Below are 72,089 nucleotides of genomic sequence, written 5' to 3' on the forward strand. Positions count from 1 at the left end.
TGACTTTTTCAATGCATATCTATTATGGAATACTTTTGAATTCTAGGATTAATTTTGCTTTTTTTAATATAATCTAAATGCTCATATCAGTTCCCTACACACAGAATGTAAGTAGAAGTGTTAGATGCAGGCACAGAAATGGGTTTTACTTGGAAATGAAGGAAGCACAATTCACCTATCACCAAACAGATTTGGTTATGATAACTCAACTCCCTGTAGCACTCTTACCTTTGATGACTATCCCTAATGGGACTAAAAAGCTGACAATATAAACCAGCAAAATTTAATTTGTCTTTACTAAATCACTTTGATGTTAGTTTTTCTAGAGGAAAAAAGTCATTTGCTCAATGTTGAACAACTAAAATGCTTTAGTAGTAACTGAGAAAGATTATTCACAACTGGTTTCTGTGGAAACAGAATTGAACTACGGAGAATTAGATATCCGATTTGGAAAGGTCAGCACCAAGCCAATACCATGTGCTTTTTAATGGGCCAGAGAGGGAAGCAGGAAAACATCTCTACTTCCTACAACAAGCTCTTCCAATTTCTATAAAAAAAAAAAATCTAATTGGACACATGTATAATCAGATTTGCTACAGTTTGTAAAGGGACTCCCATTTTTTCCTCCCCAGCAAATACCCACCACAAAAAAAAAAAAAAAAAAAAAAAAAAAAAAAAAACACACCCACCACAACCACACACAAACACACACCTCCCAGGTTTTTGGTCTTCCTTTCCTGATAGTATGGACTGAAAGTATGGACTCCACCACAGTTCCTGTAAGTTTTGCACACCAGACTTCATCTCTAGAAACTTATAGATTCCTTGTCTTTTTAAGAAGGCTTAAGCTTCCATAGTCTTTAGTTGGCTGTGCAAGTGGCTGTCTTGCAATTTATTATGTACAAGCAGCAAACCACGTTACCAATATTAACTCAGCTTTATGTTAATATAGTACAGATTTAGCCAAGCTTAGATGTTTATTAAAACTTCATCAGAAACATACATCATGATTAGCTACCCAAAAATGAAAGAACTCTGGTTTAGTAGTTCATTATTTCACCTTTGCTCGAGTCTAATATACTACCATATCTGTCCTTAATTCAGGGAAAGTCAAATTCATATCCATTTCAAACGAGAGAGATGTATTTGAGATTTTCTTTGCCTCACAGCAGTCATTCAGTAAAACCCAATTCTCTTTGATATGACAAATTGCTTACCTGGCTCATCTGTTGCCAACTTTGCTATGAGATAGTATTAAGTCGGCAATTTATAATATAAACATTATGCTGCATTTACCTTGGTCATTCTTCTCATTAAGCCTTTTTTTGCTTTGGCAAGTGTTACAAGACTGTGGTACTGAGTCAGAAAAACTTTAAACACATGCAAAGTGCAAAATAGACAGCGAATAACGTGTTCAGAGCCCTCTGGCAGGACACAAGATGGTATTATGAGGGCTGCTGCCTTGTAGCTAAGGTTTCCTGCAGTCATTTGCAGCAGCAACCTGGCTTTCATAAGGAATTTCAAGATCTCTTGAAAACAATGTCTAGTACAATATACTGTTTTTAAGTCAAAGCTTTAAAAAAAAAAAAAAAAAAGTCAAAGCGCTCTGCAAACTAGTAGATTTTCATGTCAGAATCCCCTGTAAAACTTTCTGGTAACAAGAGAGACTAAAAGACTGAAAACTAAGAAATGTTGATATCAAATTCTACATGTCTAATTTTAATCCCCAGAAGCCTTATATAGAGGCCAAGCACCTTACTTCATATTTTTCTCTGGGATTATGATAAACTCCTGTCGTTTCTTTGAATGTTAGCCTGATATTCCTAAAAGTCAGTCCCAGGAACAAAATGTTCCAGTGTCTTTACAATTTCTTGCCACCCTAATACATCCTGCCAGAAATGTCACCCAAACCCCAACTTCACTTTCCAATCTGCCGGTAGGTTTCGGTCACAGTTCCTAGCTTTACATCAGTTTAGTCCAAGCAGAACCTACCAAGGCATAGTTTGAATTGCAAAAAACCACTCTTCTGTGGACAAACTGACAAGATCTCTAATGACAACAGCAGTTGGCTGGCATGCTGATTTACCTGGCTGTGGAGCTGTTCTTGCAGGAAAATGGCCGCCCGCTGAACCCGCCATAGCGGACCTTGGAGTCAGCACGTGGCGCTGAACAAAAGGGCACTTGGAGCCTGCGACCTAAGGGAAGGTCGACGGAGCCCGACAACAACCAATCGGGAGAAAGGCTCTAGCCAATCAGATGAGACGGGAGCGGGGAAAGGAACTGCTGTACAAGGGACGGCTTGGTTTCAATAAACTGTTTTTTTCAGGTTGATTCACATGGGATTGTTCTGAGCCCACGGTTTTTCTGTCCTCACCTGGCTAATCAAGTAAATCAGGAAAGAGCAGGAACGCTGCTGGGAGCAGTGTACTCCGACTCCAAGCAGTGCCCGCCGTGTCCGAGAAGACAGCATGAAGTAGGTAGCCCAATAAGGAATAGGAGGGTTGTACACATTTTGTATACTACCAGGACAATTCTTCAAAACTAATTGTTTAGTAGCTTAGAAATTTGTAGCAGCCTTGAAGGCTAAGTTTTCCGCAGGAGATAAAGTGGATTTAATTAACAGGCTATACTAAGTATAGAATTGTTATTAGCACTAGAGAAATGATCTGTCATTTGGACAGACTTAGCTCACAATAACATGTAATATGCAAAATGAAGTCCATTTTAGAGTCCCATGGTATAGCATAAACATAGCCAGTGCTCTAAAATGATACAGCATATTGCTAATAATGAAAGTAACTGTTTCTAATGAAAATATTTGGTAATGTTCTTTATTTGGAGAAAACGAATACGACTCTCTCCACAGAGATAAATATTAGGCACTGATTCATTCAAACAGAAGATTTTTAGAATGTCTTATTATGCAAGTCTTCTGACCAATTTAAATTTGTATCAGATTTTTGACTAACTTAAATTTTCACCACTCAAAACGCATACCAATATGTTGTTCTGCTTAGTCTTAAAACTCAGATTTGGTTTAGTCCTCTGAGAGGCACAGCACCAAAACAAACCTTATGGATTTACTTCAGAAGCAGGGGATGTCATATAGAAAAGATAGGTAACAGCAGAGACCTGAGCTGCTTAGCTCCTATATCACAAAAAACAGACAGAGAAGAATCAAGGACTGATCAAAAGTGTTTCCACTCCCCATCGTCCCCCAACAGTATTACAGGGAAAAAGTGTTATTGCCTTAGCCTACATAATAGCAGCTTTCATTTTATATTATCCAGGATGTCTACATGTTAATGCATCCATAGATTTCAATAATGAAATGATAGCTATGATCTTTTTACCTTTTACCATTAAAAATATGGGGAGGTAATATAGAAAGTGATAACTGGTAACTGAAAAAAAGCTTAATAACTTGCATAAGCAAGTAAAACAAAGTCTCTCCTAGAAAGGAGAGGTGCCTAAAAGAAAGAGTAAGAATATCTAAAGTAATTGGACACTACTACCACTCCTATGCCGACAGCAACCCTTACCAACGGGTCATTACCACAGCCCATCCCGTTTCACGTTAGTCCATTCCTCATTCTGAATAATCACATTAACCTGAAATAACTGAGTTACTCTAATACTTTCCTTGGATAGTCCACCAGAAGTAACTGAAAATGATTCATCCTGGAGTCTGCTAACAAGATGCAAACTCTTGCTCCAGAGCAGACTATACTAGCAATTGCATTGGATTTATATCACACCAAATGCTTGAATGTTGTGGAAAAAAAGATGTTTCTAAGCAAAATCCTCAGATGGCTACATCTGTCTGGTTTCTGCCTACCACGTTGTTTAGTAGAAGCCACCTATCATGCAGCATCTACCCTTTAACAAAAATATGGCTCCTCTTTAACAGCTACTAAAATGATCCTGACCTACAGTTATCAGACACTTTCCACCTTCCCATGTTCATTCTCCTTGCAGGACATCATTAGTATCTCCAAGAGAATAACAACTGTCTCCGCGAGATGCATTATAAATGAGCTCTCTGCCATTAGCTGCCCAAAAGGAACATATTCTACAAGGTTCTTATTTAAAAATACTTTCATAGAAATAATCTTGCACTGAACAGAAAGCTGGACAAAACAGAGAAACTCCTTGAACTGCTGGAGACATGAGGCTCAGAGAACACCGTGCTACGTTTGGATTTCTAATTAGAACGCAAGAAGCTTGAGGCAACAGCCTGAGCCGCTCAATTAAGAAAGTCATTACTGTTCTTCCATTGCATGACCCGTTTTCTTTAGCAGAACACAGAGAGGGGAAGAAAGAAAAAAAAAAAAAAAACACAATCCAAAACAGTTAATTCCTTCATGTCTAGGTAGCCATTCTTCAAGAAAAATACAACTGTTTATATCAAAATAGAGCAACAGATACAACTACAGTAATTTTTATCTTCTGGTTTCCAAGGAGATGTCAGTGACCTGCATATGCTTCTCCTAAGAACTGTAGGAAAGTAAAGCCGTACAAAGTAAAGCCACAAAAATATTAAAAAGCAGCTCATCGCTACAGGGGGGTCTACCATAAGTTAGAATAATCTATTAAAATGAAACTGTTGATAGTTTCCTCAAAACAGCATTTAGTCTGAAACATAAGAACTCAGATGGTTCATCTACCCACCCAGCTCCACTCCTGATGTTAGTTCACAAGCTTCCTTTTCAGGGGACACTGGCTGTAATTGGGTAAGACCAATCTTTATTTTCAAGAAGGAAAATAAAAATAAAGAAAAAGCCTGCTCTAACATCAGAGCAGAGCTAATGTACCGCAACTAACAAGTGATCAGAATGGTAATCTAACTTCAGCACAGATGGGGCAAAAACTTGTTCTGATCTAAACCCCATCCTTTTATACTCTATCAGCAATTCTTTGAAGCAATTGTTTATGTTGAATAAGCAATTCTCTATTTTAGTCTTCCAGACTCTCAGGAGGATTTTGCTTTCTTCTTTAGCCAAGCTCAAGAAACTTAGTGGAGCCCATATATGGAGTACATATAATCATATTTTCAACACCATCCTAATCTACAAAAAGCAGATTTTGTTTTGGCAAAGCATACAGCGGCAAGGATTCTGTCTTTACCTCCCACCACGCATCGTTCACACACGTACAGCATGCTAGGTAGAAGCTAAACTGTTATTTTCTTGAAGAAATCACTTGAGGTTTCTCCAGTTACAGTTTACCATCCATTCCTATGCATCTGCAAGGCCAAGAAAGATGCAAGTCCATGGTTTGTCCAATAAGGCAAATATAAAGTACAAGAACACCCAAAAGAAGTCAATACCTATTTGCTTACCTATTCAAAGACAGCTAACAGTGACCAGATATTAAGCACAATTGAAAGAAAACAAAGGATGAATAGAACTGCTTTTATTAAGAAATAGTACTATTAAATATATATACACAAGTTTAGTCATAACATTATTCCTTGACAGAGATGTCTAGCTATTTTAGTCCCCTGGATCACACAGCTGGAGCTATACTAGAGACAAATGAATACACACAACAACAAAGCGGTCAAGCAGCTGCTTGCAGTTCCTGTCCCATCAGGCGGGAGCTTTGATCTCAATGTGAACTCAACATCAGAACTGCCAGTGAAGTTCTTTTCCTCCACTACCTATTTAGGTCACACACTTCCCACTATTTGGGATGTATTTCATGGACAGACAGCTGTAATTAAGTTTGCGTTATACAGCAAGATATATAAAAATGCAGATTTCTGTGTTATTTTACCTGGTAGGATGCGTTTGTTCCCCAGATTGCTCAAGCATGAATTAAGCTCTTATTTGCTTAACAGGCATTTCCTTTCCAGCTGTTTGCATAAAGAATGTTCTTCAATTTATGCAAGACAGAGTTACTATTCATAGAGGCTTGTTTTCAGATAGAAGTGCCCAAGTGCTTGGAAGTGCAGCCCCACCTGATCATAAGACCAAGACCACAGTTTGCAGTGCTCTTGCAGAACTGCCATAGTGACAAGTGTTTTGATACAGACAAGCACATAAATAGGCAGATATATCTAGCTTGGTAAGAGATGTGACACATTCTAGAGTCTAAGCCTCAGAGCACAGTCAGCAGAAAGCTCAAGGCAACACAATATTTTATTAAGGTAAATCACATAGCACAGATCAAGGCTAAGCAAGCTTTCTGAATGTTTCTGAATCTATAAAGATAACAAATATTACTGAACACAGAGTTTAAAGAAAGGTCAACCTAGGGCGAATCATAGCTGTAGAACTTCTGCTAAAAAAGCTGCTTTTCCAAAAGGTCTTTCCTTTTCCTGTGAGCCAGCAACAAAACCTCCACGTTCAAAGCTTCTCAAGTAGAAGTAGAGTACCAGATCCAAAGACACAAGTAAAACAAAGCTATAAAGAACTGCAGAATACCTTGGCTAAGAAAGCTTTATTCTTGAATATAATCAAAGCTTTTTAGCCAAGGAACACCCCTTCTCGGGAAGTACTTCTGCATGTAGCAGTGCAAGCATGCTGAGTATCTGAGTATGACTATCACCTATGCGAACAAAACATCACGTGCATCTAGCTTTCTCCTAAGCTCACAATATGCCCCATGAGGAAGGCTGCCCCATATACACATGCTGGTTCACTAGCATTATGAAAGCTGCATTTTCCACTAGCACAGCTGCCACTTAGAAATCATAATAGGTTGACATTCTTCAAGGAAGCACAGCACACCAAGTACTCCCTGTGCTCCTCATTCTAAAGAGAGGAGTTTCTTAGAAAAATCTAGATTCCTTGGTGGTAGAGGGTAAGCTAAACCATTTGTTTTGTGTTCTGGGAAGGCAGTGGAACAGGGATAAGCTATACAAATAGCCTGGTCTCTTTTCATTAGTCTTCTATTAGTATTATTTCTTCTAAAGCCAACTATCACACATCTCTATGAATACAAATGTGTACTGTTAAACTGGAGTTGTTTGTGTGACTACATTTCTGTATGATTTTGAATTAAGAGTTTAGTTGCAATTCGTACTCCTTAATTTCTATTTTGTGTCTCAAATCCAATGTCTCAGAATAAATTTCTCTGAATCTAAGAATAATTTGTATAAACAAATGCAAATATATAAAAAAAGTGTTTTTTTACTCCCCATAGCATTTACTCCGAGTACAGACAGCACAGAATGCAAGAGCTAGGTGATGCTATGCTAGATAGCTGAGGAATGGATTTCAGTTCCAAAAAACAAATTGCTGAGCTGTGAGAGGCAGAAAACAGTAACCTGGATTGAGCGAAGGACTAAATCTATAGATACAAAAGGGTTTCTAGTCTTCCTGCAGGCACCTGGCAGATGTTAGAACAGGCTGAAATTCATCTCAACTTACTCTGGCCATGCTGCTTGCATGCAGATCACTCGCAGCAGCACACTAGGATCCTGAAGCTAAGCACCTTAGTGAAAGCAAGTCTTAATAAATTATATCAGCAGAGTCACACAGCCAAGGTAAAGGACTGGAGGAAAGAAGGAAACCTCAGCATACCTTTTAAAAAAAGCAGCATGGGAGGACAAAAAGACAAATAAGAGTGTACAGCCACAGCTAGCTAGCAATCTCTCAAGAAAGGAGGGTCTGTTAAGCTGAAGGGAGTCTAAGGTCATAGCAGACAAATAAGACTCCAAATAAATGGAATAGAGAGTGAATTAATGAGGCTGGAGCTACATTGAATCTGTCTTGTACTTCCCTCATTTTAGTCTCATAGGTCTTCAAAAAAATCCAGCACTTTTTTGATTTCAGAAGTTTTCACCTCTGCTGTTTCTCCTCTTAGAAATCCTAACCCAAATTCCACATAGCCGCCTCTCACTTTTCATAGCACGTAGCACTCACTTTTCACTTTGGCTCTACTAACACTTAAAGATTCAGCACTAATTCCGATCTGCAATGTTCCCGAAATGAGAGCTGGAGGAAGCAGGGCTAAATGAGCTGTCATTCCATTTAAGGCAAGTACTAACTAGCCCTAGGCCAATGTTTAGCACTAGTTTTCAGGAAAGCAGAGTTGAATAAATGCTGGAGGTTGAAAGCCTTCAGGATTTCAATAATGACTATGGGACAGAAGTGTTCACTGCCACCAGCTGAAGAGTTCCACAGTGTTGCTTTAATCGGGAGTTTAGGTGAGGAATAGAGTTTGAGAAAGGAAAATATATGCAGCTGAGTGACAGACCTTAAAATAAGGGCCTGAAGAAACAGGAGAAAGCAAGATATAATTGCTTCTAAGGGAAGTATGAATCTCATGACAATAGCTTAGCTGTGACTGGGATCAGCGCTCAGGAAAGGATAAGCTCCAAAAAGTGAAACTAGTGATAGATCTTGAAAGATTCACTTTGGCAGAACAGTGAAGTAGTTAATACGCCTGCTAAAGCAGGCACAAAGCCCACAGCAACAGTGCAGAGAGTTTAGGTAGGTCTGAAGATCTGAATGAAGAGTTGAAATGCTGGTGGCTCTTGAAAAGCTCACAGGGCTAAAACAAGGGAAATTGAACTTTCATTCTAACACAGACACCAGTTTATGCTAGGGATAATCCTATTCTCTAAATCTAACTTTAAATCTTGGAAAATGAGAGCCTACAGAGCTGAAGTCTGTGTTTTAACAGATTTTGTGAGGTTGAAATAGTTAGAGGAGCTTTAGAAGGGAAGAAGAAGAGTATATCCTAGCTTAGACGGAATATTGTCATCCACTCCCAGAACAGCTTTGAGCCCTTCAGGCAAAGGACAGTGCCAAAGATGGTTGGCATTAAGATGTGCAAAAGCTTATATAATACATGAGAATTGCCTGAAATCTCAGAATGCTGCAAACTCATGAAGATGACTGATGAATGCATTTGTACAGGTAGAAAGACCCAAGAGTAATTTAACTTCAATTTGGTTAAACTTGTTTAATGATTTCAGTTATATCCCTTGTGATTGGGAAAAGCTGATAGTAAGAAAATAAACTATAAATACTCAGCTGCTCTTTGAAAATGTAGACTAGATCTTTTGAATATGCTTTCCAACAAGAAGGAAAACTTAAAGCACATGCATTTCTAGCACCTTCCATTTCAACAAGCAAATTCCTAATATTATTAAGAGTTAAAGAATTCCTTTAGAAAGCATGCATTAAGAAGTCTTTCAAAGGCCATTATTTTCCACCTACAGAATCAAAACACAAGTTACAGTGTCTATGCTAAAGTTCCACTGCTGCATCTGACCCCATAAGAGGATATTAGGGACACCATCCACCTTCCCCAAGCCTCTGAGCACATGCCCGGTGCTCACCTTAGCTTATAACCCAGTTCTGCTGGGGTTCAGTTACACAGACTTCACTGCTCTTCCAGTTGCACAGCAGTAGCCTTCTTTAATACTTCCAAGACTCTTGGACTTTTAATCCTTGCTCTTCATTGTTTTGTGCCACCTCGCATACACTATTCTACTGATTTCATTCAGAATTTACTCTCAGGACCTCTCAGGCTGTAAGCTTCATTTTTATAGACACCGACTCTAACACTTCTCTTGAGTTTATTGAGTTATGGCTATATCCCCAGGCATTCCCAGGCCAAGATGAATGGATTTTAAACAGCAGCTATTGGGATCACATCTGACTGGTGCAAATTTTATGTCACAAACGTTGTGATCCTGAGTTAGGCTATTGGAGCAGCAGCATTTCTCTAATCCTAACCAAGCCCTGATTTGAAGGCTACCTAATCAGCGCTCTAACACATTTGCAGACACATTTTCCCCCATAGCAAATGATTCTCACCAAAAAAAGCCCTTCCTGGTGAATTTGCTAATGATCAGTTTCCAGAAGCACAGTCTCATAATTACAAATCAGGCAAAGCCAAAAAAGCAGTAAGAAGACTATCAGAAGTATATTTTCCCTTCTTGCAAGTGACAGACAGTGCTCAAATCATTTCTTACTCTGGTAAATCAAATGACTTTTTAGCCTTTTCCTATTTCTACCGACTTCAAACTCATAGGCCTTTCTTGAATCATTTCCGATTTCTTATAATCCTTTTTGAAGTGCCAGCCTCAGTTTGACTAGTGACACCAAGAGCAGCACTATACTTGCTCTTAGAGAGGGATCACATCCTCACTGCATGCTGTGTGACAGGGAAGCATTTCACTGGGAGCCTGTCCATTGCTCAACATTGTCTCCCAGGCCTGGGGAGACTGCTTTCCAAGACACATAAAATATGCATGGAAAACCTGCACATCCTATGTTCACTGCTTCTCTTTAATACAAAGCCTTGCTTGCAAACTTAACACTGTTTAATGTTGGTGCCTGCTCTTGATCTGACAGCATCAGCACTTCCCAGGAAATTATAATGTTATACACACAGATTAACCTTAAGAGGGAAGCATGCATGCTAGGTACCTGACAACTCCATCAGTAATGATTCCCCCGGTTTGTATCATCTGCAACAGCTATCACTTGAGTATTTTTTGATATCTGGCTAAGTTACCTGGCTAAATTGTTAAGGAAACAACCAACACCTCTTTCCCTCAAGAATCAGGTACAACACTTAAGTCATCTTGGTTATTGCCCAAAGTAGAACTATTTTACTCAGATAGTCCAGTTAGGTTTACTCAGTTAGGTTTTATGCCAATCCCTATTCAAGCATAAATGGACAAATAACACCTAGATGGTCCTGTAAGATGCAATTAGTGAAACAAAATACAAAATATTATAAACAGATTCAGTGCTGTGAAAGTCTGCCTTTTTTGAGTCTATGGACAGATATGATAATGAATGACAATGAATGCTAGAAACTGAGAAAAAAAAGAGGGAAGATGTTGGAAACTGCAGGATTCAAATAAAACTTGGTAACTTCGTACAAGTCTTACACTATTTTTCTCCAGCCTGTTTTTTCAATCATGCACACAGCTACAGTCCTTATTAGGGATTTTACACACATAGGACTGAAAAAAGTTCTTCGATTTAAAGCAGAAAAAAATAACATGCCAAGTGCACAGTATTTATGCTGCCTTATACCTACCAGGTATTGTAAAAGGCATAAAATGCCACAGGAAATTATAATCTAGGTTAACACAAATCACAGAGGAAGAGGTAAGTATGATGGAACTGAACAAGGTACTCGGTAATATTTTCCAAAGTAAAATAAAGTGTATTGGTAGAGGCCAACTTGTTAAGTTTTACCTCTTCCTCCAGCAAAAATAATGGAGACATTATTCTATCCATTTATAGAATTATAAAGAACTGGTCTAGCTAGTGTTTATAATGTTTAATCCCTTTGCTGAAGTAAATGGATTCATAGGCAAAGAAAGCAAGCAAGCAGAGCAAGTACTGTAATCTTTTTCTTTAAAAATGCAGTTGGCACAGAAACTGTCCACTTTACCCAGGCGGATGCAACTACATTTACCTGAAAGCTTAAAGTTGGCTTCATAAAATTTAAGGGCCTGGGTACGAACAGCAACATAACAGCAGGAAATAAACAAAGACTACAGCTGGCTGTGGATCATTTCTCCCTCCCAGCATGGTTTCAAAGAAAAATAGGTGGATGCACTGATGGAAACCAGTCTGTAACAAGATGGCTTGCATCAGCCCTGCTGACCAAATAGCAACAGGGAACCTAGGGTTGGAGAGTTCTCAGGAAAGCAGATGATTGACCCCTCAGCATGTTTAAAGAAAGACTTTCGGTCTTAAAAGAAGAATCTTGCTAGTCAAACCAAAATCTAGTAGTTGGGACTAGATTAAAGAAGCCTTGGTCCTTAGTTTGCCAAGGCCTTTGGAAAGCTGCACCTAAAATAGTCAGAAATGTTTTAAAGAAACAAGTTTCTGTAGGCAAATGCCAAAAGTCAATCAGTCTTATTATCATTTGTCTGCTTGTAAGAATGTTAACAAGAACAACAATCTCGCTGAGGCAGGCAGAGAAAAAGCCCTTCTTCCTTCCTCTTACCTTCACATAGAGAAGTTGGCTAGAGGGAAACCAATTGCCTGTCTTATCTAGATTTCAATGTAACTGGGAAGTGGGACTCCAGAAAGCTTTCATACAAGCACGTTTTATGTAAGGTAGGTGGTCAGGACCTACCAGACTTCATTAGCTTCATAGGAACATCTTCAGAGACACATGCTTAGAGAAGGTAAAAGCTCTGTTCAGGCAAAGATGACAAGGCAGAAGAAAATCTGTTCTAAAGGTACAGCTTGTAGTTACTATAACCAGTAAAGCAAATTTGCAGTCTACTGTCCTCAGCATTAGAAAGTGTGTTAAAAGCAGCCTACTCTTCCCCTCAGAGTGTTTATCATTGGGTTGGCAGTAAGTCTCCGAGAGACTCATTTAAACGTGGGGCCGTAGTCACTTCAGCTTAGGTTATGCCTGCTTCAAAGAAACAGCTTACCTTTCTTCCCCTCAAAAGTACCTGATGCAGCAGGACAGTTCGTTCATTCACCTGTTGTTTCAGGTGCAATAGAAAAAGAAATTCTTTGTTAGTCTGCTGAGAAGGGAGATGTCCAAGACACCTACAAAACTCCTTTGCCTTTTGCCAGCTCCTGTCATTCTGTACAGGAATGGAAGGCCAACAGTCACCACATTATGATTTTTTTTATTGAAAAGAAAGCAACATTAATAACCTCAGCTGAGCAAGCAAATGCTGCCCTTTGACAGAGCTTAAGAATGGTTCAGTACTCACACTCATAAGCTGATCACATGTGATCTAGCAGCACGTTGTCAAAAGCATTTTTAATTTAAACTACCTTCCAGAGAAGGCCAGCACTATAGAGGCACTTGTGACAGCTACAATTTCCACAGCATTAATTTACTAAGATATCAAAAAAGTATTCCCCCCCCACACACACTTTTGTAAGTGGGAGGTTCTACGGCCTTTAAAGATTCAAAGAAAAGGGACTACTTTCTCATCATTGAAAGATCTCTCTTTAGCATTCTCTTAACAGTTACTCAAGGTATAAACCATAAATCCACTTTTTTTTTTCCTCTTGATTAAAAAGTGGTAGTAAGTACCTGTGAGCAGCTGAGTGGAAAACATTACTACAACTTTCCTGCAGTCTACGTAATGACTGAGCTCTTACATATTTGCTTATATAAACTGCACCACCGAGTGACACTATCAGTAGCAGTCAGTTATATAAAGGTCCCTATATGCTAGACAATATGATACCAATTTTAAATCCCATTTTTGTCCCAGATGATTCTGCTTTAAAGAAACAACACAACAAATAAACACTTGCTTTAAAGGGGAGTACCTTCTAAGTACCTACTCAGTTGATTTTACACATATGAACGTGGTTCAGCCCTGAATATTATCTATACTATTATATTTGTTTTTCCCCCCAGGCAAGGCATTTTCACTAGCATTTATGATGTTATCACTCCACCTTTCAAAAGGTGAACTCTACTTTTTAATGCATTTATAAGCTTTCAAACAAAAATAAATTGCTTTTTGACTGGAGGTACATACAGCATCAGACCAACTCCTATGTTGTTATCTTCTAATTCCCACAAGCATGTACATACTTCAGGTATAGCAAACTTCAGGTATAGCTCTTGAATGATTAAGATCCCATTTCCAGTAGATCTGGTTTCTGATAGCAGGTACTCTCTTTCCTTAAGTGCTTGGATGCTTCAGCACACTAGGGCAGGATGCTAGAAACAGTGCCTCAGCAAAGGACAGTGTAGCAGCAGACCATGTTGAACAGTCTTTTCAGCATATTCCTTTTTACTAAATAACAGTCCATCAAAGAATTTAAAGGTCAAAAGACACCATCACTTCCACCTTTTTGCTCTTTAGCTAATAACTAACTAGTATTGAAGAAGACAGGATTATGTCTCTAAGACAGCTACAGTTATAGTGCAGTTTAAAACACACAATAGCACTAAACAACACAGATGATGATGATTTTGCTCTTAGACCATCCTTAACCTACAAGGTAAAGCTAAAGATTTACTCTGGTTGCTTTTGTCTGGGATACCAACTTATTTCTTCCATACCATGCTTCCATGTATATTCAAGGGATTAAAAGTTTCACTAACCAAAGCAGTATCAACTAACAGGCAAACAGTGAGGAAGTGTCTCATAAATAACATGCTACAGGAAAAGGCAGGGGGCAAAAACAGAAGTCAGAAAAGTTTACTTGTTACTCATGCATGCTCACTGAATCAGCTTTCACTGGACTCTTCAATATGCCAGATTAGGGTCTAATTCTGTTTTGGATTTGCATGGATATGTGTAAAGCTACAGCTCAAAAGGAACGCAGGACAGCATGGGGCCTGTGGCTCCCTTTGTAGCAGATGGAGCCTTCTTCATTTATTTACTTGTAAGAGCAGAGAGGTGGCAAGGTGGCATTAAAAGATGGAAAGCTATACAAAAGCAAAGGATCCAAAAGGGGAGAAAGATCCCTGACTAAGGAAAAATTCTGAATTCCTGTGAGCAGTCAATAATAAAACCTCAGACCACAAACTTGGTAACACAACAGTTGATCAACTCAGCTCATTCCTTAGACTTGAATTATTCAGTAACCTTTCCCCCTCCCCCTAATATTTACAAAAGCTGTCAAGAGGGAATTATCAAAATTAGAATTAGAGTCAAATCATAATCAAAGATAGTGCATTTTTCCCTGTTCTGGTTTTGAGGGAAGCTTTCCTGAAACAGTTGAGAAGAGCCACAGCACACAGAGCCCTTTCTAATAAGGAGAGGATCTGTATGAAGATCAGAAAGAGAAGAACTATCTGCTAAAAAGAGATGATGACAGTGATCCAGCATCTGAAATAGCTTGCATTCATGTTGTATCATTTACAGTCTTCCATGCAATATCTTCTACTTGGAACTTACATCTCTTATTCTCCTGCCTGAGGCAGTGAAGCTTTATCCAATCACAAAATAGAAAAGAGAGACGCCCTGACTGATGAGCTGTTAGACCTGAAGCAGCTGAAAGCCTCATACCTTCATTCAGGCCACTCATGCACTCATTATCAGCCTCCTTTCAGCTCGCTTTTTACCAAGTGGCTGAGCCCCAACTGTATCCGGACACTGGCTATCATATGAATGTGACTAATCCTATGCTACAACATGGATCTTAATGACACTCAATAGTATTTAATAGACTTCAGCACAGCTTGTTTTCTGCTCAGCACAGCACAGGCATTCTGCTCTTCCTTCAGGACCTGCTGTAAGGAAGCAGCCTACCTACCACTCACTCGGAAAATTCGCTAATGTCATTTTACTAATCCCAGCACACCAGCAGCTTACAGGCCTCCTGAAGAGTGAAGAACAAAGCTTTGTCCTCTGCATTGCTAAACACCAATTTGGTGTGTTGCATTTTAAAACTCTACAGAAAAGCCAAAAAAGTGGCACGCAAATCCACATAGCAGATGCCTAAAGCTTTTATAAATATCATAATGGAAGTGTACCACTGTCCCTTTTCATCTTTCTTCGTTGCGCTATTTAATACTGATCACAGGATTTCAAACAAATCTCAAAATCACTAAATCTCTCTTCATCTTGTTAACAGCATCTAAGAACAGCTTCACAAACTTTGTAAGGCTATCTCAAAAGCTTGGTATCACCTTTCCCTTATTAACACTAACAAGCTTCCAGATAACCTCTTGCAGCTGGTATTAAGTAAAAAAGGCCAGGTGAAAACAATTCTGTTTTCTAGGTACCTTCACCCTAAAAACACTAAGATCTCCTGCAAATAACAAGAACTAACAAACCTCAAAAGTGAGGCTGCCTAGAAAAACCACCAGCTCACAAAAACTGAGTACCAGTGCCCAGATTTCCATTTCTTACATATTCTTCTAAGCATTTTGCACTCTTAACTAGCATAAAAAAACAAACAAAAAAACACTATTCAAACTGGAATTTGAAGAGTAAAAGCACAGAATTTAAGAGCTATACACACATGAGGAAAAGTGAGGCAGGAAGTCTGTCACAGCCAATAACAAGAAGATTTGGGAGCCACCTAAGCCCTTCATCCTACAGTATTTCCCTTATCCAGCCCAGAATCGAGGTGGCTGCAGACTGTGAACCTTTCAGTGCAATGGCACCGTTTAACCACAACAGTCCACACCTGCCTTACTGCTTCTTCTTCCTCCTCTTTACTCCCACTAGGCAAGTCAAGCACTGCCTTCCTAGTGGTTGCGGGATTATCACTCCCCATACGCACTCCCCTAACACACTCCCCATAGCTGCAGCCTAATATTCTTACAGATACAGCACAGAAAAGTGATACCAGGCAAAAGTCTCTTTACTTAAGCCCAGCAGACACATAGACTTTTAAGAACAGTACCATCCATTCCTCAAGCATTCAAGTCTACTCTTATTTAAGACATACTCGAGTACTCTCACCCCACACTTATTCTGGGCTCCTCTGCCTTATTCTCTTTTTTTAGGCATAAGATTTAATCCTACATTGTGAAGTCAAAGCACCTAACAGAGCAGCCAGCTCTTAGGTCACACCCCTCATAGCGCGCGCACACACACACATGCATGCACACACACACACACACACATGCATGCATGCGCACACGCGCGCGCGCACACACACACACAAGCCTCAGCTACCTATAAACCCAAAGCAAATCCCCACCAACCTCCCCTTCTCAAATCAAACAGAGCTGAGAGAGGAAAAACTCCACAGCCACCTACCTCCTGCTACTCTCATTTTTCCTAGCTGCCTTTGAGCTCTACTTCTTTCCCCCCACCTTGCCTCTTTACCCCCAGCCTAGCCTCAGGTGCAGCTCATTTCTCACGGGGGCTTCAACCCTTTCCTGCCCTAGGAGGCCAACCACAGCACACAGGCCAACCACAGCTGAGCTGAAGAGCACTGTTCTCTGCAGGAGGATAAAATTCCAACACGTCCTCCTCCCCTGGGCTCTATGCATCAAGTGTGTCTATTATTTATAGAGAAATAATTTCATGACAATTAGGTGAGTGAGTGTAGTCATTTCTGAACAGCAGTAGGCAGCAAGACACAAAAAACATATGGTATTTAACAAACTGTTTATAAATACTAGATGCAGCCTCTAAAAGTGGAGGCTTGGCTCGAGTCATGGAGGAGACGGAGGAATTTCCTGGAGGTTGCCGCTTCCCAAGGCACGCGGCTGAGCGTGACCTCTGCTTGGGGGCTCGCTCCTCCCGCCCCGATTCCCCGCCGCTCGCGACGCAGCCGAGCTACCCTGGGGACGGGAGCGCGCTCCGGGCTCCCGCTGCCCGCCCTTGCTTAAGCCCCTTCGCGGCGCTCCCGCGTTCAACTGGTGGGCGCCGCTCCGCCCCCGAGCAGCAGCGCGGAGGCGCCGCGGCCGCGCGGGAGGCGCCGGGTCGGGCGGCGGCGGATGCGGGCGGCGCGGCGGGGCGGGCGGCGCGGGCGCGCAGAGCCGCGCTCCGCTCCCGACGATGCTGCGGGGCGATGCCCGGCGCCGGCGAGGACGAGATCTGCCAGAAAGCGCTGCAGCTGCTGGCCGAGCTCTGCTCCGCCGGGGCCGTGGAGAACGAGAACTGCCGCGATTTCATCTACTACCTGCGGGACAGAGCGCGGCCCCGCCTCAGCGACTCAGGTAGGGCCGCCGGGGCTCCCCGGCAGCGGCCGCGGCGGCGGGCTCGGCGGGACGGAGGCCACCCCGCTCGGCGCGCAGCTCCCAGCCCGGCTCCCGAGGCTGCGCCGGCGTCCGGGAGGCGCGGCTGGGGGTCCATAGGATGCCACGGAGCACAACTTTCCGGGCTTGCGCCTCTGCAAAAGGGGCTACTGAGCTTGCACACGTATGAGGAGGAATTTGAAGAGCTCAACAAAAACCTCATGGATGCTCGTAATACTCTTAAACCTGCTCCAGCCCTGTATTTCTTTATTTAAGGTTCTCTGCAGTAAATTAGTTTGTTTAGCACAGAGCAGCCTAATTGCAATAGGAAAGGTCTTCTTGTAGTTGGTGTATCAAAAAGAGCGTTCAGAGAGTAACCTACTGCCAAGCACTCGGACATGCTGAAAGGCCTTGAGCAATCCAGTAAATAAAACTGGGGGGAAAAGTCTTCCCTTGCAATAAACAAAAGCAGGAGTTTTCCCACATTCAGGATGCTTGCATCCAGAGCTGCTTGTAGTCATTCTGCCTTCCTCTGTCTCTTAAAAATATTTGCTTTAAAGTGATTCATGAAATATTTCATAAGAATTTTCAAAAGGAAAGATTAGGCATGTTTCATTGTTTTCATTGATAGAAGTAGTAATTTTGTGTCAGGCACCTGTGATATTCCGTAATTTTCACTTGCCAAGGGTTCAACCACAGACTTGGTACCAGGTGATAATTCCCCAAATGTCTACTTAAATCAGGGCTCAGTTTGAATGCTAAATTACTTGAAATACAGCAGACCTTAATCTCAGCTGCTTGGGTAAGAGCTTCTGAGATTTCTTTCAGAGGGCACTTTTTTTTTCCATTAGTCTCAAGCAAAAAGGATACCTGGCATCTGTTTGGGAGCACTTTTTAAAAAATAGTTCTGTGTTTATTTTTACTCATTTTGTCTAAACTGCTACCACACAGCAGACCTGTGGTACCTTGCAACCCTGCTCAGTTACAGAGCGCGGTGGTCGCTGACCTTGCCAGCCAACGTGCAGCAGCAGTGAGCAACCCTGCTGTAGGCAGCATCTTTCCATTGGCCTCAATGTGAACGCTGCATTTTCTGCAGCTGCAAGCAGCCTCCGAGGCTGAAACCACTCCTGTAGGGTAGCACTGTTATGCTAAGGATTAATAACTTTAACTTGTCTTGTGTTTCTTTGAGTAAAACACCTGTGTTGTTCTAGGTAAACTGGATGCTCATAAGATTTGCTAGGCGGTCATTGGATTTGATAATACAGGCTGTAAGAAGACAGTTTACTTGACTTTCCAAAAGAGGAAGTCATACAAATCGCCATGACAGAATAGTATGTGGACCAAATCCATCTTAACTTACATAGCGAGTTTCATTAAGGATAATTAATGGTGAAATGTCATTAATAAGCCCTGATGAGAAATCTATGCACTTTCCAGCACCTGGTGCTAAACACAAGGAAGAAAACTTGTGGTGAAAGACAGAATCTTCTTGGTAGAATTAGGAAAAAGATGCTTTAATTTTTACAACTTCAAATCTTTTTTCTTGCATGAAGATGACTTGTGTTATTCAAACCAAGCAACTATCTCTTAGGCCAGGCAAAAAAGCTCTCCGCAAAGGCATGCGATGTGGTTAGAGGTGAGAAGAGTGCAGCTAGCAAACGTATGCGAAACCTTCTGTACAAGTTTTTGCCAATAAAGCGCATAGCCCACCTGCATGGCAACAAAAACGGTACGTGGCACGTTTGGTTTGGCCAGTCATATATGCAGGCTCTAGTACGCGGGTGGTAGCAGCGCTGTAGAGGTGCAGTGGCTGCTAAAACTCACAAGCTGAGGGAGGAAGCCAAGGCGGTGGATGCTTGAGGCACATCCCAGGGTTTGAGCACAGCCTCGGCCTCATGTCCTCCTCAGTTCCAGCACAGGGCAGTGAGGTCCCCTCGAGAATGCCTCCGTTCTTGCTTGACATCTGTGCCTCTCTGCGTATTTAGTGTGGGGCACAGACTGGGGGAAAGACTGGATGCTTGTGATATGCACAGATTCTTGTTGGTGTGTGTGTGTGTGTGTGTGTTTTTTTTTTTTTTTTCTCTCCCCCTTCCTCCCCCCATGTAGTTTGCCCTGTTATGGGCAAAGTGCTTTGAGCATAAGTTTAGGGCTATTCAGCTCCTGGTTTAACACATAGGTCCACTGAATTTGAAGGGAGACATGATGTCAGGTGATAAAAGTCTCCAGAAAACTAAAAATGCCATTTGGGAACTTTGTGAAAATCTTCAACTACTTAACTGAGACCTTCATGTCAGAGCACCTTTAAAATCCCAATAGGCCTCTGTTTGCATCCTTAAGCATTTATATATCTTAATAAGCTGGACTCTCGTTTGTTCCATTCTTCCATTTACTTTTTGTAAAATGTTTATAGTATTTCTATTATCATAGAAGGGGTTTATGAGGATAAATTGCCATAGAAACTCTCAGCACACTAGATATATAGTATATTCATTGGGAGAATTCACATGGGCCTGACTGAGATATTCAGGTGGAAACCCTTAGTCATAAGGACATTGGCAGTCACTCAGAACAAATGATAATACCCTATGGCACCGGCTAAAGGCCAAAGAAATTTTGCAGATGAAGAAAGGGAGTTGTTTTACTAGGAGAATTATACCAATTTGCCATGAAGGATCTTAATGGATAGACTGTTGTTAAAACAGGAAGACAAAAAAGTAATTTCCTTATGGACTATGCCTGTAACGGATTCACCTTGCAAGTTTTTAATAGAGGAGCTTGATGTGTGGGACAAAACAAAACTACCACAAAGGGTATATACATTTTCATACTTGTGGCTTTGGACTGTTAGACAAATGGACATTTTGAAGAAAAAAATCAAGAATAATAATTACCTGCTTCGCACATAGGATTTGTTTGGCATGGAAGAGAGGAAAGAAGTAAGTTACCCTTCTGTTGCTGACTAACATGAGCACTGCGCTATCAGTGCACAAGCTGCTAAGTGGATTGCGCTGCCATTCCAAATAATGTGGCTGTATCAGAGTTGAATGATGCTTCAGAAATCAATCTTAAAGTTTTTGTGAGTATTTGTAGCAGTTTATTTTTATAAGGGTTCAGCAGAGAGCAATTTCCCAGAGGCGGCAGTGGTAGGTGCTATTGCTCTGTGTGGACCTGTCACATTTCTACACTAGCTTTTGTAGTATCTTCCCCAACTTTGCAACTGCTTCTGCTTCCTGAGTACCTTATATAGGATGCAAGACATAGCAACAGTGTATAGTTTCATGTTTGCTGGTATTGCTGAAATATTAGTGAAAGTAAGGTAGGCAAAGGACAATCCTAAAGGAGAGCTGCAGCCTGACAGTACATCGCACAATGTAACGCATCCCTACCACATTTTTTGTCTTCCGTTAGTTAAAGAGTAAAAACATGCAACCCTCAAATTTGCAATAAAAATTTAGAAGGGACACAGGAAGCTTTTTAGGAACCTGAAGAGTGGGTAAAAAGAAAGATTTTTATGGAGAGACAGGCTATATAAGAACGATAGAAAATTAATCATGATGAATTTTCATTACTGTCACAGTGATCAGAATAATGAGAGTTGACATAATAAGTAAAGCTCCTATTCTTGTCTGTTGTCTTGGGCTGCACATTTTGAAGATAAGCCAATAGAGCATTACGTTATTCTTAATTATGGTACTTTAAAATTGACCAGTAATGTTAAAACTGAACACATGATGAATACTGTGGGTTTAATGATAGCCATTAGACATAAAGTATGCTACAGGTCATTAGTAAGACATCAATACTATATAGTGATAGAAAGACAGATAATTACTATTTCATTAAAGATAGCTGACTGCAGCCAAGAAAACAAAATAGGTAGGCCCAGAAATGTGATGAATATTAAAGAAACAATATGAGAAGGTAAAGCTATGTGCATGCAGTAGAATCAATTTAAAACTCTTCATCATCGTTTTTAAAAGTTTACCTTCAACTTTACTGATTTCTTAGGCACAAGATGTAGTATGAATTACACTGTCAACAGGAAAGGCGGAAGAACAAGCAAAAAGGTATCATTGGCCTAAATGCAGCCTTCCAGCTTACCCATGAGGTATCTAAGTCATATTTTTGTGCTGAGACTATAACTAAGATGGACTGTTCACTCTATAGAAGCTAAAACTTTTGGAACTTGTCTGTATCCAATCTCAATTATGATATTTCTCCAAGTGTGAAATTATTGAAATTATGTAGATTAATTATATTAAATTATTCAATTGATAATTAGGTCTAGGATTTCTAATGAATATTATTATATAATGTTATTTATAGATATAATATGTATTATATAATACTGAATTGCAATTTGTCAGAAACTGAAGTCTTAATTATTTTCAGTCTCTCTGAAAATCTCAGTTTAGGCTTCTTTAAATTTATCGTTCACCACCTGTCATTAAATAGTGTTCCAGCAGACTTCTCTTTAATTTAGAATTGAGTTGAAAAACAAAACCTGTCTTCAGAAAAGTAGTTTAACTTTTAAGAGGGTATCTTAACTCAAAAATAAATCACTTGATTTTTTTTTTTCCCCAACTTTGAAAGAACATATATCAACAGTTCATCTGCAGAATTTAATCTAGATCCTAAATACATTTAGATTTATCTAGATAAATGTAAAAAGCATTTAGAGATGTTAAGGACATGAGAAAGATTGGAGAGGGTGAAATAAGTTCTGGTATGTTTTTATTTTGATTTTACTTATGAGTTATTGCTTTCTCTCTTTTTTTTTTTTTCCCCCTCCTGCAAAATGAATGTAAAATGCTACCATTCAGTATCAGCGTACAGTATCCTATACGCTGTTAGAACAGAGCTCTCTGTAAGACAGACAAGTATGAATCATACTCACTGACATAATGTCAAGTGAATGCTGATGTGTGAGGCCCAAATACTTCTGAGTTTCTTGAGTATTAAGAACAAAAGGACTACTTGAGGAAAATACAGTGGTACCGGTATTTAACCTGCAAATAGTTTTTTTTTTTTTTTTTTTTTTTTCTCTCGTGAAATTCAGGAACAAATTTGCAGAAAGTAAAACACATACTTCCTATTACGTATATACTTAGAGGCTCTCACTGTGTCTTTCCCTGTAAAGAAATGGGTGCTCAGAACCCGTGACATTGCACAAGTTTAGTCTTTGGGTTTCTTGGCGAATCTGTTTATAAGAGTATTGTGAGGCAGAGCTACATGGACCCAGTAGACCTAGAGTGCTGCTGTGATGCTCAGGAATTAAGGATTTGTTTTCTAAGAATTGCTTCTGGGTTGAGAAGAAGGGATGAAGCCCAAGCTCTTCCAGTTCCCCTGTCGCCTCCATGACAGGAGGTGGCCAGGAGAGAAGCAGTTACGGCTCCTTCCCATCTCCTCTGTCATGTTCCGGCAACAGTAATTCCTCGGGCAGGTGGCTGGTGCAGACTGAGTAATATGGTCACAACCATATCCTTACTACGCAGTCGAGACAACACCTAACTGAAAGCTCCAACTTCTGGCCTTTTTCTTGTTGGAACGTTATAGAACATTATATTTCAGCAATTTAGTCTTTAGTTTATGTTTATATTTAAAACCCCATTTTGAGGTTGTCGTTCTTCCACTAGTGAAAATAACGATCACTGTTGGTTTAGTGCAAAGCTGTACTTAAAAGCTTCCTGTATTCTGCAATTTTGCTGTGTTTTGTCATTAATTTAAGCTCTTCTATAGCTTTATGTAGACTGAAGAGATAAAGAGAGATTATTTTAGTCTAAAGCTTTATGCTCCTGTCAAATTGTTAACAAAATATGTGAGTTTACAAGGCAACAATTTTAGTTCAAGAGGTCATCAGTATAATTAATTACAGACTGAAGGATTTTATATAAAGAATGCTGTTGATTCCAACTTGTAAAAACTTTAATTCCTAAAGTTTGTATTATTACAAGATAAATCTTCCTTGCATATTCTGTAGTACTGTTAAGTAATGAGTGTATGGTCCGTTTATTAGGAAAGAACAAAAAAATTAAGAAAATGTTATGTATAATAGCTGATGGTTAGTTGCATTAATTTTAAGATACTCAATAAGTTCAGCTGCATTTTTTGGATTTTAAACATTCTTTAATCAAGTAAAATCAGTCTGTCTTCTTTTAGCACATGCACTACAGAAATTTATCTTATATTTATTATGATTAGTTAGAATTCAGAAATATAGTGGATGCAGTCAGAACTGACATATGGATGTGTGTGTCTTTAGCCAAGTTACAGCTGATGTTTGCATGTTGAAAATAAATGTTGGAAGAGTATAAGAATATACAATCTGACAGAAAAATCCAGATTATTAATGTAAATGCAACATAGTAACAAAGAAGTCAAACACTAATTATTTCAGAGTTAAAACTTTCTAAGTGCATGTAAAATAATCAGAATTAGGATTTGAAATGGGATCATTCCTTTCAGTACCCTTACACATCCAAAGTGAAAAAGTCTCCCATTTTCCTTTGAGAATGTTTTCCCAATTCCCCAAATTCTATTTTTTGTACCTCTTTGTTGTAATCAAGAACGAAAACTGTATTGTTATCTCCCCAAATTCAGTATAATTTGAGAACATAATAGTATTGTTGTACAAACAACCCATCAATACCTTTGACCAATCTTACATACCAATTATCTCAACAGGCACCTGGCCACAGCCATATAAAGTTAAAGTTCTCTTTTAAAACCAACTCTAGCTGTTCTGTAATTTGAAAGAGGTTCATGTCTATACAGTTAATGGTTTCATTAATAGACATTAAGATATCATTGAGAGCGCTTTTTATATCAATCAAAATGTTTAACTAGTTATAATTTGCAAGTCAATATCAATTATCCTATACATACAGTACTGTTTAATTCTATCTATATTATCAGTGAGACCAACAGATGTATAGTCATGTATTTCCATTTGGTAGCAGATGTTTTGCTCATTTGAAAGGGAAGTTTCTTTTTTTGTTGTTTTCTCTGGAAAACATCATGGATAACATTAAGGACTAGTTATTCTATATTTCTTGGCATGTTGGCCTTAAATAGGGTGATTTCAAGTGTTCCTTAAGCTGAGGTCTCTGCACAGCACAAAGGAGCAGCGTTTGGCTACAGAGGTACAGAGCAGGTACTGAGCAGATTCTAGCTGAGTGCAATTCCAGTCACTTAATCTAGCTGAGGTCAGATATGTATCAATGCCATTATGACAACTCTGAAATGGCTTTTAGGGCTGTTAGCAACTAAATATAGCAAAACAGATCTTGTGCTGGTTCAAGATACAACAAGCACTGACCAGAACATTTCTCCTGCTAGCAGTACTATTTCTTTAAATTTTAACAACGTGCAAAACAAAACAAAAATCTAAACTAGCAGCTTCGAGTGTATTGGGGTTTGGTTTAATCTATGACTGATCTCTCCACAGCAGCAGAACATGCCACTAGAAAAAGCTTCTCTTTCTGCACATGTCTAAAGTGGTAACAAAAGTCAAAGTCAACCTTTTTCATGCTTTTTGGGTGGTATTGTTTAATTAACAAGCGCTAATGGTAGATTGAATGAGTCAAAAGATAAGATTTTTCTATCCCAGTCAAGAAATGTGATGAGATGATCTGTCTAATGAAGAGAATGAACCTAGAACTGGAAAACAAGGACCAGAAACTAGGCGTAAGTGCTAAATGGAGAGGTAGGGGGTTAAGCTATTTCTCTTTGATTTGTTTGTTCTCAGTTTATCTGTTCCAAGAAGAAGAAGAGCTGAAGGACCTTGGAGGGGATGGGTTCTGGTACTGTCAGAAATCCCGGGGTGCGGGAGGGCAGCAAGCTGCAGTGCGGGGCAGCGCCCTGCTGCTCGCGAGGCTGGCATATGGGGCACAGCAGCAGCCAGGCCTCGGAAGGGGCAGCGACCAGAGCACCAGCACATTTGCTGTCAGTCAGAAATTGGAGTTAATGGAATTGAAGCCTGGGATTGATGTCCTGCCTTTAGGGATATCATAGGCAGGGAAAGTTGTGCATAGACCTGTTTTTTTTTTTTTTTTTTTCTCCCTGTTATCCCTTGTCACTTTGCACTCCCTTGTATAATAATATTTCTGGTTTTATTATAGTGCAGTTTGCCTTTTTTTTCTGAATGTAAAAGCCTTTTGATCTTCTTTGGGGAGGTCACTGTAGAAAAAGGTACAGGCAGATCTGTTTAAAAGCTCTGGCTGTCTTGGGAATCCCTTAGTTTGGCAAGCCTGCCTGAGAAAGTCTCATTTGACACTGACAGTAGGGCTGTGGCAAAGCAGGAAAGAGAGAGCTCTACCGTCACAGCTTCATCTAATGAGGAAAAGCTGTCACCTCAGCTATTTCCTGCACAGCAACATCACTGCTCCTGCCAGCTTTTCCTAAGAGTAGAAGCTGTAACATTTTTATCTGCTCTCATTCTCAAGCTAATAGGTCTTGTTCATACCTGCCTCATTCAATCTCTACCTATGTCTCTTTTGTTGTTGTTGTTATGTTATAAAGAATGATTTGGCTAGTCAAGATGATTTCTTTCATACAGCTGCCATGAGCCAGTGACTATAAAATAGCTAACAGCAGTGCCCAAAATAGTATTGCACAGATAGAGATTTGCCAGAGTGATTTGATGATAATTGCTCTATCTGTCCTTCTATGGTGGTAGTATTATAAGAGAGACCCAGCACTGTGACAAAAATTGCACTTTGTTCCTTTGATGCATTTCTCCTTCTCCCGTGTGTTTGTGGGGAGCTAGAAAGCAGGACAGACTTTAATAGCAACAGCAGAGCAGCAGCTGCTTCACCAATCTCAACTCCCCCAGACAGGGGGGAGGTGTTTTTCACCTTCAGCAACACAATCTCAGGATTTACTACTACTTCTGACAGTTCTGTACCCTAAAAGAAGTGGGAACAGGAATTTTGTCAAAATATTTTACATTCTCAGTGTTTTGACTGCTTTTCTTCCTTTCCCTGTACCTGTCTCCTGAGGAAGATTTTGAGTGGTGGTTGTTGCCATGGTACTAAGCAAGATGAGGTCTCTACTCAAAATGATGTTAACTGTTCACGGCTGTCCAGCGACAGATTATTTTGTCTTCCAAGGCAGGCTTGTTTACGTGGGCTGAACGCAGTGAGCGGGTACTCCAGAGCGGGCAGAGGTTCTCCAGGTCATTCCCCTTGTGCCAAGGCAAATGGGAGCTGCAGGAGCCCTAGCGTTAGCGCTGTCCTTTCCCTTGCCAGCGAGCCGCTCAGACGGCGAGCGCTTCACGCGCTGCCGAGCAGCCGATTGGCCTCGGAGGGAAGCAGCCTCTCAAGCAGGACTAATGCTGCATTCGAACCGCAAGAGCTGGCGCGGAGGGGAGGCCAGCGAGGGAATTCGCAGATACTCATTCAGTGCTGCCATGTACTTCAACAAGCCCTTTCCTCTGGAGGAGCAGCCCTGTTTGCCTCCCACCTGGGCTTTCTCTCAGGATGATCTTCCAGACTTGGTAAGATATTTCTGCCACGGATAAATGACAAATGCTCATGGACTCCAGCCGTGTAAACACCTGAGGGCTGCAGCCCAGTTTTTGCAATTCTTAATTCTTCTGTAGCAATCCCAACACTCAAGCACAGCTGCAGTAAATAAACCTGAATACCTACCATGTATAACATAACTGCTGTTTTACAAGAAAAATCCGCATAAGAACTTGGATTTGGTGTAAATAATATAGAGCAAAGTCCCAGCTAATCCTTTGTACGTAGCCAGGGAGAGATTGGGGCATGTCTGAGCTGTGATGACGGCAAAGCAGTGAGCAGAAAACAGCCTAGCAAGCAGCCTGAGAAAGCGCTGGGCCCAAGGACTGAGGCTGGAAGTCGTTTTCCTGAACAGGGTGCTCTATATTTCAACAGTGATCAGGCAGCAAGAGTCTGGGCTTGGCTGGGACATCTCAGCACTTTCCTCTTATAAATAATAAACAATCTTTTTTTTTTTTTTTCTCTTGTGTAGGTTAGCAAATAAAAATGTGCCTGTGCTCTCAGCAAGGATGCAATAATTGAGATGCAGAGATTTGATGGAATATATATTCAGAATGGAATAAATAAAAGCATAAGCAGGATTTCAAGCCCTCTGTTTATGTGCTGGGCTTAATCTCAGTGTTTAGATATGGAATTTATTCTTGATATCTCTTTGTAAGCTTGGATTTATAATAAATCTCACTCCAGTCTCTAGCCTGTTTCTCTCTGTTCTACAGCAGTAACAGGTCAGCTTTCTGTTGTTGGATAGCTCATCATTTTGCAGTTTACTACCCTTTTTTCAGCGTAACGGTTTCAAACATTAATTGTCACGGTCCGGTTAGTTTTGCAAAGGCATATCTTAAAATGAAACTATTTGCAACTAAAACTGAAAGGCCTACTATAATTGTTAATCTCTTTCACATTACGTTAGCAAGAATATGCAATTAAAAATATCTCTCACTGTGGGAGAGGTCTTTTAATGTGCCTCTCCCCACCATGATTAAACAGCGGATTTTTGCCATCTCAGTATATTTATTTTAAGCATTTTTATTTATTAATTTCACCAGCAGATCTCAACATGCTTTTCATTTTTAAAATAATTTCTGCAGTGAGCCATCCACACCTTTTATGAAAGTTTTTTACAGAACTTTAGTAGTTATGCAACTCACTTTCCACTGAGCATCCTCCTAATAGCTTGATTTTTAGAAGTTTGCAAATTTGGAAAATGCAGCTCTCCAGGGTTTTTTATTTTAATTGAGTTCAACAATACAATTGTGTCTTTTTAAATTAAAATGAATATAATTTTATCCTTTCAAGAGAAACATTTTTTTTTTCAAATAGCACTTTTTAGTCTTTCAAGAGAATATGCCCTCTCCCTGTATTCATCTGATTTTATATAATTTGGTGTAACTTTTAATCCTGCTGTAATTTTGATTTCAAAAGCTGCCAAAACAGAGCTGCCAAATGGCATCATTTTTTTTTAACTCTGAATAATCTTTGAGGGTAAAATTTTCCAAGAAATGTGCATAAACAAATCAACTCATGCCCCACTGACAATGTGTGGGAATTTGATACTCAAGTCCAAAGTCCATCATCAGTATTCCAGTTAGCAATGGCTCTCCTGAGATGAAACCATCATTGCTATTTTTTTTCTGAGCAAGAATAAGAAATGTAGAGATCAGAAAATAGAAAAATAGCAGCTAGAAACTTATCAACAGTTTATGCCATGATGTTATTTGATTTTTTTTTTTCTCTTAGAAGTAGCAGAACTCCTGGAGGTTTTTTTTTTTTTTTTTAAATGGAATTCCTCAGATTCAAGGCAGAGCAATTCTTTGATGAAGAGAAAAGATAGAAAAGCTAGTCCTTAAAAACAGCTATTCTGTATACCACGACTATAATTTTTCTCCCTGGTAAGGTTATTTATCTTCTTTTTCTTATTTATTGCTTGGCTGAACCTAATATATTTTAAATTATGTTCTAGAAGTAGTAAAATACCCTGCAACTGGTGGTATTTTACTGCAGAACAACCGCTGAACTGATTTGTAATCCCCTGATACTACCATAATCTCATAACGACCAAACTGAATACTGTGCTCGGTGCAAGGAACAGTACTTAATACTCGGTTGTCCTGTGGTTTGGTCAGTATCGCCTAGGAATTAATTGTTATTTTGCAGAGTTGCTGCTGTCAGTGGCAGCCAGAGGCTGGAGCACCCTGCATCAGCAGCATATGTATCTGCAGATTTGCACTTAATTCCCCCCAAAACGTGTGCTGTAGACTATCTGTTAAAACACTTGTTAGCCTGTCTTCTCTAATAGCTAAGCACAACAAGATAGCGCATGCTGGACATCAGTCAAAGACACTCAGGGATGTGTAGCTTACTAATTACTATTAATATTTACAGGATTTGGAAAATCTTAATTGATTCTGGCACTGAAAGTGCAATCTGTTAAATTGCTTGTCTCCTTTGGTTCATCTTAAGCCTAATGGAGAATCTCATTTGCAATTAACTATAATCACTATACTGTATTTATTCTAAAGTATACAATATTTCACTGGTTTGTTGCTGGGACCTCAGAATCAGAGGGAGTGGATTCGGAGCGCATCTTTGAGGTTTTGTGGATTTTTTTTCAGACTAGAAAAATACTAAAATTTGGACCTAGCTCATATACCAAACTTGTTATCTACTGATCCTACTTATTTCTGTAATTCATGCATGAATACAGTACAGGTAAATCTGTACCACCAACCAGGGTGGCACAGCGAGTGTGGCCGAGCACGTTTGCACCCAAAGATTCCTCCTCTCCCCCCTTCCCTGCCACCCAACGCCAGCTTGCTAACAGAGATGCGTCATTTGGGAAGACTAGGGCTGAAACTACTGAAATGAGTTACATTTATTTTATCCGTAAGAGGGATTATACAGTAAATCTGAAACACAATATACTTCCTCCACATATTCTAAAGCAGAGGTGGAAGTATCACTAAATTATTCGCACAGGTTCATCTGCTGCCAGCGTAGCCTGACAGTTTTTTCAGTTTGAACAGCCAAAGCTGACGTGCTCTGTCTAGAAACCTCACTGAGAGACAGAGCTTTGCCAAGAAGCAATCTAGGACAGCAAAGAAAGCACAGCAGAAAAAAAGACAGGAATCTGCAAAATTTTCCTTCACAGGAATGGGGGGCAGCTTTGTCTGCTGGTAGTGCCTAGGGTTTGAATGTTGCTGCACACATCTGTGTTTCAAATTTGGGCTGACAGCACCTGCTCTTTCCATTTAGTTTGTTGATGAAGGAACCGTTAATCATAAACATTTGCTTGCTCTTTGCAAAGCAGAGAGGGTACTTGGTAGTTCCTCATATTAAAGAGCTAGCTGTTCTAATTTTTCTGGAGGGAATAATTTCAGGAGATAAGATACAGATCTAGTCAAATTAACAATTAGTGAAAATGCAAATCCAGTAGAATGAGTATAGATTCTATATGCTGCTAGCACAAAATACAAAATTTCTCCAAGAGATAGTAATGACAAAAAAGATGCATCTAACATATTAGAGATAGCTCCTATCAGAATACAGAATATTAAGCAGAGATAGGTATTAGCTTTACCTTCTGCAATTCGAAAGACAAGGATAAGGAAGTATATAATGGAGTGATTTCCAGCACATTCAAGCTGTTTTGAAGCTTGTTTGTAATTGCATTTATTATTTAGATATTCTTCATTCACTTAATTATCAGATTAACGGTCTTACATAATATGGAAAATGGTGTTTTGATAATAAAAGATGAATGCAAAGTTGGCTTTAGAAGACAGCGTAGCAGAGGTTACTTTTTGTAGCAATTACAAACATACACACAAATATACACATACCAGGAAGATGGTATCACAGTATGGAACGCTACTGCAAATCTTTACTGTAGAAAACATACATGATTTTAAGAAATGCTGTTGCTTAGGTCTTCTACTAACAGCATGACTAGATTTACTTATGTGACTTAAATACTCACTGTAATATTTTGAAAAATAAAGAATGAGAAGAAAATAAAAAAAATCTGATCCCTCCAGTAACCCTAGTCTGTGGTGCTCACAAGTGGATGTCTCCCTAATCATGTAAGTGAATAAGGAAATGTATTCTTAGATATCTAAGATGCAAACGTTCCCTGCCATTCTGAGGTGATAAATACACTGTGAAGCCTCTTGCTGCTTTTGAAACCTGCAGACACATGTGAAGATGGTGTATTTAGATAATTTACTCTCAGCACTAAAAACCTGATACTTGGAAGCATTCATATATTGACCTTTATGTTAAGATGAATGAAAAACAGACTTCTGACTGAGCAGTCTTTTCTGAAAGATTAGTTGTTATAAAAGAATGACAGCAAAAAAGTCTGTTTTTCCATAAAAAGCTGAAATATCCTAATTTTGACAATTTCCCATTTCAAGAATTTTTAGTCTTAATGAAGTAGTTATTAGTTTTTTTTTTTTTTTTATCCTAAACTGATCCCAGCCGACCATGGCGAACCAATAGCACTCTTGTCTCTGCAGTAGAGAGCTATGGGTATTGCTGCCAGTAACACAGGGAATGACAAAGTTAGAAGTTAATCATACCTGAGGTCATTTCTAGCTCCTATCTTCATCTGTGGTCTGTCTCCTTGTGAAGACTTGGGATAGGGGGATAACAGTGTACCTGACAGTGCTACACTGTGCTTGCTGTTTGCTTTGTTAGTTGTAAATACAGCCTATCTGCAATGCCAGAGAACAATGCAACTTTCCTCTCCATTAAACTAGTTAAATGCAAGAAGAGAAACCCTTTAACATGTCTAGTTTTGATTTTACATCCAAAAATAAGTACTATGTACTATTATATATTTCATGGGAAAACTTCATAGCGTTGTTTATAGTAATCGGAATCCAGACATGCTCAGTTCTCACCCGAAGCATATCTTATTCAGTATATGCTTTGCAAAAGAAGCAAGTTGAGGTTGTCTTTTATATTTGGGTTTAGCCCAAATTAGGAAGACCTCTAAGAGCATCACACCTTAAAATAATCACTTTGCTGCTTACGAATGATTGAGCGAAAGAGCAGTCTGAATATTGAGTCTTGCTCAATTTAGCTTCTGTGCTTTTTCTTTGCCTTTTACAGTTTTAAGCTGTTTCATTTTAGATTTAATCTTCTCCATTTGCCTCTCAGTTTCTCTGTTTTCATATACATTCTGCAATCTTCTCTTAGAAAATCCGGTCTTTAGAGAAGAGAGATATGGGATTTCCAGAAGTACCTGCTACTAATAGTCAGTAGAAGCTTTGGACTTGTTTCTTTTGCTCCTTGGAGATGAGGATGGGGGCAGGGGGAGATATTTGCTGTAAATTTATTCTTATATTCTGAGGACACAGGTGGGGGCACCTTGGGGAAAATGTTTTCCCACAGGTTTTTACCTTTCTTCTGCCCTCAAAAAATATTTCCCCCACATAAAAGAAAAAAAAATATTCCTGATCTTTAATGTGAGCAGATAACCTAGTTCATTATAGTTTCTTAAAACTCAGTGAATAAGGCAACATGTTAAAGCCACCTGACCTTCCTTTTTACAGAGAGAAAGCAACTTGGAGCATTTGAAAAGGACTCCTCAAGGAGCCATAAGTAGAGCTAGGAAAAACAATGGCTGTCCTCACAATTAATGAACTTTCTCCTTCTACAACTGGGAGAAGCCAGAAGGGCTCTGCTGGTTAAAATTGTTTAAAAATGCTTTTCAGCATGCAAGGGAAGTTGGAGAGTTCCTGCGCAAAACTGATTGTGGTGTCATTCCTCTCCTAGGTGGAAGTGTGATCTACTGAGAGTGAGGCTCACAGCAGGGCCGGAAACTTGGGAGCTTTTTGTTTAAAAAAAAAAATGGATTTTTTTTTCTCAAACTGATTAAGGTTGTTTCATCTGAATTGTCATACTCAAAGCAACTGTTCTAGTAGAAGCTGCATTTTTCAACATTGTGCCATCCTTTGGAAATCTAAGCTAGCTGTTAGTTAGAGATGCATCCTGACATTTTAAACCTACGAAAAATGTGGAAAATTACAAACACAACCTTATCAAAGCAATTTGAGGCAGTAAAAGTTCTTACTAATTTAGTTTAAGGCATGATCTATTGCATAATCCACAGAAAAACTTATTTCAGAACTGCTGTAACCACAAAAACAGCTGTTTCATTGAGTCATTTTTCAAAAGGTACACCTTACAGCAAAATAGAGAAAAACACCTCCAACTCACAATTTATTTATGTAGATGTGATTATAGAGTTAAATAATGGTAGAGATGTGAGTAAAACTGATAGAAAACCCATCTCCACACTTCTTTTATACCAGAATTTTGGAAGAAGACCAAAGAGTCTTTGGGTTAAAAAAAAAAGTTTCAGTTTTGAACAGACACCTCTATCCAAAGTGAATGCTGAACAGCAGGATAGGTGTAGATAGTGAAAAATATATATATATCATTTGCAAAATGAGAATAAAGTTAGAAGGAGTGGAAGTAAACTAAAGAAACAAAATATTTAATTCAATAAAAATACTTCAAGATTGAATATCTAAGACCCTGACAGGTATGCACATGCACATATGCACTTGTTGATGCGTGTGCAAGGACAATAAAATCTCTGGAAAAGCAGAGGATAAAACCTGGCAATGGCGGCCGAGAGAACTGACAGAAAGAAAAAGTAAATATACTGTAGTCAATGGTCATTTATTAGTAGGAAGTTGAGTGAAGAAGTGGATAGCCTTTTTCATGTTTAGGATGATGCTTCATGTCTTTCAGCTTTTAGAGGGAAAATAATATAAGCTAAGCCGTATGTGCCTCAAGATCAGTCTTATACTGAATTCCAAAGAAGGTTAAATTTTCCTGCTGGGGCAAGGGAGAAGAACAGAATACTTAACATGCTTCCATTACATGATTCTTGTTGGTACCAAAATTTAATTCTTGTAGCTCTACAGTCTGGAGTAGTTTACTTCCTAGATTGTATGTCACGTTGGAGGAGGGCAAGTTCCAAGCAAGAAGCAGTAAAGATGCGACACCCCTGTGTTTTTCTTTTTTTGCAGATATCTCAGTAAGCTTGCTCTCCTTAGTTGTCACAGCCTGTGGTCTTGCTCTCTTTGGGGTCTCTCTGTTTGTGTCCTGGAAGCTTTGCTGGATCCCTTGGCGAGAGCGTGGGCTGCCGTTTGGGAACAAAGACAACAAACAAGAATCACTGAACTATACAGACACAGAGACCAATGACCATGAATACAGTGAAGATTATCTGGGTCAGTCCACAGCATTTCCGGAGTCCTCCATGAAGATTAGCCACACATCCCCCGATATTCCACTGGATGCTCAGGCGGGAGCAAAAGAGAACTGTGTGCACAATGTGCGAATGCATCGTCAGACCACAGAACCAACCTCTTCTGCCCGGTCAGTAGGTCTAATTTCTCTATAATATTAATAAATGCAGATACAGCCGAGTATCAGCTCCATCATCCAGCATACCACTGTACTACAAATATATAATGTACTCACAAAATTCTTTTAAAAAAGTTACCTGGAGTTATTTGTACTGTAAGATGCCCAAACATCTCACATTAAAAGAACTGTACCACAGTGGTGCTCTCTGTTGCTGGAGCAGGCACTGTCCTCTTTGTACCTCTCAGAAGCTGGACAAGGACAAATGCTGCATGTTCCTTACAGCACCATAGCAGCCTAGATTTAGGTTGTAAAGCCTGTTCATTTGCACTTAACACTGATGCTGAGCAGTCAGTAATACCTCCTCAATTACTTTTAAAGGAGTCGAAGAAAAGTAGGGCAAGCTGATGAAACCCTTGCAAGAGTTAGAAATTGGATTAAAAGTGATACATTTTAGACACAGTCATGAGTGATGGGGGGGAAGTGACCCAACAAGAGTGGACGAAGGCTCCCAGGAAACTGGAAAAGCCGTACAGGAGAGAACATGCAAGATGGAGCATGAGAGGGTGGGCTGTGGCAGGTGATGAAAGGGGTTTGCTTCACAGAGTGAGAAAAAGGATCACCACGCAAAGAGTTGGTGGATCTCCGAGTCAAACAGCTGCACTTCTCTGAAAGCCTCCATGACAGAGGGGAGGCTTATCTCCCTTGTACTGCACCTGCTTTTTGTTCACCTTTTCCATCTGCTCCTTTCTTGCATAAACTGGTAGGGAGCCACAGCTTTCCTGGGAGATGACAGAGCCTCTGCTACAGTCCTTGTTACAACTTCAGGAAGGAAGCACAGCCTCCAGTGTCCTCTTTTTCATTCCTCCTTAGGATATTCTGCACCTTCCACTACTACAATGACTTTAAGGGTTCAGTGATATATGTTTTTTTTTTTTTTTTCCCTCCACATGCTAATATTATGTTATGGAAATGACTAATATGTAACTATATAATTACATATTTATTATGCAGCAAGAGAGAAAAACTAGGATAGTTTTCAAGGGGCTGTTCCTGTTTTAAGCACACAAACACACATTTATAAGAAACAAATGAGTGATGATAGTAGAGGAACTATTGCTGATTACATTCCATTTGGATTAATCCAGTACTATCATCTTCCAGGTGCTCTTTTTATGTTCATCCACAGTTCATGATACTCCAACACATTGAATGATTGCAGAATATGAATAGGACAAAGAAGTAAAATCCAATTCATGCAAGATTAGGATTTTACCTAGACCAACTTTCACATCCCCTTGCCCCTACAGAAACTGCACATTTGATTTCTGCTATCAAATCATGAAGTGAAAATTTCAGTCACAATAACTGAGTGACTCCAGATAAAAAATCTCACTAGACCAAAGCTAAAAGCAACTTTCTCTCCTAGGAGTAATGAAACTAAAGGAGCTTTCAGTTTAAGTACTACCAAGCTTATTACATCAGTTAGCAGTTATAAGAGAAAAAACAACTGATGGAGCAGGCAGCAAACCATTTCAAATCAGAGCAGCTCACTCACAGATGAAATAGTAATAGCCATCAACTAGTAATTAAAACATGGAGGTGTTAGGAAGCATTCTTCTTTGTCCATCTTTATTTTTAAATCAGAAATCATCACATTCAGGTGGCATAACAGGTCAGATCTAGCTGATATTTACATAATGTAACTTATTTTATAGGCATTACTCCAAAGGATTCCGTTGAAAATGGTAACAGTTAAGAAATGTTAAACGAATTATATATATGCCAATAAGGCAGATCCTTTAGGTGTGCAGTCACCATGAGTTTGACTTGTTCCAGTTTTCAGCCAGGTTTGGAGCTAGGTTCATGCCACTAGCTTCAGATGCAAGAACAATTGTTACATATTGTGTTAGATACTGTGTTTTAACACTTCGGCTAAGTAAAAACTGATTCTGGGGTATCATATAAACCAAAAATCTGTCAAATGAATACAAGATCTTAAGTGTGTGCACGCACAGATATCATATAACAAAATCAAATTAAATCATTTCATTTTCACTTAAGGCATAATTCAATCCGAAGACAGCTCAACCTCTCCAACCCTGACTTCAACATCCAGCAGGTTCAGAAACAGGAGCAGCTGACAGGGATTGGCCGCATTAAGCCAGAGCTGTATAAACAAAGATCAGTGGACACCGATGACGGCCGGAGGAATAATAGCAAGGCCTGTGGAAAGCTGAACTTCATTCTGAAATACGACTGTGATTTAGAGCAGCTGATAGTGAAGATCCACAAGGCTATCAACTTGCCAGCAAAGGACTTCTCTGGAACTTCAGATCCCTATGTGAAGATATATCTACTTCCCGACAGGAAAACAAAACACCAGACTAAAGTGCACAGAAAGACGCTAAATCCAATATTTGATGAAGTTTTTTTATTTACTGTCCCATACAATGACCTGAACACACGGAAACTCCATTTCTCTGTATATGACTTTGACAGATTCTCCAGGCATGACTTGATTGGCCAAGTGATAGTGGATAATTTTTTAGATTTGGCAGATTTTCCCAGGGAATGTAATATTTGGAAGGACATTGAATACGTCACCAATGTAAGTATTATAATTTTTCTTTGTGAGTTTTTTTTGTTTCTTATTATATACATTTTTTCAGTTTATAAGTAAAATTTTCTGGTAGATTTATGAAGACATATTTTGTTCTCTCTCTTCCTCAAGATTGGACTTCATTAGGGTATCAGTTATAAAAACTCAACAATTACTTTTGGAAACAAAACGGTTTCTTCTCTTCTCAAAGCATGGGCCAGCCTCCTTGTAATGCTAATAGAAATGAATCATACACATCCTATGGAGAACAGACCTTCAGTAAGAATAATGTATTACAGAAACCCACAAAGGTGAAGCTAATGGTGCCAGGAGTTAGTAAATATTTAATTGGCTATTGTAAGCTATGCACAAATGGAGTGCACTTTTTAGAGTCAAATAAACCAAATATTATTAGCAGTAAGAACAAAACCTAAATTAGTTAGACCTCAGTACAAGAAAGCATTTAAACACATACTTGGATGAGCACAAGAAGCTGCTGAAAACCTAAGTGTAGCCTGAGAGGATTATTTTCCACAATTCACATCATCGCCTTAGAGCACTATGACCTGGAGCATGCTGCATTACAGACCAAAGGGATAAAATCAGTTTTCTTTGTTTGGAATTTCTTGTTGAGAATCGATGCTGCCCTTATTTCAGGGTCATTTCTCAGTGCTCTTGGTCAGGATTTGTTTGGAATGTGCTGTGTACCCATGGCACAGACCATTGTAGTTTGATATGGAACTTCAGCAGCATTCGCAGTTCTCTTCTTTGAGAGTCACATAGGGGGACACAGACCCTTCATGTTAGAGAGGAATGTACCTGACTTCCTATGAAAAGTTCTTGCTTTTCAATCACAAATGAGGAGGAGGAATCATAAAAGCAGATGGCAATCACTCACAGAGTGAAAACCTGACTTCGTGCAGCACTAAGTGCCCCAGATTCAACTTTTCCGTCTTACAACCAAGAGGAAGCTAAAAGCTCACACGCACTCTGGTAGCTACCCTTCCTTTTCTTCCATTCCTCAGCACTGGGCAAAAGACTGGATCTGACACATTGCTTAATCACTTCCCCTTTCAAACTTCAACATAACCTACAGTTTTATGTTTGTGCTCAAATTTTTAAAAAACTTTGAAATTAAAGATATCAGGACTGAAATACGGGCTACTTCACAACTTGCTAAGGTATTTATTCCTCACAATATTAACTCCTGTGTGAAGTGGAGCCCTGGTTATCCAAACACATGACCAGGAATCTAGCCTTGCCACTGGGTTTTCAGCCAACAGAGACCTTTTCAAAGCAAATGACTCATAGGAGACAGTCTAATTTTGACTAATGTGAGTTTTGGAAAAAAAAAAAAGTATCAGATAAATGAAATTCTGCAGTACTCAGCTTTCTAATTAACATTTCCAAAATTCCAAAGGTTAGAACTAACTCAGTAAAATTATGACAATCCCTCCAAGCATCTTTTAAGAAATGAAACCAAGTTTCAGCCCATTCCGGTTAGCTTTCTTGCTGTGCAGTTATCTTACAGACTGTCCAAAGCAGCTGAATCCTACTGGCTACTCAAGGAAACCGTCGAAGCAAACACTCCTCCGGCTGTGTTCCAAAGCAGGCCATTAGGTGATATTAATGAATCTCTCACACAAAATTTAGCAAAATCAGAACTGCAAATCAAAATTGCAGCAGCTTTTCAGTTTATCTTTGAATGTCTTCTTATTTCAAATAGTATATCCCAAATAGAAAAATGCTAGGCAAACTTACTGAAGCTGAGAAATATCATTAGATGAAGACCATTGGGGAGCACAGGATGGATAAGCAAGGTAACACACTAGTCCACACAATTATGCATGACAATTTGGTCCTATTTCTGCTTTTGTGTTTGGGCAACTTATCACACTGTATTGCTGGAGATCCCACAAGCCTTTATTTTTTCTTATTCCCCATTTTATAGTGTTTGGATCCAATTTTACATAGCAATATAAAAGAATGCATCAAATCCTCTACCCAAATATGCCCAAAATAAGCAATTTCTACTATAAACAATGCCACTAAATTCACCTATTACACCCATGTGCTTTCTTCTGTTTAATAACAATAGAAGTTTTTAAATCCAAACTGAAGTTTTGATACATTGTAACATCTACTGCCATTCAAGAGTTTGAAATCATTTCCTAACATAGCAGCCATGTAAACATGCATGGCAGCTTAAAAAGTTCCTGCATGCTCCGAACACAGCTCTCCAATATCAACACGATTGTAGTTCTAATCTCAGTTTCTCCAAGCATAAAATCTCTCTCCTCTAATGCTGCAACTTTTTCCAACTGGAAAAGAAGAGCAGTGGAGTGTTTAATGGAACAAGTAATTAAGTGGATCAACCTGAGATTAACATGAAATGAACTAGATCAGCTTTCTGTATATCCAGGCAGATTACATGGCTTTGTTGCAAAATAAAATAACTAGGAAGAACTGGACAGGAAACTGTCATATAGTTTACAGCTTAAGCTGTACATTGATACACAGTTCAGTGGTTTAACAAGAAGAGAGTTCAAAAAAAGGATGGCTATAAGTATTTGAAATGATACATTCCAGAAATACCATTTGTTCACTGCTTTGTCAAATTGGCCCAAGAAAGCTGTGAGGAGTTGTACTTTAGCCATGTATGTCTATAATTGAGATGCAACTGGAACCATAACACCACCAGAAGGAAGTTTCAGGTTCCCAATTTCAGAAATGTTAAGGCCAACCATAGTAGGTGTAGAAGAGAGGCAAAGATGAAATTATTTCAGTCTGTTGTTTATGGAAACCATAATAAAAGTCCAAAATTTTGAAACCTCGGCCAGCCTGCCAGACTTTCTGCAACTCAAAACACTGCTCTGTCCTCAAATTGGAAAAAGAAAAAAAAAAAAACTCTAAAGATTACATCACTCGTGACCACTCCTGCTAACAAGCTGCACACAAGTCAGCATGTGCCAAATGCATGTGCGTAGGTGCAGGACATAAGGCTTGGTGCACTCGTAATGATCTGAGCAAAATATACTTTCTTTTCTGAAAAAGAGTCAATACTACCCTAAACTCCCAGGCAGCGGAGCACACCCGCTCAAAGAGCCTGAGACTTCTTCAAGACACTGCACTAAGCAGTAGCAGGGATGCAGCCTGATCCAGAAGTGGCAGACTCCTGGCACCAGCCTCAAACCTTCTGCAATTAAGAGAGCGCTACGGGCAGCAAGGCAGCTAAGCCCACCTACTCTGAATTTTAAAATGGGCAGCTTGCCAAGCTGTTTTAGCCAGTACTTCTGATTTTTCTCTTCTGGCAAGTTGCTGTGTTTAAAAAAAGTTATGGGGTTGAGAAGGCAATTGCATTAAAAAAAGAAAAGGAAGAAAAAAGAGCAAATAAAAGAAAGATTGAAATTGTTTAGAGTAGTTTAGAGTTTTTTTTTGAGAAGAGAGTTTGCAAAGGAAGAGAAACAAAGCACATCTCTGGCTCTAGGTATGACTCCAAACCCAAAGGCTAAGAGCCAGGGCTACTTTTAGAACAGTAGCTCTTTAGACCTCCAAGCTCACTGTTTCATGACTGTGTTTTTTTTTTGGTTTTTTGTTTTTTTTTTTTTCCCCTGATTATTTTTTCTTAATCAAATTTGCAGAAAAATTAAAAGTCCCTGTGCAATGTATAATTTCATGGCCAAAATATGCTGAAAAGTCCTAAATCTTTAATCCTGCAGATTTCTACAGACCACCACAATGAGCACGGAAAAGAAATTAATTATCCTTCAGCATCAACGCAGCAGTTTCGGTAGTCATCATACATCAGAACACTGCTTTCACCAGTGTTTCTCCTACAGCTTTCACATTTTATAGCAGGTTAATTTTCAAAACTGGATTGCAGCTTTTGTCTTTCTGTGTTCTATTTTTTATCTAATGATTTTGCTAATCGCTTCATAGAAGATTTATCAGAAAGAACATAGAATTAAATGATTAGGAACAGCATTCAGCATGGCTAAAGTAAGGAGAGATACAGTTGGCTCATTTCAGTGACTTTTTGTTTAAAAGAAAAAAACAAAAGAGTTTTAGAAAAAGCCATTATTTTGACAAGACTGAACTTTCAGAAAAAGATGTTTTGATTTCTCAATCGGAACACTTCCTATTGCAGTATTTTAAAATACATTGAAATTTGAAATAGGAACTTTTGTCTTATCAGAACAAAAATGTTTTAAGATAGTTGAGGAATATTCTGTTTCAAAGTGGAAATAACTTTGAATTCTTGGTGAAATGAAAATTCCTTCTCACACATACATATTCTTTAGTGCCCTCTTCGCTCTCTATGTACCTCTCTGCTCAACATCAGCAATAGTGTATAACAGCATAACAACAATGTTCTCCTTGATATCGCCTTCTCCTTCATTGAAGCAGCTCTCTAACACCCACGCTGCACCCAATGTAAGCCAGAATATAAACCCCACCAGCAAAGTCTGTCCTTAAATTATACCACTCCACTTGGTTAGTGGGAACAGCAAACCAATTCATTGGTCTAATATTTTACAATTCGCCAGCAGCAGTTCCTCAAGGTGAATGAAGAGCACGCCTGCAGTGGTAACTCTACAGTAGCTGTAACTAAGGTGATCTCGCCTGCAACCATTCTGCACATGATTAGAGATTAGACTGTATCATACTCATTTTTCATACAGGGTTGTGTTACTTTAAACTTAAATATGTATTTAGACAGGTGGAGAAAAAATCTCTTTGAGACAGTATTTAATTATTGAACAGTCTGGGAATACTCATTTTCCCTCTTTATTTTGTAGAGGTCATAGGAAGTATTTTAATAGCCTGTGAATTCATCAGAATTTCAAAGAAAGAAAAAAAGTTCTGTAAATTTGTTTTCAGTATTTGGAGCCAAACTTGAAAGTATTCTTCCCTCTGAACTGTGCTATGTGAAATGCCTTGAGCCATTTTTCGTCTTTAATCCCCACAAGATAGCAGAGCCATCAGGCATCCTTCTCCACCAAATAGGCTATGTTAGAGTTTTCCAGTTTTCCTTGATGCAGTCTTTTTTCCCCCAGTTCTCATGTTACTTTTCCCTATATGCCATTGTCTTATATTAAGCAGAAAGTGGAATTTTTTGTTACTGTGTATTATTAACTTAGGACTTAACTGTGCCTGTGCTCCCCCTAAGGCATACTGCTTATTTTGGCCACCCCGGAAAGAGAACAGATTCCCCTGATAGATGATATATTGCTCAAACACTCAAAACGTGCTCAGATGAAGCCTTTGCAAGGAAGAAATAAGTAGCACTGTACTATTCCCTAAATAGACATATCTGTAATAGACAAAGTTTAAGTTATAGGATGGCATCAGTAGAGGATGTTACAGATCAAAGATGCACGTACCCAGCCATGGTGTTAAAGACTTGTGGTCAGGTACCACCTATTTATGGCTCTTGTAATCTAGGAGGCTTTTAGCAGCTGCTGGTGTACTTTGGGAGAAATGAAAGATGGATTAACTCTATTGGCATAACTCAGAGGGGAAATTTAAAGGCACACAGTAGCTTGCTGAGATTTAGCTGTCCAAATGAATATTCCAATTGGAAATGGACATCCAAATGGATATCGGAAGGAAATATCAAATGGGAATTCTGATTGGAATTGTCCCTGGAAGGCCTCATAGATGCATATGACCACCTTTTCCCCCTGCAGCCTCAGGCCCTGCAGACCATGAATGCTCTGTAGAAAAGCTTGCTCAGATTTCTGCAGCTACACTTGCCATGTCGTTCAGTTTGTAGAAGTAACTTACTTGGCAGCCAAACTGTATCAGGGAAGAGGGACACAACAGCATCAGTCTTTCATTGCAAATGAGCCTATCTTCTTGGGAGTGGAGCTAAACAAACAATATCAAAATGGAGCTAGCTGAAAAAAAAAAGTTTGTCATCAAGATTTATCAGTCCCAGAATTACTACCGTTTTACAGAGCAGATCTTTCTTCACTGACTCAGCCTCTAGAGTTACAGCTCTAGTAACTTGTGTAGTTCATCCCACTGAAGTCCCTGAAACTGTTCACATGAACAGTATAAGGAAGCATACAGTCATTTGTGGTGTCTGAGATCACCTTTTGCTCCCTAGCAGAGAGTTAGGGGCAGTATGTCACATCATGTTACTGGGTGAAGTGACAAGCTCAAGTGAAGACATTGCATTCACATTTGTGGTATCATGACATTTGAGATCCAAATAGCTTCATTCTTTCTAACACTTCATTGCTTGATTAAGCACCTTGCTCTATTTACTTAGGGAAACAGTGGTCACAAGATACAGCTCACCTGACTGAGTGCTTAATCATTCAGTATGCCTTTCAGCAGACTCAAACTAAAGCCACATAGACTAGCCAGAAGACAAGTAATAACATCTTGTTTTCCATGGACAGGGAAGCAGAAAACTACAGGAAGGTATTACAGCTGATTGTGTGAACCATTGGGATAAATTCCGCATGTAGATTCTTCGGCCTAATCTGGCATCTTAAAAAATAGCAGTTTCTCAGAACATCAGGAAATGTAACCTGGCTTGTCAGACACCAACTGCTAAAAGCCACAGTGCTGCAATCCAGCACACCTCCTACCTAAGATTTCCTATCCCCTTTCCTGCAGTAATATTATCTGAAAAGGAGTAATGAATAAGAGCTTAGCAATACAGACAGAATTAACTGAGAGTTAACACAAAAATAAAAGAGTTAATAATTCCCACACTATATTTTGCATAATTATTCTCAAAATTCATAGAATTCTTCCCATATTTCCTTTTTAAAAGCATGCTGGGCTTTTATAAATATTTGTAAAAGCCAGCTGTGGTTTAATCAGCCATCTGATCTACATTATGGTAACTCTTCTAAACAGTCAATACAAAGCAGAACAATAAAATAAACACGTACTCAGGAAAAGGAAAAAAAAAGTGCGTACAAGAAAGATGGGAAGAAAACAAGTAGCTTTAGTTTCAAGCCCTTTGGATAGTTATTCATGAACATTAGGAAGAAAAGAATCACTTTTAAATAACGAAAACCTTTCAGTGTCTAAGTACAGTCTTACAGTAGATGCTAACCTAAACAATAAACTCCATTCTCCTGGCACCACAGCATCTTTTGCAGATAAAAATGAGCAGTTGGCAGGATGAGATCCTGGCTCCAGTGAAGTCAGGCTAGGAATTCCCACTGGAGCTCAGATTTCTTGCATGCCCTCTTGCTATAGCTTAGAAGTAGTATCTTGTTAGCAGTACTGAATGCATGACAGTAATGGCCCGCTCAACAGACTTACCTTCCTTTTTTCTCCCCCCTGCCACTAATTAGATGATATATAAGTCATTATCAAACTTGGTGCAGCTAGAAATCCCTGTGTCACCAATGAACTGGGTGAACTACCTCCACATCAGACTAATTTTCCTCCAGGTTGTTCTGCAGTGAGCACCCTGACCCATTCCTTCCAGTAGTTCAGCATTTTCTCATTTGCCATCCCCTTTTCCAAATTCTTCACTTTACTGAGTATAAAGAGTCTCAATAGTGTTGAGAACGCTGTAGAAACAGCGCATTCAACACGAAGTTTTTCTTACAAAACTACATACAAAAGAAGCTTTTCATTTCAAGAAAATATATGTATTTAAAAAAAACAGAGGATGAAATACAGCAACAGATAATCTCTTCCATCCATCTACTCAACTCTTCTCACCAATCATTTATTTCAGGAAACCTTTCAGTGCTAGACCAGCACAAAAAAAAAGGGGGGGGGGGGGCGGGTAGGGGGGTATAATCCTTCTACTGGAAGTTATGATGCTCAGAGATAACTGAGCATCAGGATTCTATGAAAATCATACTCCCTTCCAAAAATTGAAATCAGAACCTTTTAAGCTATTAAACTTGAGTATTCAAAGTCATTGATCAAAGTGAGCAACAATTCTCAAATAAAGCCAACCTCTAACTTTTCCTTCATTTGAAACTACCAGTTTATTTAAATTATAAGTAGAAAAATTAAGAAGGTTCCTAAGTGACTGCAAGACATTACTTACAAAGTCACTTGAAGACTTCCAAAAAAAAAAAAAAAAAAAAAAAAAAAAAAAAAAAGACTTCCCAAAAATGCAACATTTTTACCTACTCATAGGGTAGCATGCACATAACAACATTAGGTATTCTACATATAAACATAACCATGCAAAATTATGAGAATCTCATCCCAGTTCCATCACTCAAAAGCCTGCAAGGCCAATAGGAAGAGTATAAAACAAGTCATAAAAAAGAAATCCTACACTGAATATAAATGTAAACCATGTCTAGAAAAACTTAGAAAAAGTTGACTCAGGCTCTTCTATCCCTGCTTTTCTTTTGTGTATTCTTTTTACCTCATATCCTATACTGTCCTCTGTGCATTCTTTAAAAGGTACAACATACTAAAATAGTCCCCAAATACATATGTAAATATAATGGAGATGCACAAGTACATCTGATAGAAAACACAAGTGTTACAGGAAAAAAAAATTGTTATTACGCTTTACACGATCACATTTTCACTGCTCACACTGTAGGCACCTGACGATGCACTTGATTTCAAAGTCTACATTTTCTAAAACAGATTTCTCTCTTCTTTCTCTTTCCCTTCCCTTAGCTACCTCACTTTTTTCAGTTTTATTTTAAGTTTTATTTCTGTTTTTCTTTCCAGCTCCTGAACAGATGTAGTGCTAGATTTGCAAATTGCCTAACAGTTTTGGAATATCCTATTCATTTGTAAGGGAAGTAAATGATACAGGGTGGCAGCATAACTTCTCCCCTGCATCTGTGGAGGTTAGAATCACAATGGAGATAATCTAGAACTGTCTCAGAAGAAAGAGGACAGCTGAATTTCTATTCTAGTGGCTTTCTGGGCAGCATCATTAGCTAAAATACTGATAAACACTGAAATATTTTTGGTTTTGCCTAAGGGAAGTGGTAAAAAAATCACCCTTTGTTGTTTTATCAGCATGGGCTTCATGGCTTGAATTCAGCAGGTGTATCAGGGCGGTGTGCCCAGAGAAGGGTGTATGCCCGGGGGCATGCAGGCTGGCACGCAGTTAGCAAGTTTGCCATCGCAGTCTGCTGGGAAACTGCCAGGAGCAGCTCGAGGAGGTGAAAGAGCAGCCTCCCTTATGCCTCATCTCCCAGCTCCAACCACCCAGAAAAGAACCCCCATAGACTCAACTTCTTGCCTAATTCAAATAAGAAATTTCTTTGTAGCAGGTTTTGATAAATAAGTGATGAAAGCGGTCTTGTTTTCAACACTTTTTTTTTTTCCTCTCCCATTTAGCTTGCAATTAGAATGGCCTGGTGATACAAGGATGATCAAAGCAGTAAGACTGCTTTTAACCCACCCCAGTCACAGCATAACACTAGCAGGGAAGTATTCTCTTTACCTAGACTGCTTCACTTTGAAATTTGCAGTGATCTTCATTTCTAATGACCTGTTTAAATAAATCACTAAGAAGTAAATGAAACTTTTCATGGAAATTACTATTGTTAAAAGCAAGTGATTTTATAGGGAAAACTTGCTAGTAAAATGCACGTTGTTCAATTTAGTTTAGCTTTCCATCTCATGGAGGTTATGCAGAATGTTCTCAGACATGCTTGTAAGCTGTAACGATCCCTCTTCACCACTTCTCTTATACTGACATTTCCTGAGGATGGAGTCTGGCATGGCACCAGTGTTGTTGCTTATACACATAACAGGGCACAAGTCAACTTTTTGCATTTAGCTACATTACTTAATTGTAACTAAATTGATTTCAAGGATAACAGGATTTAAAGATCAGGAAGTTGTAGGAAAAGGCTAGTTTTTACCAGAAAAACATGAAATAGTCCACCTGAAAGGAGATGGGGGATATCACAACAGTTTAGAAATGATTAAATGGAGTTTGGATTAATGACAGTATACTGTTCACTAAGAATAATTCTAATGGTCTGTAAAAGCAGTCCATTACATTCAAATGGTCAAAACCCAGAGGCAAAGTAATTCTTCCCAGTCTGCATACAGCTAACAGTGCACGTGCTTCTCTAGCTTCTTGATTTATTGAACTAGAACCCTGAGTAAAATGATCCTCTCCCAGCCTTGTCAGGCCACCAGACCTCCATATCTTCTTTTGAAATGATAACAGGGATGGAATTACACAACAGATGGCTATGACCCAGCAAGAGGTATCTGATTTAAAAAGTGAACCATATCTGAGAAAAGCTCTGGAGTAGTAAGGATGACACATTACTACAACGGGAAGTTTGATACCAGCTTTCTTGTTTTCAAGTACACTACATTGTTCTGACCCTCCTCTGACCTTTTTCTTCCGAAGTGGTTTAAAAGGAATGGGTTATAGAGCAAAATTTCACTTAGCCTGAAAGCTGATTCAGTTTTATAAAATTGACCTTTATTACCTGTTTAGAGCACAATCTGTGCTGAGTCTAAGTGAGAAAGAACACATAGCATAATGACTGCATCCTTCAAACACCATAGAGGCTTACAGAGATTGCAAAGGACATCTTTTTTTTCTACTCTCCAACATTATCTATCTGTTTAGTTTCTTTCCTTTCAAAATGATATGATTACTATTTCTTATATAAAGACAGCTGCATTATGCAATGCAAAACTCAAGCACTGAGAATGATATTCAGTGCTAAGGAAAGGTGAGGAATTGCTGGGCACAGAGACCAGAACTTGAAGTTAATTTCAGTGTACCAGCATATCTATAATTGGTTTTGTTTTGCCCAGACTGACCCCTCCAGTAGCCTTTATCCTTAAGGAAGACTGTGGCAGGGAGCAGCCAGGGCTGGTTGTTCCCTAAGGGACACTGAACCAGACTGATCGCTTTGAATCCCTGCACACGAAGAGATCATTGACAGCAGCTGGAAAATAGAGCATCCTGTGGTATATTAGTAGATATGTAAGTTCACGTGCAGTCACTACAACTCAAGGTAGAATTAAAGGCCATCACATTCATTTGCAAACAAATGTAATTGCAATTGGCATCTCCATTTTAATGCAAAGAAAGAAACACTAACAGGCAAGACATTTCTAATGAAAATATTTTGATTACTGATTTTTAAAACTGGTTTCCTTCCTTACTGTTTTTCTTTGTAATTTTCCTTATTAGAGGGATATTGAGATAATTAAACATTACTTTCAGTTTATGTCAGAATGGAAGCAAGAGGGCAAATAACTCACAGCAGAGAATTTTATGCGTTAGAATGGATTTGCTGCTTGACTTTCTTCAAGCTCCTGCCTGCCGAGAGATAGTGAACATTTAACATGCAATTTAGCCTCTGCTAACAGGCCAGCATTTACCCCTGCAGTCACAAGGGCTTACTTTCTTTTTTCTTTCCATCTGCATAAAAGAATACTCTTGATGAACATTAAGTCAATAGAGTTATCCCAACCAGATTAACTTTTGCATTGTAAGATACTGGGCACTATAATTCAGTAATTTGTCTTTTATTTATTTTCCTTCATTTCTAAAAACTAGGTCAGGAAGATTTAAAATTAGAGTGTTTTTTTTTTTTTAACATACACTCTAAAGGGTTTCCTGCTCTTCCCTTTTTTTCCCCTTCTCTTTTCCATACCTATCAAAATGATAAAGGATCCATTGCAAGTGCCTGGAAAAGAGAGCCAAGGCAAAAGGCAGTTCTTTGTTCATTAAAGCTAAACTGTACTTTGTCTTTTTGTAGAAAAGCAACAAGTCACAGAAGAGTTGCATAAGATATAATTCAAGACAGCAAAATAATGCTCAGTAAATTGCTTAACTAACAAGGAAGAACTTACTAGGAAGAGGAAAGAGTAGGTTTACAGAGTTATTTTTGAAGGTTTGCCAGATAGAAGTCAATTAAAAATATTAAGTTCTTCCTTGTTAGTTAAGCAATTTACTGAGAACTTATAAGAACATTAAAAACTACTTCAACTTTCTAGAAAAGTTTCATTTTCTAAATGCTTTATTACTTTTTCCTATGACAACACACATAAGAACAAGTAATTCCAGCTTTTCCAATAATTTATCTACTAATTTTCCTTAGCTCAGTTCAGACCATCTCCCTAGTTCATCAATTTAGTTGGGAATATATTAAGACATTTCATCCCTCTCAATATCCATAGGATAATTTGTTAAATTCACTCTTCAGCCCAGATTCAGCAAAGCATTTTAATCTCTAAGCTGTAGAACTGAAAGTCTGTAAGTATACAAACCCATTCAAATTTATAAGATTTTAGCATGTGTTTGAAAACAAGTACATGTATGTAGTTTATCTTTAAAGTGGAATGGAAGCTTTTAAAAATAAAGATCTTCATCAGCATAATTCATCAGCATTTTATCAGCATAATTTACCAATAATATCTTAAACAGCTCAATAAGAACAAATTCTATAAATGCGTTCGGATAGCTGAAGACAATATGCAACTAAGTGATTGGAAAGGCAATTAATTTATATTCTATAAGTAGAAGGGCAGTGATTAAAAATTATGTCAGTGGAGATGTGTCGTTGAGGTCTGAGAGGTGCACTGACTGTCTACAGGAAAAGATCTTTGTCTCTGATTTACTAGTGACATCGTGGCAAGTGAAAGTTAACATGTATGTTCCTCCTAAAGACATTAATTATGTTTGTTCTGAACCTTATATAAACAAGAAAGGCAAGCAAGTACTTTGACTGCAGGTACCCACATCCTAAGCTATCTCGACTGACTGACACAACAGAGTTGTGTCTAGAGAGTCCTGTTTGGACTGGAATGATCCACCTTAAAAAAATGCAGTCATGACATGGGAGGATGGAAAGAGGAGGAAAAACCAAAGACCTACTTCCAAAGATCTCCAGGCTCTAAAGTGAAGACAGAGAATTATAGACACGAGAGCATAACTTTGTTTCCTCTAACAAATGAAGAGGAAAACTTTCTGGGCCTTCTGACCCCAAACTAACGAACGATATATTGAACAATATATCAAATTCTTTCTGCTTCTCACTTTCCCATCCTGTGCAACAAAAATGTACCTTCTTAGAGTATCAGCCCTGTTGGGGTATAGGGAGTTTTAGCAAATGAATTCCAGCCTTTAGTACTGGACAATAGATGGGCTCAGTACTGAGAAGGAACAAAAGGCACAGAACTCAAACCTGCGCATCCTGCTGTGCTACAAACAGCTTCACGAACAGAACTTGGTGCAGCACAGAGGCAAAGAGAAAAAGAAGTAAAAACAAGAACACTGTTGTGATGTCCAAAAAGCCACAAAACTTATTGCAAACACTGCTTTAAACCCGACAAAAAAAAATAACCAAGAAGATAGTACCTCCTGGATGCTTTACTTTTGATAGTGTATTTAGATAGAAATTGCCAAGATGCTAAACAAAACTATGAAAAGTTGAAATGGGGGGGAAAGGGAAAAAAAATCTCCCTGAGGATACCAAGCTCCTGCTTTCAATCCCTAGGAAGTACAGCATGAAGGTGTAGCATCCAGAATCGGTCTGTCAGCTAAGAGACCTCTGTCCAACTGTAAGGTGCTCCAGAATCCTCTGCTGAAAGGTACTTAAAAGCTGCTGTGGTATCAGCAGCAGGAATACAATCCTCATGGACAAATTTAAGTTAAATCATGCAGCAAGGCTGATATTGAACCTTTCCTCCATGTTAGAGGAAAACATTTTTGAAGAACAAAATGTGAACCATCTTCTTTTGGTCAGCAGGCAGACCTAAGTGTTTTTCTTTTCCTCTTGTAAATTATTTTTTTCTTAAATGCTTTATCTAACACTCCATCTTTCCATTACATTAGTCATGCAAGAATCTCATTTTTATCAATGTGTGCCAAGTAACAAGTACTAGGCCACAGACAACCCTATGGGGGAATACTGGGGATTCTAGTATCCTTTCTCATCTTGTCTCTTTGCCCTTCTTATCAGATAAGCGTCTGTAAATACACTTTATACAGTTGTATAGGCATGCAAGCTGATAGCCAATCTGTGACCTGACCTGAAAAATCATATTCACTTCCACTTTTATAGATATCTTCACTGTGGTGAAATCAAGTTTCAGTGTTATGTTTTGTAATGTTCTTTCTAATAAGAAAGAAGACTCATTTTAGCATACATAGCTCTAAGTTTCCTTATGTACTTGTCTTCACTTTAAAAAGCAAAACAAAGTAAAAATGAAAGAAATATGGTCAATGAAATGCAAAAAATTGAATCATACTGAGATAATAATACAATTTGCAAAGTAATTTAAAACAAAAAATATAGCCTGAAGTTGATGTATTGAAAGAACAATTACCAAAGATAGGCCATTCCCATTTTCCACAATCTTTACTCAGACATATTCCTGTATTTGAGGCATTAATAAATGCCAATTTTGGTACAGTTGACTTCTTTAAGATGTCATAAAAATAGAATTTTCTACTTATATTTTCTCCAGTCATCTTAAAATGTGAATTCTTCCGTAATGAGAATACATCTGGCTCTCTCATGGTCATGTACAAATGCAGTTAAAATCAAACATTTCTAACAAGTGTTTCTTGATGCGACAAATTCCCAGAATTGCAACAATAAAGCTACACTCAAAAATTTCTGGGAATGGCATATGAAATTCTGTTCCTTCACAGAATTATATGGGTAGTAGCACAAGAGAGAATCCTGCAGCTTACAGTTTTAGAACTCCAGAAGTGAGGAACTGCACTTAAATTTGGAAAGTTTTTTTTCACCACAAGGGAAGGGATATGTACAATTTTTGCTTCCTTATTCCCAGGTTATATGATCGCTGGGAAAACAGATTAATTATGCCTCCTTTAAAGTTGAGAGCAGATGTTAGTCAAAAAAAAAATCCTCTAGAGCATCTTAGAGCATCTCCTTGGATCCTCCCTAGTCAAAAAGAACTGCAGCAGGTGTGCTTCCAAATATACCCCATGAGAAGAAACTAAACAGGGTGAGTTGTATCAGCTATCCTGATATTGTCACAACCTTACAGCCGCCACAAAACACTGATCTCTAGAGTGGAAGAGATCATAGTTGACAGTTGTGTGTGTCAGGGTTAAAAGCTACTTATTACTGACAAAGCGCTTGTATCATCTGCTTTTTACTTTGACAGCTGCTCTCCAGCAGCAACACAAGGAGGAGATCCATTTCCCTGGTTGAATGCACATGTTTTCCCTTTACACAAGCTGAGGGGAACTAAAGCAGCGACCCTTGTCTTGAGGGAGGTATTCCATCAAGTTATCTCTAGAGATACTTTCTGATTAGAGCAATTATCTCTGTCGTGGATGTCTCCCCTGAACTTATGAGGCCAGATATAGTGACCACACAAGCCCTGGGCATGGATCTAAGCAGTATCTAGCTCATTTCGCTCAGAGACAAGCACTACTCTATTAGGAGTTGTTCTCAGGTATTTTTACTTTTACAGCAGGCACCACCTTGTATTTCCTGGGGTGAGTTATAGGGGCAAAAGGAGAAGGAAAGGGTAAGAGGCACATATGCACTAGACAAAAGCTAGTATCCACACAGCTTCTAAGGACTCTTAGCCATAGACACTGAGCTTTTTGCACTGAGCACACTCAATTTGCTACCTGTGATTTAGTCTGTATGATCACTAGGTCAAGACAGGGAGAACTTAACAATAAGGACAGCACCACAAAATACCCAAAGGGCTCAAGCTAGAATATCTCCTTTGTGACATTCTCTGTAGACTGCGTCAAATTTCACAGACTAACATAGGCAAAAATTAAGGAGTGCTTAGAGGTTAGGTAGATGGTGAGAATCAAGAGCTTAAAGGGAACTGCAAGTCAGTCGCTTTCTTGAGACTTACTCATAATCACCAGCTTTCTTCAAAATTTCAATTCACCCTGTTATTTTATGCCAAGGACTGGTTTGATGCAACTATGACCTACATGACTGACAAGCAAAGACCATGTGTGCTACATACCAGAGTGGAAAAAACACAGAAGCATTAGGACATAGAACTTAATTCTGCCGTGCTGAAGTTGTCTGGTCATTCCTCTCTGACATTTGATATACTGCAGTTATTTTCCCCACACCACATGGCAGGCTTTCTGCAGAGGACATAGAAAACCCAAGGACAACTCTGTGCATCACACCTGGGCCATCCCCAACCCTTACTTCAAAAAGCTCTGGGGAAGTTGGAGGTTGGAAGTTGGAAACAGCAGCATTTCCCTTCCTTATAAAACATCAAATATGGCTTGGAATTTGCTAGAAAAGATTCTTTTACCTCAAGAACAACATGTTGGGGGTACAGGTAATCAGTCTATAAAAGTACCAGCCTTACTGCTCAGGCAAAAAAATGCACACTGAATACTAAAAATCATTTTCTACAATATTTTATCCCATCCCCGCCTTCTTTTATAAAGGCATTTTGGGCACAGAGAGAGCTGCAAAAAGTTTTGCTCTGCCTGACCACTGCTGTGGTGAAGCTCAATATGGTTATTCTATCTCTGTGAACCTCAGTATGGTTATTCTTCTGCAAACTGGAGGGAAAGGCAAAGATGTGCTGCAATCTGTCAATGTTAAATTCAAATCAGCACAAAAGATGCAGAACAAAGATCTCTCAATGTTTCACACTGTACCTAAACTTGAATATGCTCCATCTCCAGGACCAACTACTAAAATACTACAACCACACTCACACTTCACAATATTGATGTTCTAGCAACAAGCATAACAACTTCCACTTTATGTATAGATAGGCATATATTTTTTTCCACAGTATGTTTCAGAATGAGACTGCAGATCTTGCTTGGATAACTGTAGATCCCCAAACTTTATTTTTTTATTTTTATTTTTATTTTTATTTTTTATCTTTAGCTGCTCTTTGCCTTCTACGATGATGTGTAGGCAGAATTCTTATTACAGCTTCACACTGTCTCTTTTTTCCTGGAACAGGATAATGTGGATCTTGGTGACCTGATGTTTTCACTCTGCTACCTTCCAACAGCTGGTAGACTAACTATTACAATAATAAAAGCAAGAAACTTAAAGGCAATGGATATCACAGGAGCATCAGGTAGGAATTTATTTAATGTTCAACCCAATTTCTGACCCGTTTCCCTCATAAAACTCCATTTCTGTCAACACACAAAATCTTTTTTTGAGAGAAAGGGTCCTTACAGTGCAAGATCTTGAATCACTTGAGCATAGAGGTTTCTGAAAACTAAGTAATATAAGTAGCAAATAGTTTGTGACATTGTGAAGAGTAGCTTAAAATAATCTGCTGTTAGAAAAAGATCATCATTTCTAAAGCCACCACGATTCAGAAAAGCAAGAGCTGGCCAACTTGTGTTCATAACATCAGGAAGTTGGTTTCATGACAGAAGGTTGTTACAGCCATGACACAGAGGCAAACCAACCCAACTCCAAAAGCCCCTGAGCCAATTCTGCTTTGTTGGTATATACACAACACAACAACCACCCCAAACCCTTTTCAGCAACTGTTTGATGATTCAATAAGGAAAATAAGAAACTGAAATAAGCACTCAGTCAGCTAGCATGGACTTGTAGAGCTTGCAAGAAAGCAACTACAAAGTTTTTTTTTTTTTAAATACATTCTGAACTTCAAAAATAACTGTAATTCTCTTGGGAAATAAGTCATTTAATTATCACACTTTGATAACTGTAATTGTATTCAACCACAAATCAGCAAATCATAATGTGCATGATACTGCCATGATACTTCTGTGTCCTACAAATCCAAAGAAATAATCAGGCTTTCCTAGGTGGGTTGATACAAAAGCTGTTTATAAAAGTCATATATAACATCGTTCAGTGGATATTTTAATACCTTTGAGAAATCAGCTCACAACAAGAAGCTCCTTGAACCTATATTGTTTATAATAAGCATTCATGCAGAATGGCCATTGCCCCCCAGGCAGTGTTACAGTCCAGTGTAACAAAGAAATTCAAATTCTACCCATGATACACAAGGTGACAACTCCCTTTACTTTCTGTTTGTGTTTGCTTAAAAAAAAAAAAAAACAACAAAAGAAAATCAATGTTCTTATGATTCATACAGATCCCTACGTGAAAGTTTCTTTAATGTGTGAAGGAAGGCGACTAAAGAAAAGGAAAACTTCTACCAAGAGGAATACCCTTAATCCTGTTTACAATGAAGCCATAGTCTTTGATGTTCCTCCAGAAAATATTGACCAAATTAACTTGTCGATAGCTGTTATGGATTATGACCGGTGAGATACCTGTAGCTGTAAAATAACAGTATCTATTGACTTAGATTAGCATCCAGGAACAAAGTTGTTATTTTCCCCACTATATGGGAAACTAAATATTTTGTCATGATGATTTTGACCAAACACAAAGACTTCTTGAATTTTCAGGCAGAATTTCCTTCCCGAATTTTAAAGTATGTATTTGCATCTATAGCTGACAAAATTGACACGCATGTGTATTTTTCAGGATGAAAATGATTAAACACAATCAGACCATGCACACACTGATCTCCTGTTTGCACGCAAGCGTGCTAACTCCTCCGAGACAAACTTGCCTTTACTGAGAATTTACTCATACTTGCAACTAATTACAGAACATGAATAAAGAGCTTCCTACACTACTCATACAAAAATAAGGCCTAAGACACAAGCTCTTGCAGACGCATGGTGTATGCTATAATGGGGAAAATATTATCTTGATTAGCTGGAAGGTGCAAAAAGCAAAACCTTTATTTTATAGTTCACTACATTTTCCCAGCAAGAGTTAATTCTAAAAAGTTTTGATTAAAATGTTTAATAAAATATGTAAGTGCTATGGTTTTAAAGGTAAATTTTAAGAAAAAAATATTATGGACCATTTTCACAGTGTAGGTCACAATGAGGTCATTGGAGTGTGTCAAGTAGGCAACGACGCCGAAAGCCTAGGTCGCGACCACTGGAACGAAATGCTTTCGTACCCTCGGAAACCCATTGCTCACTGGCATCCTCTTGCAGAGGTAAGACTTATTTCTTGATTCCCCTTTGCTGCAATTGTGAAGATTCTTCCATATGGCATTAAAAGTTGGACAAAAATCTTACGAACAAAGACACTCATATACTCTCAATCCTAGGAAAAGGCTTAGAAACACCAGTAATAAAAGTCAAATACAACATGAAAGTAAAGTCTGCTCCTTTCAATTTTAGGGGGACTGAAAATATGCCTTTTTATCTTTAACATACTTATTGAAACCCAGACTTTAAGCACTGGATAAAGGTGACAAGGCTTTCCCCTCCCCTCCCCCCCCCTCCCCAAATAGAATCTCAGGTAACTTTCACTGATAATTTATATAAATTAATGGGTCTTGTTTAAGGACCAAATAGAGTCCTGTGACTTTTACATAAAACAAACTAATTTGACTATTAACACTATATCCATGCCACTGGCACACCTCAAGACTGTCTAGCTGCACTGAAAAAGAAAAAAAAAAGTTTAAGTGTCTCTGGAGATCTGAGGCGTTAATCAGAAGCCACACCATCAGAAAAAAATCTTTTCAAGCTTCCTATGGTTTTTTTTGTTTGTTTGTTTGTTTTGTTTTTGTCTTTAGGGCCCTATTCAGCAGAAATGTTATGCAGGTCTTCTGCGTTTGGATGGCTGCCGAAGAGGCTTCCTCACCCTTATAACCTATTCAGCAGAAATCTGGCATTCCTGTTGAACTCTTTCTTAGCCATATCCTCAGGGGCTATTCCAGAGTCCAGTGGGGTAAAGACGTCCTTTTAATCCCTCTGCCTAACCCCTGCTCCCTTCCCAATACAGAGAATGCTAACCCTGATTTATGAGGCACAAAAATTCACCAAAGATCTGACTAAATAGCTTCCCAAGAGCTTCCACCATTTACTTTTACTACCACTGGCTAAAGTCAGATAGTAACCCCACTCAGAAGAAACTACTGTATTTATGAGCAGCCACAAAGCTAGAAAGCTAGAAAAGACTGCCATACATGCCATAAACATCTCACATACAGAAACAGGTAGCTGGCAGCCTCTCTGCATATGTTGTTGCACCAGAGTAGAGTCATGTCACCAGAATGCAGCTGAGGACTTCATTTACTTTGGTGTAAACACCAGCTAGAGAAGGTTCAATAAGTGACAAGCAATGGGAAGATACTATATCGGCAAAACCATCACAGAAGTGCTGTGTCTCCATAACTGGTGCCTGCTGACCACAGCAGGGCAGTGTGTGCATCCTCACAAGCTCCACTGCAGCTGGAGGGCACGGGGCCTTTTCAGGGCAGGAACAGTGCCAACATGCACAATCGCTGCCAAAGAGGAGCGCAGAAGATTACAACACCAAGGAACAGTTCCAGCAAATTGAGAGCTCTGTCCATTTTCTCGTGTCCTCAGCTAGGTACTGATAGTTGGCTACACACTCTTATATCCAACCTGCTTCACCCCCTTAATAAATTTTATTGCAGCCAGAGCCCACAATTAAGCTTTGACAGCTCTTCCCTTTTTTACAGGCATCCTGTTCTTTTCATACATGCCTGGCTAACTTCTTTAGATGTCATTACTGTGAATCATTTTACATGTCACAGAGCTAAAACCAGACATATTTTTTTTTCCTTCCCAGGAATCAAGTGGGGGAGGGTGTCCAGCACATCCAAGCTGTGCAGAGAAATACATACACAGCATATCATTTTGGTTCCTGAACCAGGATTAGACTCAGCGAGAGCTTCTGGAACCTCTGTGGCCACAGTCACAGGACCCTGAATATTTGCTGAATAGGACCCTCAGTAATCTACTGTGTGAAGTGCTGTTGGTTTCAAATAATGCAATGTCATCCATTTGTAGCGTTAATTCATCAGCTGACTCTATTGCTACCTGCAGACTATTTGTGTGGTCATAAGCATTGCCCAAATTGGAGTCATAAGCTCTGTTCATTAAACTAACCAGATTTTACAAGTAACAAAATAGCAATGAAAACCAACAAGTAGCTGAAACAACACCAAACCTAGCTCTGGTGTTTTCAAAAAGATTCAGTATTGTAATGGATAGCTTGGTAAATCGATTTTTTCAAGAATGATTGTCAGAAGACATTTGTTTTTGATGTTGAGTTGTGTCCTCAGTCTCAGCTGCTACCTCCTTTCATCTTATATAAAAGGAAAATACCGTTATATGCAGAAATTCACCAAATCTGAAAAGTCAAAAGCTATATTCTGTTGGGTGAGAAGATACGTACGGCATCTGTAATGACACTCGTTTTCCAGAAAGATAACAACTATCTGTATAACATGGAGGTTGCTAGTCCTTGGTCTCTATAGATAATTTTCCAGGCACATTTATTAGTTACATCCATGAGACTGAAAAAAGTTGGAGCATATCATAGTGACACTTCATGATATGTGTAATTGTGCACTGCCGTTTTAAAATGCTGTTCCAAGTACATGTTGCTTGTGAACATCTCACGATTTGCAGTAGAACAGATCTATCTTACATGACAATATATTGTAACTGTTGGCAAACTAACCATTAAACAAATACATCAAAGCACTAAATTCTTTCACATGAAATAAAGTATCCTGGAAAAAGAGCTACTGAAATATTGTTTGATGGCGATGTAGGCAAAGGGTTAACTCTGCCTTCAAATTTTGCCATTTGATTCAAGTGTCTTTATTGGAACTTTTGTTAAATAAATGCACATGCAAAGTATGCGTATTTCCTACAAGATATTTTACCCGAAACAAACATACAGTTATGGACCTCTTGTCTTTCTACACAGTTCCCATGAGTTTATGCACACATGCACTGCTTTCAAGTCATTATGAAGGCTTGCCAAGCACCTGGGATTTACAATTGAGCTGATACAAATAGGTATGCAGAGACTGGAGAAACATGCAAAAATTTGATCTGAGAAAAAAGTTTCATAATGTATCAGTTGAGGATCTTTTGAAAATCAGGATTGCTGATGGGTAAAGCATGGTTTGACCTCTACAGTGTTGGACCTCCTATAAACGTAGTGCAGCTACAAAACACAGGTCCTGCAAATCTAATGCTTTTGCAAAACCTCAAGCTATGCAGCCATAGCACATACTGTGAAGCAACCTGGATTTCCAGACACAGCAGCTGTTTGGAACAGCTGAAATTACCATGCATAGTAACACTTCACAACCCAAACAAAAATTCCACATAGAAAACTGGGCGTGTCCAGAAAAAACAACACAGATATAAACTGTATAAATATAAAATATATAAAATATTTATACAGGAATACTTCTATACAAATATAAAACCATTTCACTGGACTTCCAACTGAAGCTGATAGATTACTGTATCAGCAGGCCAGTGGTATAGCACAGTGCTCCTATCTGCTCATGCACAAAGCTCACTTGAGGCGAATCCTGCACTCTGCTCAGACACAATTCTCAGGAGCCCATGTGAGGAGATACGCATAAGCAGAGGGCGGATTGGCTCTTTTGGAGTAGAGTGCTTGATTCCCTGGACAAATCATGATACACACATCCCTGCCTGTAATGCAAGGCAGGCAGCTTTCCCACTGAAACCGCTATTTCGAAGGCAGTAATAGCAGTACAGCTCTATAAAAAAGGGAACACCTATGCAGCAGACTCATTTTTTCTCCATAGCTGAGTATAGAAGCGTTTCTAAGATTTGTCTCCTAACAACTCAAAGGGGCAGGAACAACAACAAAAAAATTGTATCTTTATAAATGCTAGTGTTTAATTTTATTACCATACTCAGTTTATTTAATGCTCAAGGGGCTGACAGCAAGAGAATGATTTTGAATTTTTTTTTATTTGATTCTGTTATTTAAAAAAAAAAAATCTGTGTTCACTGAGCATTTAAAGCAGAATCTATGACACCTCAAAGGCTTAGAGACTAGAAAGAAAGGCTGCTTTTATTAAATTATTGTACTTGTTTTCTAGTTCATGACTTGTAAACTGTTACACTCGGACATTACTATGATTTTTAAGAGTTGCCTTATAAGAGCAGTATGTACGTGATGATAGTCACTCATATATTAGCATACTTCATTCTTCACCTTTATGCTCCACTTAACCAATGCTACATTTGCTCACAAACGTGGTTCTGGTGGGCCAGCACATTGCCGCTGCCTTTGCGGTTTAGTACAATACAGCAGTACATTGGAAGGAACAGAGGATCTACAGCTACAAAAGCAACTGGAGACAGAGATAATCCTCACTCCAACAACCTTCACTCTTTTCTGAACTATGTTTCCCAAACATGATTTAGTAGTACATCTCAAATATAATTCCAAACCCCAAATCCTCACTTGTTTTCTTATTTCCTGTGAAGGCACAACTATACTTCATGACTACTACAGCTATTCTGAAATAGAAAATGAAATCCCTTAGAAATGCATCTCAGCAAGAAGCTAATCCTGCTGCTCTCATCAAATATGTGCTGTTAAACTGTAACCTGCAGTTTTCCAAAACAAACCAGCACTTCAGTTATTCTTTCATGACAAAGGAATGACTGTCAATGAGAAAGTCTTCCAGCATACTAACACGGAGACAGGTTATAATGGGCAGATCTGTGAAATTCTTACACTACAACTCACAGCACCACCCTTCTGCAACTGAGTACAGGAATATCTTGTCATCCATTTTCACCAAAAACACAAAAGGTATTTTTGCTTTCTTTCATTTTTCCCTGTATGTGATCCTAGTAGTGGATCATGCTTCTCAATCTGGGGAAGCAAGGTCAACCAGAACAGGAACTAGACACCTATTTAAAAAGGTTCACAGCTCAGTGTGCCCCTACCAGCCAACACACATTTCAGCACTCTAATTTAACTCTCCCACTAGCAGAACTGAATGGCATACAGCCAAACTGAGCCACAGTTGATTCAGCTCTGGATGAAACAACACAGGACAGCATAAAAAGTAAAAGATTTTAGTTCGCTCGTCTGGGGCGAAGGGAAGCGCGAATAAAAGACAATCATTTTTCAGCAAACTCATAAGCTTTTTTTAAAAAAAAAATCAAGCATCACATGTAGCTATATCAACACTGAAGACCTAAATTAAGAGGTACAAGGGACATATTTACATTTTTATCACTTGGCAACATGAGAGCACTGAGGGGACCTGTTTGCCATAATACCAAAATACGTCTCTTTTGGCTTAAAAGTAGCAAACAATAAAACCAATAAGTGTGAAGGACTGTAAACTGCCCAGAAGGTCTGTTTGACCCAGTTAGAAATATGTCTGATATTATATTACTGGTAATACATTTTGTATTCATTTAAACAAAAGGAAATGAAAAACATACAATAGGTGGCCAAGTCCAAAATGCCATCAATTAAAGGTTTCCTTCTGTTTAGCATAATGCATAGTCAAATGATTACTGCCCATTATCAAACAGGGAAACAATAACTTTTTTTTTTTTTTTTTTTTTTTAAATCTAGGAGGTAAAAAGCATATAGGGAAAGTAAGCTTATACTGTGGGATTTAATAAAAACACTTTGTGATGGAAAAAAGTGGCAGCAGAATAGAATTTGTAAAACATTTTTTTTAAAAATGCTAACTTCACCTTGATTCTTGCTGCTCTGAAGTATTCTGCTGTGAAGTGACAGCCTCAGAGCACATACAGCAAGTTGTGTAAGGTGCAGATGACCCTAGAAGGGTCCTGCACATGCTGGGTTGAAGAGTTTGAAGTGCTGCATTAAAAGTTAATTTTTAATACAGTGGGTTGGACAAGGAACTACAGCTGCAAGTTGTAAGCACTCCAGGGTCCTTCAGTTCCCTGAAAGGACCCCTGTTCTTCTCCAAGGTGTGGGAAAAGTACTAATGCAGATGGCAGTGGGGAGACACTACTCAGGAAAGGCATCACCAGGATATACCTCAACTGGTGACTGTGCACAGCACACCTGGCACAGAGCAGGAGGATGACAAGAGGACTTGTAAGCAGCTGGGCTGTTAGGGGCTTTTGTCCTTTATTTATTTATTTATTTATGAGTTCTTCCTTCCTTTGCTCAAATGTAGCCATTTTAAACCTGAAATGATTTGTTCAGTTGCATGCTGGCCAGCTGTCATTTTTAATATCCATTGCAAAGGTATGTGAAGAGAGCTTTGTTGTTTTGCTATAATTTTTTTTAACATATATATCTCACATGAACATTGTACTATACTTTTAATCTTCCTTGTTCTATAAATAGTCCTTGTATCTCTGTTTCATGTCTGATTTTGGAGAATAGGGTCACACTTGTATCAAGGCTCTCAATTATCTGGGCATTTTGTTTGTTTAGTAGAAATAATGCATGATTCCATTTGCAGTGATGGTTTGAGGGATAAAAGAGTTTCTTAATTTTATATTATGTATTACAATCTTCTATACACGAGTAAAAAAACGTACTGTGATTTATATAGACTAGTCTGAATAAGTAATTTTGTTCTTAATAAAAACTCTGTAAGAAAATGTGGCATTGTAATTTCTCCTACTTTGTATTTGATATATTAAACTTTAAATCATTATTCAAAGCATTCCCAGCAAACACTTTCGAAGTGTTTTAACTCAGCTTTTTTCCATAGATATTTTGGTAAAATAAATAAGACCAGAGAAAAAATAGTTATCATGGCTGTTACTTCACAGCGCTCAAACTTGAGCTGAGTTTTTGAATACAGATACCATCCCCACACTAGTATCCCCATGGCCACAATCATCATTAGAGAAAGATTTTTAGAGATACTAAATATATGCAGTTCATGTTTGATATTAAGAAGAGGCTACCGAAGTGCTTCTGCTGAGCAACAGTGTGTTATTTGAAAATAATCAGTATTTAGCATAGCAGGTTAACAAAATTAGCACCTGAGGGGGACCTCAGGGAAGGCCCCAGGAGCCCACTGGCACAAAAGGAAAAGTGTGGGTAGAAGTATGCCCATATAACCACCAAGCTGCACCAAAATTGCACCTAAAAGGCTATGCTGTTCTGCTTCCCACCTACTGAAATGGTCCATCCAGCAGCAAAGGCCTTACACATGTATGACATCTAATTAAGGAAGAGTTTCTTTGGCTCTTTAGGGATAAGTTCAGCCTTCTGTCATCATTGGGAAGATGCAGCTTGCCTGCATCTGCTGCAATAATAAAGGGTCACTGACATACGAACTGTGGTCATAAGCCAATAAATTTGTGCAACTAAAAAAAGATTTTAACATAGCTCTGCTCTGTCCTTGGGACTATTTGAGATCACATACAGATGCAGAAGAAATAAAAGCAGTCCCGTAGTTATGAATTTTCATAATATCTTCAATCATGGTAACATCTATAGGCTGTAAATAGACTGTTTTTCTAATTTCCATACAGATACGAAAAAGGGAAGAATGTACTCCAGTGGAAAGCTGACTTGGTAAGATAACAAGAGAGCTGGAACACTCCGTTAACTAAGGAGAGCTGAACGTCTGCTTGCAGCAGCCTTTGCATAGGAAACTGTTACTGACCTGACAGCCTCAAGCAGATAGCTGGTAATAACATGGAAAAAGCCTAGTCCATAAGACATCTTTCCTACCAAAGTTGAACTGGAGAAGCCAAGTGATCCTGCATGGTTAACGCCAGGGCTAACAAGCTTTACTGGTAGCTGAGTGCAGATTTCCACAGGGGAAGACCTGCTTCATATCAACAAATTCTACAAAGAATCCAAAGTGATCGAAGACGACAGACAGCACAAGCAATGTTCCCAAATAACTTAAGACACAAGCCATTACAGTAACAAATAAGTAACTCAAATTGGCTTTCCCTAAATCAGTCAGTTCTGAAAAAACATTTCACAATCTGATTCATATTATACCTATCAGGTTCTAGACAGGATCAGCATAAAGAAAAACAAATATTAATTCTGTCCAGGGTACATCCTTGGAAGTCCAGCCAATAGAAATGCCAATTGGTACAGCCTTTTAATAAATCATGTAGCCACAACAGAAGAGGGCAAAACCTCTTCAACTGAAGTCATGATCAAGTTAGTGAACTTTGCAAGTAATTTTCCAAGAAAGTGAATTATATAATGTGAAAAAGTGAGTTATATATTTGCCACAAAGTAATTCCATGAGATGTGTTGTGGTAGGACCTCACAGCAGTTTCTAACATAAGCAACATGCAAGTTATTATAAGACTCTGGCTGGAAATTCTAAACAAAACAAACCCAAAAGCTAATTTCTGCCTTGAAACAACATCACACATTAGATCCTATCTCTCGTAACCCTACTTCTGGAAAGCACCGCTTTTGTACTAAATAATTTTGCACAGGCTTTATGCTTTTAACATTCTCTGTTGTTGTTTTTTTCTTTCTTGCAACTTGACACACACATCTGACTTATAAAACCTCTGAGTCTAATTCCTCATTTTGACATGAATATTAAAGAAAGAAGATGCAACAGGGCACTGGAAACACAAGATACATTATCTTTGTGCTGCTCAGGACTACATGGGGGATAAACGCAAGGGACTGGTACGTATTTGAACAGCTTCAAAAATATTTTCTGTCTCTCTTCGATTTCCCTCCACGCACTGACACAATTTCTGTGCCAAATGCGAGGGTTCAAACTCAGCATAATGCTAGGAATGCTGTGCAGGGAATCAATGGAGAATTTAGAGTTCCCTTTGGAATGCTGTGGAAAGAACCACCAGGCCAGAACGAGCAGAGGCCCTGACCAGCCTTCAGAGCTCGCTGCCTTCCTATCAAGTCTCAAAGATGATGGAAAAGCCACATGTGACCTTTGGGAGAATTTTTACCCCTTACACTGTAACAGCTTACAGCATACAGATCAGAAAAGTAGTTTTGTCTCTGAAACAAAGACTTGTCTTTCCTCACTGTCAAGAATTATTCATCTCTTTACTCATGGCCAAATAAGGTATCTAGAAGGGGAAATGTGTTATTCAGTTTCTCTTACTGTCATTTCATTTCACTGATTGTGTTACCAGTATATTGTGGAAAGCAACCTGACACCTATGCATACATGTTACAAATTCACTCAAAATACACTTAGCTAGTCTTTTTACTCAACAAAATAGGGCCTGGGAAGTCAGCTGGCCAGCTAGTCTGGGTTTTCAGCTGCCTAATGTCCATTATAGAACTAAGGGAGGCAATTAATAAAAAAAGTGTAGCACAGCTAAAGTCATTAGGCTTTGATGACCTGTTAACTGGCACAACTGCTTCCTGTCACAAATTCGATAGAAATGAGAGTACATCTTTACATTTGAAGAAAAGCTATTCTGATCCATTTTAGTACTCCTCTCAAATATTCTCTAGCTATCTGCATAGATACTTGAAAAGCACACCTTAAGCTCAGAAATGTGAACAAAAAATCACTTGTATATGCTGTTCTAAAAGCACTGGTTAGCTGAGGCTTATTTTGTCTAAGCTGGTCCACACTAAGTAGTACTGACTACTTCATTTACAGCGGTATTCCAATTCAGTAACAGAGTAAAAAGCTCCAGCAGTACTCCAGATCTTGCACGATCATTACTATTAGCCAGTGCTTAAATTCTGGTAATTCCGAGAGGACTATCGTGCCGGGTGTGACAAAAATATCCTTTCTTTTTTCAAAATGTTAGTTGAAGTAGTAATGCAGCCTACGTTTGGAAAGTGAGCAAGAGCATTGTTTAGATAATACAAATAGGAATAGACACTGGCTACTAATATCAACATGAAGGACTCAGACTGTGGTACTAACTGTTATGCTACAGCCGAGAACTACATAACCGGATTATTTCTCAGAGGATGAGGATGTCTGCAAGGATGCTGGATGCCTTATCAGTGTCCATTAACATTCCTAAACTATTGATCCAAGATACCAAGCTCTTTTAGTCTGATTCCTTGAGTTATTCCAAAAGCACACAAAGTGGCCCTAATTACATTTAAAAACATACATATACACACACACATAATTTGCACTATGTACAGATGTTGTGTTTTTTCTTTCATTTTTCCTGTGGGTCTACAAAGAACAGCTTCACCTTGTTATGACTCCATTTATTTCAGAATTCCTGCAGGCTTGGACAAAGATCCACTGTGAAGAGTCCAAAGGTGGGCAATCAGCACATCAATTTCACTCTCTACTCATGTTATCCAAATCATGTCAAATTTATCTAGGGCTGACTATTAACGATAAAAGCAGCAATAGCAGTAACATTTTTGATCTTTTAGAGTGGACGCATCTCAGATTGCTTCCATACATACATATAGGAGGACATCACTGAAGGGGGGCAGCTTTCTGCTAGAATGCACTAGATACCACAAGAGCAGAAGCAGAGATAAAACAATGCCAGTACCAACAGTACAGAGATATGAGTCCTTTCCAAACTGTTTTGCGGGGCTATCTTTAACTATTAATCACAGTCTTTTATTTGCTAGGTAATTTGATAAAAAAGACACTCTTTACTGCTGTCTTTTCTAGTTACTTAGGTCATAAAGGCATCTTCAACTTTTTGAGGGCATAAGCAAGAGACCTCACCACCGACTACATGGAGGATACTGAACAAACCAAACCAACGACGGTACCCCTCTTCCACTATGTATTCTCACCTTATTCACCCGGTACAGCTATAGATTCAAACTCATCCATAAAAACTCTTAAGTATTTAATTTAGGTATCATCATCCAACTGAAGTTAGACCCAGTGCTTCCACACAAGCATAAGCTGCTGGCCACAATTTTAACTGGAATCTAATTACATGGTTTCACTTCTGTCAGGAAGAGAAACTGGACAGAAGAGCAGTAGTGGGGCAAGAACATGTCCTCCCACTCCATTTATTGTGTCAGGCTCAGCAAGTCTGAACCATCAGCCCATGTCTCCATTTCCTTCTATGAAAATCAGAGATATAAATTTTCATCTTAGAGGTTTAACAAGATATATAGATGGCCAAGTGACAATTTATTCTATAATTACTGAAATAAAAATATTTTTGCTTTATTAATCTCTCTAAATTATTCTGAAATTCAGGGAAAGAGGACATAGCTAGATTTTTATAAGCCATCATTATATGCCCTCAATTACAGATAAGTCATGAAGTTGAAAAACACAGGAAAACAGAACAGTTACAAATGTTATAAGCATTATTTTAAAATGATATATCTTAAAATGTTTTACACTTGTGATCTGTGACTTTTATCTTGTATCATATTTATCCAAATAACTGGCTATAGGACTATATAGTAAAAGGACTGTAGCATTTCCTAATTATTAAAGTATTTGTAAACTTACAAAATCAAGAAAAAGATTAGATTATAATAGGTTGGTTGAGGAGAGATGATGATACCCTCCACTTCTCTGAAAACTTCCAGGGAAGAAATGGAGAGTAGCTGAATTAATGAAAGCAAAAAGCAGAAGTCTGAAGAAGCATAGGCATGACTCCGTATGTTCATTAGAGGCACTGATACTGGAAAAGGCAAGTTCATGTTCTGGCACCTGTTCTGAAAAGCTGTTCTTGTATTTTGCTCACTGATGTCTTTATACAAAATATTCTTAGATATTCAGGTCTTCTTCTATTGGCAATGCTTAAAATAAGTAATAGATAGTAGAGGCAGTCACCTTTAAGCATTGTTGAGCCACTGATTCTCCACACTTACTTTTGACAGGCCACTTAAAACCTTGGCATCCCATGTATTTATGCTTTTGCAAATCTGAGGTGAAAAAAGTTAAGAGCCATGATGTTCAAAAGTGAAGATTTGAACTTAGGCTCCTAAATTCCACCCAAATGCCTACTTCAGGCCTTTAAATCCCTCCTGGTACCACTAGTGACACACACACAAAAAAATCCTTTTATCATACATTACAAGCTCATCATTTTGCCTTAAAACTATAGATAGAACTAACATGTAGGTTTCACTTATTTCAGACAACTGTTGCTATTTATTAATTGTAGAGAACAGTCCCTGTTAGACATTCACTAGCCGTTTCAGAGCACTGAGCTTGAATGATACACTCCCTGGTTTTGCACACCCCGCTAAGGATGAAGGCATTAGCACAGCCCCTCAGCGACTCATTAAAATAGTTTAGAGCAGGTTTCAGTAGACTTCTCATGCAAATAACGACTGCATGTTGCTTCCTTCAGAAGAAAAACAAACAAATATTCTACAAACTGCTTCAACCCTTTGAAAGAATAATCTATCATACCCTAATTTAACTGAAGCATAAATATATATATATATCTGCGGGATTGAAACACAGCAGTGATTTTTTTTTTTCAGTTATTCAAGTGCTTCAAGGTAAAATATTCAAGTGTTGAACTTTAGCAATACACGCCATAATAAACAAAGCCCAAACTTAAGCCTTGCTTATTTTTATAAGGCTTGTTGTTAATGGATTTTACTTTGTTTCAGTGTGCTCAGTGTGCTTTCTCCTTATATCAAATTTCACTTGTTTGTGACATCATTGAATGTCTTTCTAAATTTGAACAGCATTATCAGAGCAATAATCAATGTCCTGCTGAAACTCCAGGGATTCAAAAGATAATCTTAAACCACATTACTCAGAGGCTCCTGCCCACAATTTATGATGTCTGTATTTAAAGAAAGAAAACATAATGCAAATCATGCCTGTGATACTTCATCATATAGAGAGAAATTTTATTTCAAGTAATGAATCAGAAAGCAGCAAGAGAGCTAGAAGAAAAAAAAGACAACAGCAAGAGAGATGGAGGGGAGAATACGACGGAAAAAAAATGAGAGTACTAGAATTAAAGGCAATGATGTAGAAAAAAAATCCTGACAACTCCAATGGATTGTCAGAGAATATCTCCAGAGGCTCAAAACAAAGGAAACAAAAAACAGAGCCATATAAATATACATAGAAAAGAAACTGGAGCAAAGTATCTTGCCAATTGTTTCAGGATACCAAAGTCAAACTACTCGTCCTTAAAAGACTATAGATGTGGTTTATGAAACACTGATTTATTTTATCACTTACCCAGCTTTGACTATTTCTAAAGATGAACCTGCATCAAAAATCACTCCCATCCCTCTCCTGGAAGATGTTCTTAGCTTCTGTAATCTCTGAAGCTAACAAACCATAACGATGCTGAGCTTTCCAGCTTCCTCAGAGATGATCAAGTTGGTTAATTACTCTGTTTAACTGCCCAAGAGCAAACGTGTATGCACGCAAGTGCATGTACATGTTTTGCTTCTGCCCAACCTGGTGAGCAGGAAGAACATATTTTCTGTTATCAGGCATAATCAATAAATCCACAATATCAAGGAAGAACAGAGGGAAATGAGAAAAGTGCAAGTCATGGCTGTAGAACTGTTGTGGTCCTTAAGCCCTGGCCTCAAGCAGGGTATGTCATGGCATCAAGGGAAGCTGGGACAGAATGTGAAGGAATAAGCCTGTTTCTCCACTGAGGAGGAGAAGGCTTATTTCTCTGATAACCACATCAGCCTTAATGTAGTTCTCTAGCCAGTACATGTAGGTTAGCAGGCAAGGTCTGTAGCTAACGTGGAAACATTGCAAACACTGTGCAATTTCCCCATTCTCAGTGAAGGCCCAAATGCTCCTAAAGCAATCATGCTTTAGAGATGGAAGCGTATGCATTTGTAACTGCACTCTATCTGCAAGTAAAAACCACAAGCAAGTTCCTTAGGTGCCCGAATTGAAGTATTATAATCAACAAGTATCCAGGCATGCACAATGCAAGTCTAAGTCTGCTTTCTACTGTACTTTTCTAGGACTAGCACAGGGGACTAAAATTTCTCATTCACATGAGCTGTAAAATAGACTGGCAATATGTTATTATCAAGCTGCTTGTGATGACTGAATTATTACTATTACACAGGTGTGTGGAGGGATTCTATATTCTCCCAAAAACCAAATTACAATTTCTTCACAAATTTGATTATTAGACTCTACGCTATTTGGAAACTACTTCATCTCTATTTGCTGTCTGAATGGTGTTATAGTTGAGCAAGGTCAGAAAGCAGTTTGCTGTTCCCTGGTTTATTAAAGGTTAGTCCAAACCATAGGAAGTGTTCTTTAAAATACTTCTCAACTTCTAAACAATACCATAATAATAGCAGCAGAATTAGCCATTACTATGCTGATCCTCTTTCCCATTCTCATCTCTACAAGAGGATATAAAGCACTCTTGACAAATATTTGTCCATAACTGTTCACATCTCTCACTACCTCACTATCTCTCCAACCAGATTACTCAGCTCAACCACAAGTCCTGCTACATGTTCAGGAATGACTACAACACTGTAAGTTAGTGTCAGTTATTTCTTTTCATTCTGTTGATATCAGATCCCCTCCCAGAAGTCCATGTACAGAAGGACAAAATCCTCCCTACGTGCTTGAACAGGAACTAAAGCAGAGGTGAAATGAGCTGTCTGCAGTCATTAAGTAAATTTGGGAAGCCAATATATTCTAGGTATTCATCGTCTGAATATGCCAGCCTAAACAACTGACAGATCATTATCAGGTTTCTATTCATTAACTTCAGTTGCCTTTTCAACTTCAGTTTTATACTCCTAACTCTGGGCTTGTCGATTGTAGGTGAGATTTCCAGGTATGAATGATCTCGCATGGACTGTAAAACACAGAAGAATCTAGCTCATCATGCTCAGTTTCAGTATTTCTGTCAAGCACTACCACAACTGCCATTCATCTGCTAAATTACATAAAAACTACAAGCAGATAAATCTACAAGCAATTCGAATCTGCTGAATCATCTTAACAATGAGAAAAAAACATTCCATCATTTTCCTTGCTATTAAATACGTATTTTGGGGAGGAAGAATAGATATCATTGTATTATAAAAGTCTAGCATTTATACCAGTAATTTGATCAGAAATTACCTCTATAATATTTGGGCTATAAAGGACATGCTAAATGCTGCTATTAAACTTGTCCAGCATTAGGTTTTCATTGTAGCCAATAACATGTGAGTCTAAGTAACAAAGTAAAGAACAGTTGCCATGGAGGCATCACGAGCTGCCTTAGGGTTTAAGGAAACACAATTAGCCTACAGGATGGCTTTCAAACACTTGAATTTGAACCTTTTGGAGTTTCAGCAATGCAGTGATCTTCTGAAATGATTATTTGTGCTCTCTGCATTTTCTAAGCCAATATATTTTACTGTGTTCAAATGTAATCATTATGTGGATATATCTTTTCATTCTGATATATTAAATTGAATCCACAACAGGGAAGTGTTAGGCTTTGAATTTTTTTTAAACACCGTATTAAACAATACAACCACCTGGCACTAGCTTTTTTCTTCTCATAGCTTCTTCAGACTTTCGTGATTTCGCAACCATGCAAGTTAATTTTTATTTTATAGAGACTACTCCTAGAAAAAAAAACTGTTTGCTTAATTTCTCTAGAAATACCTGTAAACTTTATGTGCTAAAGATTTTATTCTTTGTGACTTTCACGTACTATCAACTTCATTATTAGAACTAATTAATTTAGTGGAGATTTCTGGGAGTATACTACATAGACCTAAACCCAACAAGTAGCCAAGCATTAAGAGGAAGTGAATAGCATTAGTTAAGGTAAATAGTTCTCACTAACTAGCCACAGTCATATTAACTTAGTCAAACTAGGCAACTCTCCCATTCGTCACCCTACTCATTTCTCATCTTCTGTTAAATTCTTGTCCCGTGCTCTGAACACCATATTGTGGGTAAAGAGCCTATAATTCTCAAAGCTCAGAAGATTATTTTAGCACAAGAAATGAAAACAGTTTTCAAGTTATGCAAGAAGACTGTCATCTTGTAGGGCCTTCACACATGGCACTATGCTAGGATGGAAGTTTTCTAGAGTACTTGAAGAGAGTTATCCTAACTGACATGAGAAACTGAAGTTATGCACAAATGTATTCCTACCTTTTTCCATTCCTGTTGCGAGTGGAGACCATGAGGTGATGCAGACAGTAACCTAAGAAAAGCAAACAATTAATTTTAAAAGTGTGATTAAGCTCTATTAAAAAAAAGTTAGATACAAGAGAAAATGTATGATTGGGAAAGCATTAGCAGGCATTGTAAAGGAAGCACCAAACTGTATGTAAGTGAAAAAATACACATTTATGGTTAACACTCTTAAAATGGCAGTGTGTTCATTAAAATAC

At 38.7% G+C, this 72,089-nt stretch overlaps 1 protein-coding gene across 1 annotated transcript; it reads left to right on the plus strand.

The window, feature by feature from the left end:
• The first annotated feature begins 17,396 nt into the window (after nucleotides 1-17,396).
• SYT9 (synaptotagmin 9) lies at nucleotides 17,397-56,850 on the plus strand. The gene is made up of 7 exons (XM_088525904.1): nucleotides 17,397-17,544; nucleotides 34,130-34,481; nucleotides 36,534-37,080; nucleotides 53,964-54,084; nucleotides 55,090-55,261; nucleotides 55,887-56,016; nucleotides 56,605-56,850. The coding sequence occupies exons 1-7, from the start codon at nucleotides 17,397-17,399 to the stop codon at nucleotides 56,710-56,712; spliced, it is 1,578 nt and encodes a 525-aa protein (XP_088382030.1). The 3' UTR covers nucleotides 56,713-56,850.
• The last annotated feature ends 15,239 nt before the right edge of the window (nucleotides 56,851-72,089 follow it).

The sequence above is a fragment of the Tinamus guttatus genome, unplaced genomic scaffold (assembly GCF_059628265.1).
Source record: "Tinamus guttatus ecotype Peru unplaced genomic scaffold, ASM5962826v1 Tinamus_guttatus_pri_ptg000240l, whole genome shotgun sequence".
In the NCBI taxonomy this organism is placed as follows: Eukaryota; Metazoa; Chordata; class Aves; order Tinamiformes; family Tinamidae; genus Tinamus; species Tinamus guttatus.

Coding starts and splice junctions, on each gene's coding strand:
- SYT9 (XM_088525904.1), top strand. CDS start 17,397: ATGCCCGGCGCCGGCGAGGACGAGATCTGCCAGAAAGCGCTGCAGCTG. Junction 17,545..34,129: donor GCCCCGCCTCAGCGACTCAG/GTAGGGCCGCCG, acceptor CTTTTTTTGCAG/ATATCTCAGTAAGCTTGCTC. Junction 55,262..55,886: donor GCTGTTATGGATTATGACCG/GTGAGATACCTG, acceptor CCATTTTCACAG/TGTAGGTCACAATGAGGTCA.